The sequence below is a fragment of the Bombina bombina genome, chromosome 2, assembly GCF_027579735.1.
Source record: "Bombina bombina isolate aBomBom1 chromosome 2, aBomBom1.pri, whole genome shotgun sequence".
Classification (NCBI taxonomy): Eukaryota; Metazoa; Chordata; class Amphibia; order Anura; family Bombinatoridae; genus Bombina; species Bombina bombina.
In genome coordinates, this window is record NC_069500.1 from 174,015,877 (window position 1) to 174,087,965 (window position 72,089).

The following is a 72,089-nucleotide window of genomic DNA, read 5'->3' on the forward strand; positions in this document are numbered from 1 at the left end:
GCCATCTTGGATGACGTCCCTTAAAGGAACCTTCATTCGTCGTTCAGTCGTCGGTTGAAGAGGATGGCTCCGCGTCTGCTCCTTTGAAGAAGGCTCCGCTCCACTCCAGATGAATGAAGATTGAAGACGCCGCTTGGATGAAGACTTCTACTGGATGAAGGACCTCCTCTGCGCACCTTGGATGAAGATTTCGGCCCGGTTGGGTGAAGACGGCTCCAGGTAGGGTGATCTTCAAGGGGTTAGTGTTAGGTTTTTTTAAGGGGGTTTGAGTGGGTTAGAGTAGGGGTATGTGGGTGGTGGGTTTTAATGTTGCGGGGGGGGTTGTATTTTTTTTTTACAGGTAAAAGAGCTGATTACATTTTGGGCAATGCCCCGCAAAAAGCCTTTTTAAGGGCTGGTAAAAGAGCTGGTTACTTTGTAATTTAGACTAGGGTAGGGCATTTTTTTATTTTGGGGGGCTTTATTATTTTATTAGGGGGCTTAGATTAGGTGTAATTAGTTTAAACTTCTTGTAATTCTTTTTTATTTTCTGTAATTTAGTGTTTGGGTTTTTTTGTACTATAGTTTAGTTTATTTAATTTAATTTTAGGTAATTGTAGGTAATTTATTTAATTTATTTAATGATAGTGTAGTGTAAGGTTTAATTGTAACTTAGGTTAGGATTTATTTTACAGGTAATTTTGTAAGTATTTTAACTAGGTAGCTATTAAATAGTTAATAACTATTTAATAACTATTGTACCTGGTTAAAATAAATACAAAGTTGCCTGTAAAATAAAAATAAATCCTAAAATAGCTACAAGTTTTAAATAGGATTAATTTAGTTAATACGAGTAATGTTATTTAGATTTATTTAAATAATATTTAAGTTAAGGGGGTTAGGGTTAGTGTTAGACTTAGATTTAGGGGTCAATAATTTTAATATAGGTGGCGGCGGTATAGGGGGGGCAGGATAGGAGTTAATAACTTTAATATAGGTGGTGGCGGGGTCCGGGAGCGGCGGTTTAGTGGTTAAACAATTTATTTAGTTGCGGCGGAATCCGGGATCCGCAGGATAGGGGTTAATAAGTTTATGTAGGTGGCGGCGGTATAGGGGGCGGCAGATTAGGGGTTAATATGTATAATGTAGGTGGCGGCGGGGTCCAGAAGTGGCGGTTTAGGGGTTAACATGTTTATTATAGTTGCGGCGGGGTCCGGGAGCGGCGGATTAGGGGTTAAAGTGCCAGTAAACATTAATGTATTATGTGTCATCTAAAGTTTTTTTTTTAATGTAAAATATGTATTCAAAGTTGATTATTATTTTTTTAATGAAATGTAATGCTAATTTTTAAAATATAAGCTTGAGATCAAACCTGTCAATCAAATACTCTGTCCCGCCCCCTTGCTTCCCACGATTTCAAGCTCTTGTGCTGTAGTGTATGACAGCGCGTTCTAGCTGTCAGAGAGAACTAGAGGAGCTGCAGATTCACTTAAAAGTCTCCACTTTGACACCAAGCTGTCATATAAATTGTGAAGCGTTCCACTTCAAGATTTACATGACAGCTGTAGAGCAAGCTAGTGGCGCTGCTGAAATGGGAGGAAATGGAAATCTTGTTGTGACACAGAAGTAACATGAACTTGTTCAGCTCTAAAATATGTTTTAATGAAAGTTTAAGGGAGCTCCGTATAACAATCTTGTTTCTTTGCACTGCTCAGCTGAAGTGAAATTTTCGGCAGTAACCAAACAAGTGCGCAAGGGGATCTGGCTGTGTGAGGACGCAAGCGGCGCGCATCTCTAACAACTCTGTGGCCCGACCGATTCATAGAGGTAATAGGATGTTGCAGGGCCTGGGAGAAGCACATTCAGCAAGGGGCAGTCCTAACAAGAGGCAGAATGATAGATTAAAATATAGATATGTGCTAAATAATTAAAATAATAAGTGTTTAAAAGTTTAAAACAAGGAATGTCAAATATAAATTTTGAATAGAAAAGTTTTTTTTTTTAATGTTTACTGTCCCTTTAATAAGTTTATTTAGTTGCGGCAGTGTAGGGAGGGCAGATTAGGGGTGTTTAGACTCGGGGTATATGTTAGGGTGTTAGGTGCAGACATCTCCCTTAGGAATCAATGGGATATCGGGCAGCAGCGAACATAAGCTTTCGCTATGGTCAGACTCCCATTGATTCCTATGGGATCCGCCGCCTCCAGGGCGGCGGATTGAAAAACAGGTACGCTGAAAAACAGGTACGGAATAGTGGCGAGCGTACCTGGTAGTAGTTTGATAACTACCAAAAGTAGTCAGATTGTGCCGAACTTGCGTTCGGAACATCTGTAGTGACGTAACCATCGATCTGTGTCGGACTGAGTCCGGCAGATCGTAGGTTACGTCACTAGATTCTACTTTTGCCGGGCTGTAGGGCTTGATAACTATGGCGAATCAGCCTCGCCACAAATACGCTGCGGAATTCCAGCGTATTTGTGGTTGACAGCTTGATAACTAGAGGCCTAGGCCTCTATTTGACAAATATATACATTCATTACCCAGAGTAAAAAGTCCCCGCCAATCAGTGTTCCCTCTAAGGACAGTTTTGTGTGTAGCCCAGCAGTGAAACAGTTAACAAGAGAACCATACCTTGCCATCTGCATTGTGCAGTGTTTGCTAATTGCAGGGTGTTGTTACCTAATTAACTGTTTCACTGCTGGGCTGCACACAAAACTGGCCTTAAAGGGAACACTGCCGCCAATGATTCTGGAGGTTGCTCTCACAGCCTTTGCACATCCTGCATCTAGGCTCCTTCCCGGAAGTCTCTACTCCTGAATTTTTTCTCTCCTCCACGTTCTATAAAACTTTATATGATTTTTTAAATTACAATATTATTGGGGAGTGCTATTGCAATGTATGCATCACCTTCACATGCTTAAAAGCAAAGAATACCCTTTTGCAAGACACACTGTTCTCAAGCTAAGAACTGCTTTTAAAGAAGTTCCTAAGAGACATCTATCATCTAATGCATCACTCACCACAGAGAACCACACTGCCTCTGGAAGCAACATCAGCACAAGAACTGTGCTTCAGGGGAGTGATCCAATGGGCTTCCATGGCTGAGCAAATGTACACAGGCCTCACATCAGCATGTGCAATGCCAAGATTCGTCTGGAGTGGTGTAAAGTATGCGACACTGGACTCTGAAGCAGTGGAAACTTGTTTTTCTGGAGTGATGAATCTTGCAATCTGATGTAAGAATGTGGTGGATGGCAGCAGAACACTACCTATTGGAATTCATGGTGCCTACTGTAATGTTTGATGGTAGGGGGATAATGGTCTAGGTTTTTTTTTTTTAAGGGTTTGTGCTAGGCACCTTAGTTCCAGTGAAGGTTCATCACATTTTAGACAATTTAGTGCTTCTAACTTTAAGGCAACAGTTTGGTGAATACCCTTTCATTTTCCAGCTTGACTGTGCCCCAGTGCACAATGGAATGTCCATGAATACATAGTTTGACAATTTTGATATGGAGGAACTCAAGTGGTCTGCTCAACACCACTGAACAACTTTGGGATGAATTGGAACACTGATTGCGAGCTAAACGTTCTCATAAAAAATCTGTGACTGGGCTCACAAATTCTCTTTTAGCGGAAAGGGCACAAATTTCCACTGGCATTCCAAATTCTTATGGAGAGCCTTCCCAGAAGAGCAGCGGCTCTTATAGCCATAAAGGGGGGCCAACTCCATATTAATGCCCATGGTTTTGGAATGGGATATCCAACAAGCTTCAAAAGGTGTGATGGTAAAGAATCCACAAACATTTGGCCATAAAGTGTGTTTTTGTATATACTGTATTATATTATTATATTGTGGTGTATGTATATACAGTATAATATTATAGTGTATATATAAATATATATATATATATATATATATATATATATATATATATATATATATAACTACTTTATAATTACATTAATGTCCTTTTAACTTGTCAGTGAGCTCTTGTTAAATGGATATCTTCTGGAAACTATTGGCCAGATTATGAGTTTTGAGTTATGAGCTATGCGGTGCATACCATGCAGTTTATTCTCACCTCTCACTTACCTGCAGCGCTGGTATTACAGGTTTTTACAAACCCGGCGTTAAAAGACAAGAAGTGAGCGTAGAGCAAAATTGAGCTCCATCGCACTTCAATACCAGCACTGCTTAAGTCAGCAGTGAGCTGGTTGTACGTGCTTGTGCACAATTTCCCCTAGACATCAATGGGGAGAGCCGGCTGAGAAAAAGAGCCGGCTGAAAAAAAGTCTAACACCTGCAAAAAAACAGCGTAAATCTCAGTAATGCAGCCCCATTGATTCCTATGGGGAAACACATTTTATGTTTACACCTAACACCCTAACATGAACCCTGAGTCTAAACACCCCTAATCTTACACTTAATAACCCCTAATCTGCTGCCCCCGACATTGCCGACACCTACATTATTCTTATTAACCCCTAATCTGCCGCTCCGGACACTGCCGCCACCTACATTATACTTATTAACCCCTAATCTGCTGCCCCCAACATCACCGACACCTACATTATATTTATTAACCCCTAATCTCCCGCCCCCAATGTCGCCGCAACATAACTACACTTATTAACCCCTAATCTTCCGCCCCCAAAGTCACTGCCACTATATTAAATGTATTAACCCCTAAATCTAAGTCTAACCCTAACACCCCCTAATATAAATATAATTTAAATAAATCTAAATAAAATTACTATAATTAACTAAATTATTCCTATTTAAAACTAAATACCTATAAAATAAACCCTAAGCTAGCTACAATATGACTAATAGTTACATTGTAGCTAGCTTAGGGTTTATTTTTATTTTACAGGCAAGTTTGTATTTATTTTAACTAGGTAGAATAGTTACTAAATAGCTATTATTAACAATTTAATAACTACCTAGCTAAAAAAAATTAACCTGTAAAATAAAACCTAACCTAAGTTACACTAACACCTAACACTACACTACAATTAAATAAATTAACTAAATTAAATACAATTAAATAAATTAAATTAGCTAAATCACAAAAACACTAAATTACAGAAAATAAAAAACAAATTACAGATCTTTAAACTAATTACACCTAATCTAATAGCCCTATCAAAATAAAAAAAGCCCCCCAAAATAAAAAAAAAAACCCTAGCCTAAACTATCAATAGCCCTTAAAAGGACCTTTTGCGGGGAATTGCCCCAAATAAATCAGCTCTTTTACCTGTAAAAAAATACAAACAACCCCCCCAACAGTAAAACATACCACCCACACAACCAACCCCCCAAATAAAAGCCTAACTAAAAAAAAAAACAAGCTCCCCATTGCCCTGAAAAGGGCATTTGGATGGGCATTGCCCTTAAAAGGGCATTTAGCTCTATTGCAGGCCCAAAGCCCTAACCTAAAAATAAACCCACCCAATACACCCTTAAAAAAATCCTAACACTAACCCTCGAAGATTCACTTACCGGGAGAAGTCTTCATCCAAGCGGCAAGATGTCCTCAAGGAAGCTGGTAGAAGTGGTCCTCCAGATGGGCAGAAGTGGTCCTTCCAGACGGGCAGAAGTCTTCATCCAGACGGCATCTTCTATCTTCATCCTTCCGACGCGGAGCGGCTCCATCTTCAAGACATCCGGCGCGGAGCATGCTCTTCAATCTACTTCTTCTTCGGTATGAATATCACTTTAAGTGACATCATCCAAGATGGCGTCCCTTAGATTCCGATTGGCTGATAGAATTCTATCAGCCAATCGGAATTAAGGTAGAAAAAATCCTATTGGCTGATGCAATCAGCCAATAGGATTGAACTTGCATTCTTTTGGCTGATTGGAACAGCCAATAGAATGCCAGCCAGATTTAGGGTTTAATACATTTAATATAGTGGCAGCGACTTTGGGGGCAGATTAGGGGTTAATAAGTGTAGGTAGGTTGCGGCGACATTGGGGGCGGCAGATTAGGGGTTAATAAATATAATGTAGGTGTCGATGATGTTGGGGGCAGCAGATTAGGGGTTAATAAGTATAATGTAGGTTGCGGCGATGTCCGGAGTGGAAAATTAGGCGTTAATAAGTATAATGTAGGTGGCGGTGATGTTAGGGGCGTCAGATTAGGGGTTAATAATATTTAACTAGTGTTTGCGAGGTGGGAGTGCGGCGGTTTATGGGGTTAATATGTTTATTCTAGTGGCGGCGATGTCTGGAGCTGCAGATGTGGGAGGGGCTCGGTTTAGGGTTAATAGGTAGTTTATGGGTGTTAGTGTACTTTTTAGCACTTTAGTTATGAGTTTTATGCTACAGCGTTGTAGTGTAAAACTCATAACTACTAACTTTAGAATGCGTTAGGAATCTTGTAGGTAGAGGGTGTACCGCTCACTTTTTGGCCTCCCAGGACAGACTCGTAATACCGGCGCTATGGAAGTCCCAAAGAAAAAAGGGTTTACGAAGTTTACGTAAGTCGGTTTGCGGTAAGGCCAAAAAAGTGTGCGGTGCCCCTAAATCTGCAAGACTTGTAATAGCAGCGGTAGTGAAAAAGCAGCGTTAGGACCTGTTAACGTTGCTTTTTCAGCTTACTGCAAAACTCGTAATCTTGCTGTATGTTAGTGTAAATTCTTAGCTTTCTGAATACATTTTAACAAATAAGCAATGTATTTTAAAATGTTTGTTATAGGTGCTTGCATATGCTGTTTTCTTATTTATGTTACATTATTATTCATTATTTTAATACACCAAAATATTCTGCATAATTGTTCAAAAGGTGCAATAAAAATACAACTGAAACTATTAGAATCGGATGGCTCCATTTTAAAAGAGCTTACAAAATCCACATCTGGTTTTATTTTTATTTAAAAATCTCAACTACCTGTAGAATGCATTAGCACAAATAAGCTTGTTTCCAGATGTAATAATCTCATAAATCCCAAGAGCACATACTCATATATCTAGTGTGCTAAAGAGACATTATAAAGTAAGATGCAAAATGCTTTTTTTAAAATGCATGTGCGTATTGAGACAATGCACACCCATACAAGTCAAACCATACCCATATTTTTATGCCTATTTAATAAGAAATTCAACATATAAATGTATTTTGTATCACCTGAGACTTTTGATTTTTCCCCTTTAAATTTTATTACAGTTCTACTAATTGTATTAAAGGGACAGTCTAGGCCAAAATAAACTTTCATGATTCAGATAGAGCATGTAATTTTAAACAATTTTCCAATTTACTTTTATCACCAATTTTGCTTTGTTCTCTTGGTATTCTTAGTTGAAAGCTTAACCTAGGAGGTTCATATGCTAATTTCTTAGACCTTGAAGCCCACCTCTTTCAGATTGCATTTTAACAGTTTTGCACCACTAGAGGGTGTTAGTTCACATATTTCATTTAGATAACACTGTGCTCGGGCACGTGAAATTATCTGGGAGCAAGCACTGATTGGCTAGACTGCAAGTCTGTCAAAAGAACTGAAAAAAGGGGCAGTTTGCAGAGGCTTAGATACAAGATAATCACAGAGGTCAAAAGTATATTATTATAACTGTATTGGTTATGCAAAACTGGGAAATGGGTAATAAAGGGATTATCTATCTTTTAAAGCAATAAAAATTCTGGTGTAGACTGTCCCTTTAATTATGTGTTAATGCATTTATATTCTGAATAAAGAAATGGATTTAGAATTCTGCTTTTATACATTTTGATTTTGTTTTGAATGAATCATTGTCTCTTATACAAATTGCATGGAATGTTGTGTTTTTTATATTTGAAATAAACAATTTCAGAGAGAGGGCTGGACAAGAATATTCTCTGGGATGGACAGCGAAGTTCCCCAGGGTGTATCTGAAGCTCTCTTATTATGTTGTTTCAACATTTACACCTGCAGGTGTCACTAATTTAGGGCAAGATTACAAGTGAAAAAATTCCTGCGATGGCGAAAGCAATGCTAGCATTAAGATTTTTGCGCTTGTCGGTTGCGCTCATATTACAAGTTCCGAAAACCTTTATTTGCGCTAGTGTCAACACAAAGAGTGACTTACGGTAGTTTGTGATCTGCCGGCACATAAATTTAAATCATAAAAATGTAGCATCGCCCGTAAAAGTCTAACCCGCCTCCCAAAAATAAACCTGACACGTCAAAAAAAAGCGAAGATTAAATTAAAATACTCTAATATTACAAAAAATAAGAAAGTCTAAAATTACAGAAAAATAAACGAAATTATCCAAAATATTTTTTTAAACTTAATCTAATACCCCTATAAAAAATAACCCCCCCCCCAAATAAAAACACCTCCAATCTAATTTTGGGGGGTTGTGTGTGTGGGGGGGGGTTACTTTTAGGGAGCAACTTGTACCAAATTGTGACGCAGCTTCTATCTTAGTTTATGGGAGTAAAAACTGCGAGTGGAGGGTGAAATATATGCGCTGCATTTGTATGCGGCACCGTATATGTGATCGCTCACTTCAACTAAAAACTGGCGTAGCCGGCTTTTGCGAGCGATGCCGCATATTTAATCTCGCTGATTAAGTGCAAAAATCCTAACCTGAGTTTTCACGTGTATGTATTCCCCTATATAAATCAATGGATACAAAAAAAGTGAAAAACCCTAACACCCTACTCCCAAAAACTATATTGCACCCTAAACACCCTACCATAAGCCCCTAGCCTAAAACCCCATTAACTGCCATCCCCCCACATTGCAAACTATCTAAATAAACTATTAACCTCTAAACTGCCACCCCCCACAAAACAAGCTATCTAAATAAACTATTAACCCCCAAGCAGCCATCCCCCCACATCACAAAGTACCTAAATAAACTATTACCCCTAAACCGCCATCCCTAAAGCCATCAGCTCTTTTAGGAAAATCAACCACTAACCCCTCTTACATTGCACCCCCCAAAAAAAAAAAAAAAAAATTAAAATAAAATAAAACCTAAATTACCCATTGCCCTGAAAAGGACATTTGGATGGTCATTAGCTCTTTTGCTGCCCAAAAAATAAAAAAATACCTAATCTATAAAAAAACAAAAAACAACTTAACACTAACCCCATAAAGGTACTCACTGATGATGATGATGATGATGATGGCTCCTCATAAGGTCCCCAGCCACACACACTAAATAGTGAATTGCAATCCTATTGGGTGATTTGAATCTTCAAATTCAAATCATCCAATAGAATGAAAGCTTACCACTCATAATCTAGCCCTATATTAGACTTTTGATATTTAGGGGGGTAGTTATCAAGCCGTCAACCTCAAATACGCTGGAATTCCGCAGAGTATTTGTGGCGAGGCTGATTCGCCTTAGTTATCAAGCCCTAGATACCGGCAAAAGTAGAATTGAGTGACGTAAGCTTCGATCCGCCGGACTCAGTCCGACACAGATCGATTCTTACGTCACTCCAGATGTTCCGCACACAAGTGCGGCACAATCTGACTACTTTTGCTAGTTATCAAAAAACTAGCAGGTACGCTCTGCACTTTTACGGCCCAGCGTACCTGGTTTTCAATCCGTCACCCTGGAGGCGGCGGATCCCATAGGAATCAATAGGAGTCTGACCATAGCGAAAGTTCATGTTCGCTGCTGCCAGACATCCCATTGATTCCTATGGGAGCTGTCTACAACTAACACCCTAACATGTACCCCGAGTCTAAACACCCCTAATCTGTCCCCCCCCTACACCGCCGCAACTAAATAAATGTATTACCCCCTAAACCGCCGCTCCCGGAGACCACCGCCACTCTAATAAACTTATTAACCCCTAAACCGCCGCTCCCGGAGCCTACCGCAAGCTACTCTATACATATTAACCCCTAAACCACCACTCCCGGAGCCCACCGTAAGCTATAATAAACATGTTAACCCCTAAACCGCCGCTCCCTGACCCCGCCGCAACTATAATATATGTATTAACCCCTAAACCGCCGCTCCCGGAGCCCACCGCAAGCTATAATAAACATGTCACGCCCTAAACCGCTGCTCCCTGACCCCGCTGCAACTATAAAATATGTATTAACCCCTAAAACGCCACTCCCGGACCCCGCCGCAACCTATATTAAATTTATTAACCCCTATCCTGCCCCCCCTACACCGTCGCCACCTATAATAAATTTATTAACCCCTATCCTGCCCCCCACTACACCGCCGCCACTGTAATAAAATTATTAACCCCTAAACCTAAGTCTAACACTAACCCTAACACCCCCTAACTTAAATATTAATTAAATAAATCTAAATAATATTTCTATTATGAACTAAATTAATCCTATTTAAAACTAAATACTTACCTTTAAGAAAAGCCTAATATAGCTACAATATAAATAATAATTATATTGTAGCTATGTTAGGATTTATTTTTATTTTACAGGCAAATTTCTATTTATTTTAACTAGGTACAATAGCTATTAAATAGTTATTAACTATTTAATAGCTTACTTAGCTAAAATAAAGAGAAATTTACCTGTAAAATAAAAACTAACCTAAGTTATAATTACACCTAACACTACACTATCATTAAATAAATTATTCCTATTTAAAACTAAATACTTACCTGTAAAATAAACCCTTAGGCCTAGATTTGGAGTTTGGCGGTAGCCGTGAAAACCAGCGTTAGAGGCTCCTAACGATGGCTTTAGGCTACCGCCGGTATTTGGAGTCATTCAAAAAAGGGTCTAACGCTCACTTTTCAGTCGCGACTTTTCCATACCGCAGATCCCCCTACGCCATTTGCGTATCCTATCTTTTCAATGGGATCTTTCTAACTCCGGTATTTAGAGTCGTGTCTGAAGTGAGCGTTAGAATTCTAACGACAAAACTCCAGCCGCAGAAAAAAGTCAGTAGTTAAGAGCTTTCTGGGCTAACGCTGGTTCATAAAGCTCTTAACTACTGTGCTCTAAAGTACACTAACACCCATAAACTACCTATGTACCCCTAATCCGAGGCCCCCCCACATCGCCGACACTCTATTAAATTTTTTTAACCCCTAATCTGCCGACCGCCACCTACGTTATACTTATGTACCCCTAATCTGCTGCCCCTAACACCGCCGACCCCTATATTATATTTATTAACCCCTAACCTGCCCCCCTCAACGTCGCCTCCACCTGCCTACACTTATTAACCCCTAATCTGCCGAGCAGACCGCACCGCTACTATAATAAAGATATTAACCCCTAATCCGCCTCACTAACCTTATAATAAATAGTATTAACCCCTAATCTGCCCTCCCTAACATCGCCGACACCTAACTTCAATTATTAACCCCTAATCTGCCGACTGGAGCTCACCGCTATTCTAATAAATGTATTAACCCCTAAAGCTAAGTCTAACCCTAACACTAACACCCCCCTAAATTAAATATAATTTTAATCTAACGAAATTAATTAACTCTTCTTAAATAAATTATTCCTATTTAAAGCTAAATACTTACCTGTAAAATAAATCCTAATATAGCTACAATATAAATTATATTTATATTATAGCTATTTTAGGATTTATATTTATTTTACAGGTAACTTTGTATTTATTTTAACCAGGTACAATAGCTATTAAATAGTTAAGAACTATTTAATAGCTAAAATAGTTAAAATAATTACAAATTTACCTGTAAAATAAATCCTAACCTAAGTTACAATTAAACCTAACACTACACTATCAATAAATAAATTAAATAAAATACCTATAATTATCTACAATTAAACCTAACACTACACTATCAATAAATAAATTAAATACAATTCCTACAAATAAATACAATGAAATAAACTAACTAAAGTACAAAAAATAAAAAAGAACTAAGTTACAAAAAATAAAAAAATATTTACAAACATTAGAAATATATTACAACAATTTTAAACTAATTACACCTACTCTAAGCCCCCTAATAAAATAACAAAGCCCCCCAAAATAAAAAAATGCCCTACCCTATTCTAAATTACTAGAGTTCAAAGCTCTTTTACCTTACCAGCCCTGAACAGGGCCCTTTGCGGGGCATGCCCCAAGAAGTTCAGCTCTTTTGCCTGTAAAAAAAAACATACAATACCCCCCCCCAACATTACAACCCACCACCCACATACCCCTAATCTAACCCAAACCCCCCTTAAATAAACCTAACACTAAGCCCCTGAAGATCTCCCTACCTTGAGTCGTCTTCACCCAGCCAAGCCAAATTCTTCATCCAAGCGGAGCAAGAAGAGGTCCTCCATCCGGTAGAAGTCTTCATCCAAGCGGGGCAGAAGAGGTCTTCCATCCGATTGAAGTCTTCATCCAAGCGGAATCTTCTATCGTCATCCATCCGGAGCAGAGCGGCAGCATCCTGAAGACCTCCAACGCGGAACATCCATCCTGGCCGACGACTGAACGACGAATGACGGTTCCTTTAAATGATGTCATCCAAGATGGCGTCCCTCGAATTCCGATTGGCTGATAGGATTCTATCAGCCAATCGGAATTAAGGTAGGAATATTCTGATTGGCTGATGGAATCAGCCAATCAGAATCAAGTTCAATCCGATTGGCTGATTGGATCAGCCAATCGGATTGAACTTGATTCTGATTGGCTGATTCCAATTTGTAGGAATTGTATTTAATTTATTTATTGATAGTGTAGTGTTAAGTTTAATTGTAGATAATTATAGGTATTTTATTTAATTAATTTATTGATAGTGTAGTGTTAGGTTTAATTTTAACTTAGGTTAGGATTTATTTTACAGGTAAATTTGTAATTATTTTAACTATTTTAGCTATTAAATAGTTCTTAACTATTTAATAGCTATTGTACCTGGTTAAAATAAATACAAAGTTACCTGTAAAATAAATATTAATCCTAAAATAGCTATAATATCATTATAATTTATATTGTAGCTATATTAGGATTTATTTTACAGGTAAGTATTTAGCTTTAAATAGGAATAATTTATTTAAGAAGAGTTAATTAATTTCGTTAGATTAAAATTATATTTAATTTAGGGGAGTGTTAGTGTTAGGGTTAGACTTAGCTTTAGGGGTTAATACATTTATTAGAATAGCGGTGAGCTCCAGTCGGCAGATTAGGGGTTAATAATTGAAGTTAGGTGTCGGCGATATTAGGGAGGGCAGATTAGGGGTTAATACTATTTATTATAGGGTTAGTGAGGCGGATTAGGGGTTAATAACTTTATAATAATAGCGGTGCGGTCCGGTCGGCAGATTAGGGGTTAATAAGTGTAGGCAGGTGGAGGCGACATTGGGGGCGGCAGATTAGGGGTTAATAAATATAATATAGGGGTCGGCGGTGTTAGGGGCAGCAGATTAGGGGTACATAGGGATAATGTAAGTAGCGGCGGTTTACGGAGCGGCAGATTAGGGGTTAAAAATAATATACAGGGGTCAGCGATAGTGGGGGCGGCAGAATAGGGGTTAATAAGTGTAAGGTTAGGGGTGTTTAGACTCGGGGTACATGTTAGAGTGTTAGGTGCAGACGTAGGAAGTGTTTCCCCATAGGAAACAATGGGGCTGCGTTAGGAGCTGAACGCGGCTTTTTTGCAGGTGTTAGGTTTTTTTTCAGCTCAAACAGCCCCATTGTTTCCTATGGGGGAATCGTGCACGAGCACGTTTTTGAGGCTGGCCACGTCCGTAAGCAACTCTGGTATCGAGAGTTGAAGTTGCGTTAAATATGCTGTACGCTCCTTTTTTGGAGCCTAACGCAGCCATTCTGTGGACTCTCAATACCAGAGTTATTTTAAATGTGCGGCCAGAAAAAAGCCAGCGTTAGCTATGCGCGTCGTTACCGACAAAACTCTAAATCTAGCCGTTAGATAGCTATAATGTAATTAATAATTACATTGTAGCTATCTTAGGATTTATATTTATTTTACAGGTAACTTTGTATTTATTTTAGCTAGTTAGAATAGTTATTAAATAGTTATTAACTATTTAATAACTACCTAGCTAAAAGAAATACAAAATTACCTGTAAAATAAATCCTAACCTAAGTTACAATTAAACCTAACACTACACTATCATTAAATTAATTAAATTAATTAACTACAAATAAATACAATTAAATACAATTACATAAACTAACTAAAGTACAAAAAAATAAAAAAAGCTAAGTTACAAAAAATAAAAAAAATAAGTTACAAACATTTAAAAAATATTACAACAATTTTAAGCTACTTACACCTAATCTAAGCCCCCTAATAAAATAACAAAGCCCCCCAAAATAAAAAAATGCCCTACCCTATTCTAAATTAAAAAAGTTCAAAGCTCTTTTACCTTACCAGCCCTTAAAAGGGCCTTTAGCGGGGAATGCCCCAAAGAATTCAGCTCTTTTGTCTGTTAAAGAAAAATACAACCCCCCAACATTAAAACCCACCACCCACATACCCCTAATCTAACCCAACCCCCCCTTAAAATAACCTAACACTAATTCCCTGAAGATCATCCTACCTTGAGTCGTCTTCACTCAGCCGAGCAGCGATGGAACCGAAGAGGGGATCCGGAGCAGCAGAAGTGATCCTCCAAGGGGCACTGAAGAAGTCTTCCATCCGATGAAGTGATCCTCCAAGCGGCACTGAAGAAGTCTTCCATCCGATGAAGTGATCCTCCAAGCGGCGCTGAAGAAGTCTTTGATCTGGGCGATGTCATCTTCCAAGCGGGGTCTTCAATCTTCTTCTTCAGGATCCATCTTCATTCCGCCGACACGGAACATCCTTCTTTCCTGACAGACTACGAATGAAGGCTCCTTTAAGGGACGTCATCCAAGATGGCTTCCCTTCAATTCCGATTGGCTGATAGGATTCTATCAGCCAATCGGAATTAAGGTAGGAAAAATCTGATTGGCTGATTGAATCAGCCAATCAGATTGAGCTTGCATTCTATTGGCTGATCGGAACAGCCAATAGAATGCGAGCTCAATCTGATTGGCTGATTGGATCAGCCAATCGGATTGAACTTGAATCTGATTGGCTGATTCAATCAGCCAATCAGATTTTTCCTACCTTAATTCCGATTGGCTGATAGAATCCTATCAGCCAATCGGAATTGAAGGGACGCCATCTTGGATGACGTCCCTTAAAGGAGCCTTCATTTTATTTTATTTTATTTTACAGGTAAGTATTTAGTTTTAAATAGGAATAATTTATTTAATGATAGTGTAGTGTTAGGTGTAATTGTAACTTAGGTTAGTTTTTATCTTACAGGTAAATTTCTCTTTATTTTAGCTAGGTAAGCTATTAAATAGTTAATAACTATTTAATAGCTATTGTATCTAGTTAAAATAAATTGAAAGTTGCCTGTAAAATAAAAATAAATCCTAAGAAAGCTACAATATAATTACTATTTATATTGTAGCTATATTTAGTTTTAAATAGGATTAATTTATTTAATAAGAGAAATATTATTTAGATTTATTTAATTAATATTTAAGTTAGGGGGTGTTAGGGTTAGGGTTAAACATAGGTTTAGGGGTTAATAATTTTATTACAGTGGCTACGGTGTAGAGGGGGCAGATTAGGGGTTAATAAGTTTAATATAGGTTGCGGCGGGGTCCTGGAGCGGCGGTTTAGGGGTTAAACTATTTATTTAGTTGCGGCGAGGTGCTGGATCAGCAGGATAGGGGTTAATAACTTTATTATAGAGGGAGACGGTATAGGGGGCAGGATAGGGGTTACTAGGTATAATGTAGGTTGCGGCGGTGTGCGGGAGCGGCGGTTTAGGGGTTAAACTATTTAGTTGCGGCGAGGTCTGGGATCGGCAGGATAGGGGTTAATAACTTTATTATAGAGGGTGACGGTATAGGGGGCAGGATAGGTGTTACTAGGTATAATGTAGGTTGCGGCGGTGTCCAGGAGCGGCGGTTTAGGGGTTAATACATTTATAAGAGTTGCGGCGGGGTCTAGGAGCGGCGTTTTAGGGGTTACTAACTTTATTTAGTCGCGGGGGGCTCCGGGGGCGCCGGTATAGGGGGTAGAACAGTGTAGTTTAGTGTGAGTGCTTAGTGACAGGCTAGCAAGAAAGCTGTCAAAAAGCCGAAGAGCAGCGAGATCGGATGAGTGATAACTCTCACAGTCCGCTGCTCATCCCCCCGTACTTGGTGCGCGGCTTTTTGACAGCTTTTTTGATAACTTAGGCAAATTTTTGCAGGTCCGCGGTGGCAATGTGAGGTGAGCTTAGGCGGGCGTATTGGGCCGACGAAGGCAGGAAAAGTAGACGCTAACTACCGCCAATAGTATATATTATTAATGATGTGTAATTATTTTTAATAGAACACTTGTTCTATTTAACAACCTGTTATATATAATATGAAAGTGTTTTTTGTTTTTTTTTGTTCAGAGCTTTTATTCTAAATCTTGTTAATCCAGACGACACCAGCAAATTTACATTTGGAAACTCAAAACTTCCAACTACCTTTTATTTTACAGACTTTAGCTTTGTCCTTCTATCTTCCAGCCACTTCCTCTATACTATATAGGTCTTGCTTTCATAAAGTGAATCTCCAAAGAATCTAAACCCACCTACAGAAAGCATAAACTCTGCTCCTTAGCTGACAGTCACAGCCAAAGTTTGACCTAGCTAAGGGCAGTTTTAAAACTTAAAATTTCAGGATGTATTTAGTCAGATCCTGTGGTTGGTTTAATGTGTGTTCCCTGTGCAAAAGGTTTGCTGTGGGGTATCATGAGGTACTTTCAGGGTGGTGTGACTCAGGAGCGTATTTAGGTTTTGTGCTGCCCTAGGCACTCAAAATTCTGCTGCCCCCCCACCCCCCTCAGGTTTTAAGCCTTTTTTGCCCATAATATTTTTTGGTATATGCCGGTACACATTTAATTGCAGGGAGCTTTTAAAGATGTAAAACATTTATTAGAGCAGCTTGAGAAAGATTTGTAAATCTTTGAAGCAGTTGTGGAGGAGATATAAGGAATACTTTTTTTAGTATAGTCTAATAAGTGTGTACAGGCAGATAAGCTATTGTTTGTTTTTTGTTTGTTTTGTTTTTTCTCTCTCTCCTCCCCCAGTCTCCAAGCCTATCCAGAAGGACAAACTATTGGGGTGGGAGGAAGTTACCCTTACAATCAGGCTTATGGGAACAATAAATGCCATATCGTTAAAGAACAAAACAAAACAAAAAAAAACGTAAAAAATGCATTACTAAGAGAGAGCACAATATTAGCAATAAAACCACCCAGACTTTACAGAACAAGATGTTAGACGCATGATGATTTGTACAGATATTTTCTTTATGATAACAACATACATCTTTAACATATTGGTTTGCTAGCTAGTCACTGTAAGTCAAAATATAGTTCTATAAAATTAATTAGTGACTTTTAATTATTCCATACTACATGACCATTCTAAAGCAGTTATAGACACCACAGGTAACTAAAGGGTGCATTTTTATCCTGTGCAGCACTGATTCGCCGTAGTGCTCATTTCTGTGTGTTCACTTGGTGCTGATCAGGCTCAAAGTGCACCCTTTAATTACCAAGTCCCCATGGTGTCTGTATCTGTGTCAGGACGTGGTGTTGCACACAGCTGTTATAAACTATTTAGCTGCCTGCTCCTGTAAAATGATGTCACCTGAGCTTTTGTTACGTGTAGATCCCTACATGTGACAATCCTCTTAAAGCAGACACACAAAAAGCTAACTACTACACAAGCCCACTTCCAGTTCTAAAAACATTGTACAACATAGCAGTTAATAAAATGCATGGCTCCCCTAATTTATTTACTGATAAAAGGATACCTTTATGTCAGCCAGCGCATCAACAATGAAAATCAGCACTGCAGTATAGCGGCAGTTAAAGGCTGAATCACAGTGGGGCCTCACTGGCAAATCTTGTGGGGATAATACAATTTGCCATGCCACACCAGTGACACCACGCAATCTAGTTTGAAGCGGACACACAAGCAGGAGAGGGAGGCGCTATTGTGCATGCACCAATTAAACCCCTGGCCAAGTGTCTATTGTCTGCAAAGGGAGTACATGGAAATATATAGCTTCTGCGTAGCATCTACAGTTACCAACATGCAGCATTATAAATGGAGACACAGAAGTTTGCTGGGCAGTATGGCGGTATGAAAATAAAGGCTAATGCTAGCAATAAAGTTCCCAAATAGAGTGTGTGGATCTGTTCATTAAACCGACTACTCACTCCATATGCCGACTCAAGCACTCTGATGCACTTCTTCCATAGCCTCATGCATTAGCGTGGACAGTTTTTTCCCTCTGCTCTAAGCATAAGTAGCATCAACTGCTGGATGCACTGCTATGATGTCCCACATCCTTGTGGTTTTTAGACCGTAGATAGAATGGGGATGTGAGTGAGTGCCTCCAAAAAGTGCCGCCCCCCCCAAATTTGTCACCCTAGGCATGGGCCTTGTTGGCCTATGCCTTAATAAGCCCCTGGTGTGACTACTAGGCAGCTCAGCTCTAACTTTGACCCAGCTAACTTTGACTATAGCCTCAGCTCTCCGATACACATTTTGGAAAGTTGGAATGTATTGTAGGTAACCCTCTCTGACATCACTAAACACCTTAAAATGAGCAAGCAAAGCAGAAAATAGTTGTTGAGTTATGGGAAGTTGAAAAAAAGCTGATATGGAAAATAAACCTCTTTTTTAATACTGTACAATGATCACAGAGATTAGTCCCACTGCTCCTGCTTCCTCCATTTATGCCCGGAATGCCCAATCACATAAGAGATGGTTTCCCAAGGCTGTCCAGACTGTCATTCAAGACCACCCAGACCCCAATCTCAAGCTCTATACCCCAGCTCACCACACAGGTCCACTGCCTTATACTCGATCTTAGATACTGTACAATGCTGGGAGTATGGAAGATATAACCAAGTTTATAAATTATGAAAGTAAATATGCATATAAATCAGTTAGTTTATAAACTACCATTTAAAAGGACATTGAACACCTGTTGCTTTTGTGTGAAACAATTGTGCTTTGTCCCACCCTCCCAAGAGAGTCCAAAAAGGGAAATCTGTCACTGGGTTTCAGAGATGCCCCAACTTACCAGCAAACAGTCCAGAGATTTGGCTTGTAGCATTTGCAGGTTACAGAATTTGCTTGTTGGCTTTTCTAGGGAGTGTGGAACAAATTACAATTTATACACAAAAGCCATATGTTTCAATAATATTTTGTGGTTGTGCAATGTTGTTTGCAATATAAAGTATGGCTTACATTGTATAAACACAGTGAGGTAACATTGCCAGATCATACCACTGATTGGTAAATATGGCATGAGCTTGGCAACACATAGACAGTGCTTATTCACAAATCAGAGCCTGTCTATGCTGAAGAATCAGCATTTTGTATCATCCCAGCATAGGACTGGTTTTTATAACCATTTAGTTTTTAGTAACTCCTGCAGAATGTTAAAATAACTAAACAAAATATTACAAATAATAACAATTTAATAATAAGCACATTTTAGTAGATTCTTTGGAGAATATTAACATATTGTAAGAAGGTAAATATTCTATTATTTAAAATTTTGTTATTGTGTGAAAATATGTGACTTTTGTAATTTATTTTTAAGTTTACATTGACTTTTGTTGACATTACCTGTGAAATGATAAGGCATCTGTAATACTTGTGACTATTCTTGTGGGTACCTGCGTGTGAATAAACTGTTTGTCAACGATAAAATATAGTTTGTTGGTCCAGAATACACCAGCTGCACAGAGGAACAAAATGTTCCAAAACTTCACTGTTACCTTCCTTAGATAAACTAAAACTAATCAGATGACTTGGCATCCTGGCCTACCTGAGTGAAATAAAGCAAAACGCTATGTGACAGAATTTTAGACTCTATTTAAAGATTTGTAAAATTTAAAGACAACCAATTGTATGTGTAGAATTGTCATCAGATTTCTAGAGACATAAAAATAAAATTTGAAATGTTCAATATATCTCCCAAAGAAGTAATGAGAGAGTTTTTTTTCTCTTCCTGTCTAAGCTGAAAGGAACACGATACCCAAAACATTACAAAAAAAATTAGAAAACAAAATTATTAACAAAATACATAGGAAGTATGGCATTCCCTTGCAAGCACACAGCTAGATTAAATGCAAAATAGATAAGATAATTACAGCATTTGGCCAAACGGTGTTAGGCCCAGGACTATGGACTGCACTCTCAAACAGAAATTTGTTTTTAATTTTCCCTATGGGTTTTGCACCAAGGCTTGTATGGGGACAACTGTCTGAGTCCATGAAAGTTATGCAGCTGTCTTTGAGTGCTAGTGAGCACCCAGGGCTATGAGTTTTGCAGGGTCATAGGATATGTACCCAGTCCGGATTGAGAGTGCAGGGAAATTACAAAGGGCCTTTGTCACCCATGTTTGTATCGCAGTGTGTTTGGTTGAAGGCATGCATTGTGTAGCTTAGGGACTCAGGGAGGAAGAGACCTTGACGTGGTCCTTGGCCTATCACTATTTGGCCAAATTATGTAATTAACTCTTCAATTTTGCTCTTAATCAAGCTATATGCTTGCAAGGGAGTACAAAACTTTCTGTGTGTTGTGTAATTTTGTTCTGTAATTTTCCTCATGGGCTTTGCACCCAGGCTTATCTGGGGATAACTGTCTGAGTCCATGAAAGCTGTGAGTGTTTGAGAGCACCCAGGGCTGTGAGTTTTGCAGGGTGATAGGACGTATACCCAGCCCGGTTTAAGAGTACAGTCCATTTCTGTGTTTTGTATGTGTCTAGGGAAATTACAAAGGGCCTGTGTCAACCTTGTTTGTATCTCCGTGTGTTTGGTTGAATGCATGATGCATGCATTGTGTGGCTGTAGGTTAGGGACACAGGGAGGAAGAGACCTTAGGGCCTATCTATCAAGCTCCGAATGGAGCTTGATGCCCGTGTTTCTGGCGAGCCTGCAGCCTCGCTAGAAACAGCAGTTATGAAACAGCGGTCACAAAGACCGCTGCTCCATAACCTGTCATCGCCGGAACTCAACCCGATCGAGTACAATCGGGTTGGTTGACACCCCCCTGCTGGCGGCCGATTGGGTGCAATGCTGAATATGGCGAGCGTATTGTTCACCTTGATAAATAGAGTCCCTTGACTTGGTTCTCGGGCCTATCACCATTGGCCAAATGCTATAACTAACTCTTCCATTCTACTTTTAATCTCTCTGAGTGCTTGCAAGAGAGTGCCTAGTTTTATATGTGTTGTGTTAATATTTTTGTTTTTTAATTTTCCCAATGGGCCTCTGTGTGCACATACATTTATATACTTACACAGATAAAATTACACACACACACACACATATATATATATTTAAGCCCTTCCCTGTCAAACACCTTGACTTATATCATATCTCTTTAAAATACTTTTTATACATTTATTTCAGTAATAAACATATATTTTATATGTGTGTAAACTTTATTTTACTGTTTTACATCTGTGTGCTATGCTTTGTAGCCCTAACACTTTACTTCAGGTCTTAAGTTGTGCCAACTTTTTTAGTGCTGTTTTGCGTTGCGGTAAAATGCTTATACTCACAATCTGTACTATTAAAGGGACAGCTAGGGCATGCAATTTTTCACAACTTTCCATTTCATGTTTATCATCAAATTTGCTTTGTTTTTAGTTGGTATTCTTAGTTGAAAGCTAAACCTAGGCAGGCTCATATGCTAATTTCTAAGCCCTATCTCAATGCATTTGATAGTTTTTCACAGCTAGAGGACATTATTTTATGTGTGCCATATAGATAACATTGTGCTTACGCCTGTGGAGTTACTTATGAGAGGGCACTGATTCGCTAAAATGCGGGTCTGTCTTAACAACTGAAATAAGGGGGCAGTCTGCAGAGGCTTAGATACAAGGTAATCACAGAGGTAAAAAGTATATTAATAGACCTGTTGATTATGCAAAACTTGAGAATGAGTAATAAAGGCCTTGGGGCCCATTTTTCAAGCTCCAGATGGAGCTTGAAGCCCCATGTTTCTGGCGAGCCTTCAGGCTCACCAGAAACACCAGTTATTAAGCAGGACCGCTGCTCCATAACCCTGTCCGCCTGCACTGAGGAGGCAGACAGACATTGCCGCAATTCAACCCGATCAAATACGATCGGGTATATTGACAACCCCTGTTGGCGGCCGATTGGCAGGGGGAATCTGCTGAATACGGAGAGCGTATTGCGATCCGCATTCAGCGAGGTCTGTTGGACCTGATCCGCACTGTCGGATGCGGTCCGACAGACCTTTGTTAAATAGGCCCCATTATCTATCTTTTTAAACAATACAAATTCTGGAGTAGACTGTACCTTTAATAGTGCTCCACTTGTAATATAAGCTTTGATATACATTTTTGCTGTTTCATATATAAGACAGAATTGTTATATGTATCACATATCTTCTTATCTTCTCAGAACTGTAACACTAACTCTGCCAAACTGGAAGTAATATAATATATATCACCAGACCAAGACCATTCTACAAAAATCAGACCAGAACCAAAGGATAAAACAAAAAATGGGGACACTGTCTATCTTTCACGATTCAGATAGATCATGCAATTTTAAGCAACTTTCTAATTTATTCCTATTATCAATTTTTCTTCGTTCTCTTGCCATTTGAAAATGGAGACATCTAAGTTAAGGAGCCAGCAAATTTGTGGTTCAGACCATAGACAGCACTTGTTTATTGGTGCTGTCTAATCAGCAAGGACAACCCAGGTTGTTCACCAAAAATCGGCCGGCATCTAAACTTACATTCTTGCTTTTCAAATAAACATACCAAGAGAATGAAGAAAATTTGATAATAGGAGTAAATTAGATAGTTGCTTTAAACTGCATGCTCTATCTGAATCTCGAAAGAAAAAAATTGGGTTCAGTGTCCCTTTAGTATCCTCATTAAAGTAATAGTGAACTTTACATGTTTCAAAATCAGCTACGGAATCTAAGTAATATTTTATAGGGACTTTAACTGAACACTTCTAATGTATATGCCCGGTAATTTAGTTTTTAATTTAGACATGCAATTCTAATACGCTGTGCTCCGGCCGCCAACTTCAAAGGTTTTTTATGTTCTTGTTAGCAAACGTTTTGAACTGTTCTTTAATCGGCGCTCTAGCCACAGAATAATAGTCATGTGACATATTTACAGTGAATACACAGTTAAACACTTTATTAAATATAAATATTGCAGAAATATGCTTTTACATGTTTTCATCTACTTGACTGTAAAGGTCTCCAATGCCCTTATATGTATATCTATATATGTTGTCATATGTATTTATGTGTTTATATGTGTATATATGTCTGTAATTACTCTTTAGACCACTGCTTCATAACTTGTGTTTCTGGTGAGTCTGAAGACTCGCCAGAAACACGGCCCTTCAAGCTCCGTTCGGAGCTTGATAAATATGGGCCCATGTATAGAGTTAGTTAACAGAAATTGAGTTAGGCGATTAGAGACAAGTCCGTCATTAGTTAGAAGGGCAGAAGGAATAAGTAAGGGCTTTTTTGGATTGGTGTGATTGATGTCTGCTTGAATTTATCAGGATATGTGCAAGTGGTGAAAGACTGGTTAAAGAGATGAGATAGAACAAGGGTTAAAGCAGAGAGAGAGGGAAGAAGTAGTGAAGGAATAGGGTCATATGAACAGGTTGTGAGATGAGCAGAAGATAAGAGTATTAAGACTTCTTCCTCTGTTATAAGAGAGAAGTAAAAGAGAGTTATGTTAAGAAGGGGTGGGTAGGAGTGTCTTGCTTGAGGGTTGTGAGGATGAGATGTTTTCTCTAATTGTGTGAATTTTATTTTTGAAGTGATAACAATAATCTGAGCAGTGAGTTTAGTAATGGGCCGAGGTGCAGGCGGATGTAGAAGGGAATTAAAGGTCGAAAACAGCCTTCTGAGGTTGGCTGTGAGAGTTGAAGGACAGACCAATACATTACAATATAATTCTCAAAAAAACCTTATTGTTGCATGATCTCTTTCCATGCCTGCAAAAGAGAGAGGGTGTAGCAAACAGCAAACCATTTTCCTGTTTGAGTATGTGTCTTCTCAGTGTCACAATGAAGAGCGGTTGTTTCAGAATGAGAATGGAGAAGAACAGAGGCGCCACATGGCCAAGTATTGTATAAAAACTTGTAATAAATGCAAGAAAAAGGAAATTCACTCACATGTGAGAAAGCACCCCTCATGGTGCAAATATAGCAGGCTGGAGTCTCACTGTCATCCAGCAGACTGGCCTCTCGTAGTAGTCTTTTCAGTTCAGGATAATAAATGATCAGCAGTAAAAAGTTGGCAGTAAGTGGTAAGACTAAAAACTTATTTTAATAAAACTATAAAATCAGCAACGCGTTTCTCAGCTTTAATAGAGCAGCATGATAATTTAGCCCCTATGAGTCTACTAAGATTGCTACCTCCAAAAGTCCCTCCTTTTTTACATTTTCTGAAACTTTGCAAATAAAATAAAAACAGAGGGAAGGGTGAATGAAAGAATGCAGGCTTTAGTAAAACATCAGATAGAGCTAACATTCAGTTACAATTGTAAATTCTTTAATTTATTTATGCATTTTAACTATTAATTAAATTGTTCCATTAAGTAAGTATTAAGAAAATACTTCAAAGATTCATAAATCTCTGAAAAAGTTTATAACTAAAATGTCATAAAAACCACATAATTATACAGACTCACAATGAGTTGAAATGATTCCAGTCCTTTTTTTTTACAAGTTATTCTGTTTATTCAGTGAACTGAACAAGACATTTCAGAACAAATGGTTTAATTAGTGAAGGGTTTTGTGAGCCTCCTTCCATGCCATTAATGTAATAACTTTGCAATAAAAGATCAAGTTAGGAACTTGTATAGAATATCAGTTTGTGTGGGCATTCATTGGGTTTGATATAGTCTGGTAACTAAAGTAACAAAAAAAAGGAAAATGAATAGACACTTTTTTTTACTATGGGCTTTTTGTTTCCTGTTTACCTGTTTACCTCAGTAGATTAGGTTTGTGTGACTTAAAGTGACAGTCAAGTCCAACATAAACTTTTATGATTTTAATAGGGCATGTCATTTTAAAAAAAACTTTCCAATTTACTTATATCACCAATTTTGCTTTGTTCTCTTAGTATTGTTAGTTGAAAGCTAATCCTAGGTAGGCTCATAAGCTAGTTTCTTAGACCTTGAAGGCTGCCTCTTATGTGAATTCATTTTGACAGTTTTTACTACTAGAGGGCGTTAGTTCATGTGTGTCATAGATAACATTAAACTCACGCACGTGAAGTTACCTAGGAGTAAGCACTGATTGGCTAAAATGCAAGTTTGTCAAAACTGAAATAAGGGGGCAGTTTTCAGAGGCTTAGATACAAGGTAATCACAGAGGTAAAAATTGTATTATTATAACTGTGTTGGTTATGTTGTAAAACTTGGCAATGGGTAATAAAGGGATTATCTATCTTTTTAAACAACAAAAATTCTGGTGTTGACTGGCCCTTTGAAGGGACATTAAACCCCAATTTTTTCTTTCATTATTCAGATAGAGAATACAATTCTAAACAACATTACAATTTACTTCTAGTACCCAATTTGCTTCATTCTTTAGGTATCCTTTGCTGAAGAAATAGCAATGCACATGGGTGAGCCAATAACACGAGGCATCTATGTGCAGCCACCAATTAGCAGCTACTGAGCATATTTAGATATGCTTTCAACAATGGATATCAAGAGAATGAAGCAAATTAGATAATAGAAGTAAATTGTAAAAGTTGTTTAAAATGTCATTCTCTTTCTAAATCATGAAAGAAAACATGTGGGTTTCATGTCAGCAATATCAGGTTTTCAGGTTTGTTTGCGCGCAAGTTAAATTGCGCTCATATAACAAGTTAAAAGTAAACGCAATCGCTTGAGAGCAATTGAAGTTAATGCTCGTCAGGTTAGCACATCCTCAGAGCTCTGTTTAACTGTTTCACAAAAAAAAAGTGTCACAAAACATATCAAAAATACATTGAAATTACAGTTACACTCATGATAACACTACCTGATAAAAAAACTGAATTTATTCTTACCTGATAAATTTCTTTCTCTTATAGGTTCTTCAAGGTTCAAACGGAACCCCTTGAAGAACTGAAAGAACTAAATTTAGACTCCATGGAGGAGCCACAGGTCTGTAGACAGGCTTGATTCTAACTAAGGCCTGTGCAAACGCTTGAACGTCTGGTACAGCTGCCAGACACTTGTGTAACAGAATAGACAGAGCAGATATCTGTCCCTTTAAGGAACTAGCTGACAGACCTTTCTCCAAACCTTCTTGGAGAAAAGACAATATCCTTGGAATCCGAACTTTACTCCACGAGTAACCCTTGGATTCACACCAACAAAGATATTTCCGCCATATCGTATGGTAAATTTTCCTGGTGACAGGCTCTCTGGCCTGTATCAGAGTATCTATAACTGATTCAGAGAACCCCTGCTTAGCTAGGATTAAGCGTTCAATCTCCAAGCAGTCAGTTGCAGAGAAACTAGATTTGGATGCTTGAAAAGCCTTGGATTAGAAGATCCTGCCTCAATGGCAGTTTCCATGGTGGGACCGATGACATGTCCACTAGGTCTGCATACCAAGTCCTGCGTGGCCACGCAGGCGCTATCAGAATTACTGAAGCCTTCTCCTGTTTGATTCTGGCTATTAGCCGAGGGAGAAGAGGAAACGGTGGAAAGACATAAGCTAGACTGAACGACCAAGGCGCTATTAATGCATCTATCAATGCCGCCTTGGGATCCCTGCATCTGGATCCGTAAAGGGGAAGTTTGGTGTTCTGACGGGACGCCATCAGATCCAACTGTGGAATGCTCCAAAGCTGGGTCAGCTGAGCAAAAACCTCCGGGTGGAGGTCCCACTCCCCCGGATGGAAAGTCTGACGACTTAGAAAATCTGCCTCCCAGTTGTCTACCCCTGGGATGTGAATTGCAGAAAGATGGCAGGAGTGATCCTCCGCCCATTTGATAATCTTGGATACTTCCTTCTTCGCTAGGGAACTCTTTGTTCCCCCCTGATGATTGATGTACGCTACAGTCGTGATGTTGTCCGACTGAAATCTGATGAATTTGGCCTCTGCTAGTTGAGACCACGCCTGGAGCGTGTTGAAAATCGCTCTCAGCTCCAAAATGTTTATCGGGAGAAGAGATTCTTCCCGAGACCATAGTCCCTGAGCCTTCAGGGAGTTCCAGACCGCACCCCAGCCTACCAGACTGGCATCGGTCGTGACAATGATCCACTCCGGTCTGCGGAAACTCATTCCCTGAGACAGGTGAACTTGAGACAACCACCATAGAAGAGAGTATCTTGTTTTTTGGTCCATTTGAATTTGAGGAGATAAATCTGCGTAATCTCCATTCCACTGTTTGAGCATGCATAGTTGCAGTGGTCTGAGGTGGATTCGGGCGAAAGGGACTACGTCCATCGCTGCAACCATTAAACCAATTACTTCCATGCACTGAGCCACGGAAGGCCGAGGAATGGAATGAAGAACTCGGCAAGTATTCAACAGTTTTGACTTTCTGACCTCTGTCAGAAAGATTTTCATTTCTACCGAGTCTATTAATGTTCCCAGAAAGGGAACCCTTGTGAGCGGGGACAGAGAACTCTTTTCTACGTTCACCTTCCACCCGTGAGACCTTAGAAAGGCCAGAACGATGTCCGTATGAGCCTTGGCTCTGTGAAAAGACGACGCCTGTATTAATATGTCGTCTAGGTAAGGTGCTACTGCAATACCCTGCGGTCTTAGTACCGCCAGAAGGGACCCTAGCACCTTTGTGAAAATTCTTGAAGCGGTGGCCAACCCAAAAGGAAGGGCCATGAACTGGTAATGTTTGTCCAGAAAGGCGAACCTTAGGAACTGATGGTGATCTTTGTGGATAGGTAAATGTAGGTACGCATCCTTGAGATCCATGGTAGTCATATATTGACCTTCCTGGATCATCGGCAAGATTGTCCGAATGGTTTCCATCTTGAAAGACGGAACTCTGAGGAATTTGTTTCGAATTTTTAGATCCAGGATTAGCCTGAAAGTTCCTTCCTTCTTGGGAACTACGAACAGGTTTGAGTAAAAGCCCAGTCCTTGTTCTGCAATTGGAACTGGGTGTATCACTCCCATTTTTAGTAGATCTTCTACACAGCGTAAGAATGCCGGTTTCTTTGTTTGGTCTGAAGACAAACGAGAAATGTGGAACCTTCCCCTTGGGGGAGAGTCCTTGAATTCTAGAAGATATCCCTGAACAACTATTTCCAATGCCCAGGGATCCGGAACATGTCTTGCCCAAGCCTGAGCAAAGAGAGAAAGTCTGCCCCCTACCAGATCCGATCCCGGATCGGGGGCTACCTCTTCATGCTGTCTTGGTAGCAGGAGCAGGATTTTTGGCCTGTTTACCCTTATTCCAGCCCTGCAAGGGTCTCCAGGTTGCCTTGGGCTGGGAAGCATTATCTTGCTTTGCGGCAGCAGAGGTTGCGACAGGTCCGCTCCTGAAGTTGCGAAAGGAGTGAAAATTAGCCTTGTTTTTGGCCTTAAACGGCCTATCTTGTGGAAGGGCATGGCCCTTGCCTCCAGTGATATCTGAAATAATTTCTTTCAGCTCTGGGCCGAAAAGGGTTTTCCCCTTGAAGGGAATATTTAACAGTTTTGTTTTGGACGACACATCCACTGACCACGATTTGAGCCAAAGCGCTCGTCGCGCCACAATGGCAAAACCTGAGTTTTTCGCCGCTAGTTTAGCCAATTGGAAAGCGGCATCAGTGATAAAAGAATTAGCCAGCTTTAAAGCGTGAATTCTATCCATGACCTCATCATATGAAGTCTCCCTCTGGAGCGATTCCTCCAGGGCCTCGAACCAAAAAGCCGCTGCAGTAGTTACCAGGATAATGCACGCAATTGGTTGAAGCAGAAAACCTTGCTGAACAAAAATTTTCTTCAGCAATCCTTCCAATTTTTTATCCATAGGATCTTTGAAAGCACAACTGTCCTCTATTGGTATAGTTGTACGCTTAGCCAGTGTTGAAACAGCCCCCTCTACCTTAGGGACCGTCTGCCACGCTTCCCGCCTAGGGTCGTTTATGGGGAACATTTTCTTAAAGATAGGTGGGGGAGCAAAGGGTACACCAGGTCTCTCCCACTCCCTAGTCACAATATCCGCCACCCTCTTTGGGATCGGAAATACCTCAGTGTATACAGGGACCTCTAAATATCTGTCCATTTTACACAATTTTTCAGGGACCACCATGGGGTCACAATCATCCAGCGTAGCTAAAACCTCCTTAAGCAGGATGCAGAGGTGTTCCAGCTTAAATTTAAACGCTAAGGAATCTGAATCTGCCTGCTGAGAAACTTTTCCTGTGTCCGAAATTTCTCCCTCAGACAGCCCTTCCCTCACTGCTACCTCTGAGTTTTGTGAGGGTACTACAGATAAATTATCCAAACCTTCAGATTGCTCATCCTCTGTATTTAAAACTGAGCTATAATAATATATTTTCTTGGAAAAACTGGCAGTTTGGATAAAAATGCTGCAAGTGAATTATCCATTACTGCTGCTAATTGCTGTAAAGTAATAGGGGCCAATGCGCTAGAGGTACTAGGCATCGCTTGCGCGGGCATAACTGATGTAGACACATGGGGGGAGGAAGGAGGACTATCCTCATTACCCTCCGTTAAGGAATCATCTTGGCCAGCATTTTTAATTGTCACTGGATGATCCTTAAAATGCTTAGATGTTTTTGCACACTTTAAACATAAATGCAATGGGGGTACTGCCATGGCTTTTGAACATAAAGAACAAGGTCTATATGAAGGCTCAGACATGTTTGACAGACTCAGATAACAGTAAAATATTGAAAAAAATACTTTTTGAAAAAACGTTACTGTCTCTTTAAATATTAAAAAGGCACACACTTTTTTACCAAATCATCAAAAAAGATCCGATCTTAATGACATTTTCACCACATGATCCTAATGCCTTGAAATGATTGCACACACGTTATCAAATCGTTTAACCCCTTAATGCCCAAACCGGAGCAAAATGAAGTAAATACCCGGTTTAACCCACTACAGTACTATGCCACAGTCTTTGCTGTGGCTTTACCTTCCTTTTGAGTTAATTGCAGGTGTAAATTAAGCCTCCCTGAAGTCCTCCTGTACTCTAAAGGCTCTGCACATGAAGCTGCGTGGAGCTGTGTTGCAAATCAACTGCGCAATTGAGGCGCGAAAATGAGGCCCCCACCTTCCTTCTCCAGAGTTATGGGGCCTTCCTGAGTCAGATTAGCTGTCTTATAATATGACAGGCATAAAAAGTCCCCAAAAAGTGTTTTCAACGTTTAAAAACGCTTAAAAAATATAAGATTACCTTAATAAAGTAATCGATTTAGCCCATCAGTATTAAAGCCCTTAACTAAAGCCATCATTCTATACTGTGTCTCAGAAAATGGCTTACCTTCCCTCATGGGATATCTGTCAGTCTTCTAGCACTACCAGGTCTTGTTAGAAAAAATGACTGAACATAACTTAAGCAGTATAAGCCTGCAAACTGTTCCCCCCAACTGAAGTTCTCCTGTACTCAACAGTCCTGTGTGGGAACAGCCATGGATTTTAGTTACAACATGCTAAAATCTTTTTCCTCTCAGCAGAAATCTTCATTCACTTTCTGCCTCAGAGTAAATAGTACAAACCGGTACTATTTTAAAATAACAAACTTTTGATTGAAGAAATAAAAACTACAAATCTAACACCACATACTCTTTACCCTCCCGTGGAGATGCTACTTGTTAGAGCAGCAAAGAGAATGACTGGGGGGGTGGAGCCTGAGGGGAGCTATATGGACAGCTTTGCTGTGTGCTCTCTTTGCCACTTCCTGTAGGGATTGAGAATATCCCACAAGTAAGGATGAAGCCATGGACTGAATACACCAAGTAAGAGAAATATTTTTTTTAAAAATTATTAGGTATTAGGGGAAAAAAAGGCATTCAAGGGGCTTTAAAGTAGAGATCCGTACATATACATGTCTAAATATGTATATGTATGTATGTATATATATATATATATATATATATATATATATATATATATATATATATACAAAATCAGAAACAGACCTTGCACTCGCTGGATTTTTTAACAAACTTTTTTACTTGGCAAAAATAGTGACGTTTCGGGGACAGTGTATCCCCTTCCTCAGACAGTGAATGCTTCAAACTTAGGTGAATTTATACAAACAAATAAATAACCCCTCCCCCCAATTAGCAAAAAAACCGCCAAAAGTGTTGCTATGGTGACCATATGTCACAAAGTGAACATCGTATATACATTATAATATAAGCAATCAAAGCTATGACAGTGAAGATGATCAAATAAAAGACCTGTAGTAAAATGAACATGGTAAACAACTTAACATTTCAAGTACTGGTATTCTTAACAAATCCCTAATGTCCGTTATTGTCCGGGGAGCCAGCCAATATTGAAAGCCTTATATGTTGTAGCCTAGGTGGTCAGGCATAAAATACACACTCAAAACCTACCAAGATGGGAAAACAAAGTTCTAATGTAGATCGCCGTGTCCCACGCCATCGCAACACGCCCGCACTAGGTAGAACAGACAAACCCGGAAGTGCATCGGCCGATCACGTGTCTGGCCATGCACCAATCACTCGGGTTGCGGTTGGGGTTGTCATGGCAATGGGTCACAACGATCCAAATAGCAACAAAGAAGCATATCGGACAAATCAGCTACTAAGCATAACATTGTAATAGTACACATCAATAGATACTTGTAATAAGTGCTGCTACAAGTGCTATACCACTGCCGTAAATATAACCAGTAAATCATATATATAGAGCCATCTTGCCGTATTCTGATGGGGGTATAATAATATCATACATTCTCCCTAGAGCGCATCTATATCATAGTGGACGCTGCTACAGGGACTATATCACTAATGTGCATTCACTATCCAATATGCACAGTGTACCATGATGGAGAATATGTACAAATTTATACACGGTAATATCACCCATTAAAGAAGGTGAACTAGGATGGCATGACCAATGAGAGAGTACCAAACGCCCCAAAGAAAAGAACCAAAATAACCCCACCAATACTTGAATACAAGGAAAACGAATAAAAAATGGGAAAATGGCAAAAGAGTGTTAGTGAAAAAAAGAATGTTAGTGAAAAAAAGGAAGGGGAGAAACAGACGAATGAAAATAAACTGTAAAGATAAATAAATATAAAAATAAAAATAAAATGAAATAAAATTAAATTAAAATAGAAATAAATATAAAAAAATAAAAGTAAATATAAATATAAAAAATAATAATAATGATAAAAATAAAAATAAAAATAAAATAAAATAGAATAAAAAATAATAAATAATAATTAATAAATAAATGAAAATAAAATGAGAATAGAGTGTGGACTCTCAAGTAGAAAAAATCTGGATAACATGGACTCCCATGGTAAATAGGCAGATCTCCCTAAGAGCTGGGTCTAATTTACAAGAAACAATGCCAGTCAAACATAGTATTAAGTCCATGTGGTTGCAGGGTATTCAAACGAAAAATCCATTTGGCCTCAACTTGCAGGAGAAGTGTATCCCTATCACCACCCCGCCTTAATGGGGGGACATGATCAATTAAGGTGAATCTCAGATCATGGAGTCCATGGCCTTTCTCCACAAAGTGCCGGGCCACAGGTTGGTCACTAGAGCCCTTCTTAAGGGCCGTTCTGATGGATGATCTGTGGTTAGCGAACCTGGTCCGGGCATCGTCAGTTGTTTTTCCCACATAGAACCGCCCACAGCTGCAGTTTAATAGATATACCACATGAGAGGTGGTGCACGTTAGCACATGCCTAATCTTGAACCTCTGATTGCGATGGGGATGTCCAAACGTTGGTCCTGGAATCATGGCATTACAGGTGGTACATCCCACACACCTATAGCATCCTGGTTTCTTTCTCTGTGTCAGCCATGTCTCAGGGTTATAGCAATGTGTGGGGTCCGTGAGCATCAACAGATCTTTTAAATTTTTGTCACGTTTATAACCCACTCTCGGAGGTTGCCACTTGTTAAATGGAAGAGAGGGGTCACCTTGTACGATGTGCCAGTGTTCTCTTAGTGTTATGCCTAAGGCTCTAGTCGAAGGACTGTATACCGTAGTAAAGGTCATCCGCTGATCGTCTTTAGGATCGGTTCGGGTAGACATAGTGGTATCGCTTTCCACTCCCATTCTACTTTGTTTAACAAGGTGCGGATTATATCCTCGTTGTACAAATCGTTGCTGCATCTCATCCAGTTGTTGGTGGTTACTTGTGGCGTGTAGAATAGAGTTCCTGTCCGTGGGTTTCCTAAACAACGAGGTACCCAAATAACCACTCTCTGTTTTAAAGATGTTTAGGTCCAGGAATAGAAATTGAGTCCAATAAATTTCATACTAATCTGAGTCCAGAAGAAAAGGCTGCTATCACAACGTTATCTAGGGACCCTGACATTGTGATCTGCACCGCGGATAAGGGCGGTGCGGTGGTTGTATTAAATTACAAATACTATAGTGATGAAATCAAACAGCAACTCAGTGACATTACGACATACCAGCCACTTCAAAGGGATCCGACTAACAATTTCCAAATTCTGATACAGCAGGCGGTCCAAGAAGGATTGAATGAAGGGTGGATCGATGAAGACATTGCTGGTTTCTTAAGGATTAAATATCCAGTCTGTCCCATACTGTACACACTTCCCAAAATCCACAAGGTTTTGGAGAAGCCTCCCGGGAGGCCAATTGTCTCTGCCAGGAATTCCATCACCTCTAGGTTGGCTATATATGTGGACCATTTTCTTCAGCCCCTTGTGAGAAATATGAGGTCATACCTTAGGGATTCGTCACAGCTGATTGCAGAACTGAAAACTATCAAGTTCGATGAACCATACATCTTGGCCACAGCAGATGTAAATAGCTTATACACAATCATCCCACATGAGACTGGGAAACAGTATGTGGCTGATGCTTTGGACAAATATCCCTATATTGGTCCACCTAGAGACTTCCTGATAAATCTGTTAGACCTGAGCCTACGTCTCAATTATTTCAGGTTCGAGGGAAAGTACCACCAGCAAATATCAGGTACGGCCATGGGATCAAACGTGGCCCCCTCATTGGCCAATCTATACATGGAGCATTACGAACTACATGTGATGAAGATATACCAGAATCCAGGAATGATATATTACAAACGGTATATTGACGACCTGTTAATCATTTGGAGGGGTACAGCTACAGAGTTGGAAAGATGGTTTGAAGAATTGAATTCACTCAATCATCCAGTGAAACTCAAACTCAAACATGATTTGGAAAACATTGAGTTCCTGGACCTAAACATCTTTAAAACAGAGAGTGGTTATTTGGGTACCTCGTTGTTTAGGAAACCCACGGACAGGAACTCTATTCTACACGCCACAAGTAACCATCCGACTGCACTTCTCAGGGCTATTCCGAAAGCCCAACTACAGCGGGCCGCAAGAAATAATAGTGATGAGACCAGAAGACACCAACAACTGGATGAGATGCAGCAACGATTTGTACAACGAGGATATAATCCGCACCTTGTTAAACAAAGTAGAATGGGAGTGGAAAGCGATACCACTATGTCTACCCGAACCGATCCTAAAGACGATCAGCGGATGACCTTTACTACGGTATACAGTCCATCGACTAGAGCCTTAGGCATAACACTAAGAGAACACTGGCACATCGTACAAGGTGACCCCTCTCTTCCATTTAACAAGTGGCAACCTCCGAGAGTGGGTTATAAACGTGACAAAAATTTAAAAGATCTGTTGATGCTCACGGACCCCACACATTGCTATAACCCTGAGACATGGCTGACACAGAGAAAGAAACCAGGATGCTATAGGTGTGTGGGATGTACCACCTGTAATGCCATGATTCCAGGACCAACGTTTGGACATCCCCATCGCAATCAGAGGTTCAAGATTAGGCATGTGCTAACGTGCACCACCTCTCATGTGGTATATCTATTAAACTGCAGCTGTGGGCGGTTCTATGTGGGAAAAACAACTGACGATGCCCGGACCAGGTTCGCTAACCACAGATCATCCATCAGAACGGCCCTTAAGAAGGGCTCTAGTGACCAACCTGTGGCCCGGCACTTTGTGGAGAAAGGCCATGGACTCCATGATCTGAGATTCACCTTAATTGATCATGTCCCCCCATTAAGGCGGGGTGGTGATAGGGATACACTTCTCCTGCAAGTTGAGGCCAAATGGATTTTTCGTTTGAATACCCTGCAACCACATGGACTTAATACTATGTTTGACTGGCATTGTTTCTTGTAAATTAGACCCAGCTCTTAGGGAGATCTGCCTATTTACCATGGGAGTCCATGTTATCCAGATTTTTTCTACTTGAGAGTCCACACTCTATTCTCATTTTATTTTCATTTATTTATTAATTATTATTTATTATTTTTTATTCTATTTTATTTTATTTTTATTTTTATCATTATTATTATTTTTTATATTTATATTTACTTTTATTTTTTTATATTTATTTCTATTTTAATTTAATTTTATTTCATTTTATTTTTATTTTTATATTTATTTATCTTTACAGTTTATTTTCATTCGTCTGTTTCTCCCCTTCCTTTTTTTCACTAACATTCTTTTTTTCACTAACACTCTTTTCCCATTTTCCTATTTTTTATTCGGTTTCCTTGTATTCAAGTATTGGTGGGGTTATTTTGGTTCTTTTCTTTGGGGCGTTTGGTACTCTCTCATTGGTCATGCCATCCTAGTTCACCTTCTTTAATGGGTGATATTACCGTGTATAAATTTGTACATATTCTCCATCATGGTACACTGTGCATATTGGATAGTGAATGCACATTAGTGATATAGTCCCTGTAGCAGCGTCCACTATGATATAGATGCGCTCTAGGGAGAATGTATGATATTATTATACCCCCATCAGAATACGGCAAGATGGCTCTATATATATGATTTACTGGTTATATTTACGGCAGTGGTATAGCACTTGTAGCAGCACTTATTACAAGTATCTATTGATGTGTACTATTACAATGTTATGCTTAGTAGCTGATTTGTCCGATATGCTTCTTTGTTGCTATTTGGATCGTTGTGACCCATTGCCATGACAACCCCAACCGCAACCCGAGTGATTGGTGCATGGCCAGACACGTGATCGGCCGATGCACTTCCGGGTTTGTCTGTTCTACCTAGTGCGGGCGTGTTGCGATGGCGTGGGACACGGCGATCTACATTAGAACTTTGTTTTCCCATCTTGGTAGGTTTTGAGTGTGTATTTTATGCCTGACCACCTAGGCTACAACATATAAGGCTTCCAATATTGGCTGGCTCCCCGGACAATAACGGACATTAGGGATTTGTTAAGAATACCAGTACTTGAAATGTTAAGTTGTTTACCATGTTCATTTTACTACAGGTCTTTTATTTGATCATCTTCACTGTCATAGCTTTGATTGCTTATATTATAATGTATATACGATGTTCACTTTGTGACATATGGTCACCATAGCAACACTTTTGGCGGTTTTTTTGCTAATTGGGGGGAGGGGTTATTTATTTGTTTGTATAAATTCACCTAAGTTTGAAGCATTCACTGTCTGAGGAAGGGGATACACTGTCCCCGAAACGTCACTATTTTTGCCAAGTAAAAAAGTTTGTTAAAAAATCCAGCGAGTGCAAGGTCTGTTTCTGATTTTGTATCTAATTTCACTAGCACCCTGGTTGTTGCATATAAGTGAGAGTGCACATCTTTGCTAAACGTATATATATATATATATATATATTACTGTAAATTTTTCACATTCCAATGTTCTGCAAATAGTAGAATATGTTTTATGTATTTTCAAATAGATATTTCTATATATATCTGTATATATCTGTACCTCTCTCTCTCTCTCTATTTATTATATTTATTATATATATATATATAATAAATCAAAAAATGTGTAGACACTTGAAATCAGCTCAAAGCACTACATTGTAGGGGCCAGTGGTTGTCTGGACTCTGGGGAGCACAGCACGCTCCTCACACTGATCGGGGCAAGCATACGCTACACCCCGTAGCTACAAGGTAGGAGCCCTTAACAGGGCAGGCTTATGACTGACAACATTCCCTTCCATGGCAGCAATGTGACGGAAGCTTTATAAGACTGTTTGTGTTCAGAATTACTCCACTCTAGCCTGCCACCGATATATATATATATATATGTTTTCTACAATGTAGTGTCTTGAGCTGATTTGAAGTGTCTACACATTTTTTGATTTATTACGAATTACTTGATAAGCACGAGGAGTCTGATATGTGTTAGACCAGTGCTTTCCAAACTGTGTGTCGGGACACACTAGTGTGTCGGCAGCAGTGTGTAGGTGTGTCCCTGCTTCAGCACAATTTTTTTTTAAATTTTTATTTTTTAAAATGTTTTTTTTTGGTTTCCGACTTTCCGCTTGCTACGCATATGACATGGCTGACACATGATTGATACCTAGGGAGTCACAGATCATCTTATCCTCTTGGCGCAGCTCAGTGGGAACTGAAACTATTCCCATTGGCGGCTTTGGCGGCACATTGGCTCCAGTGGCGTCACTAGGGTTGGTGTCACCCGGTGCGGTAACTCATGGTGTCACCCCCCCCCCCCCAGTAATGTTATTTTTTTTTTTACTAATGCTACTTGTAAATCATGACTCCCATATATACTGTATATATATCCCAAAAGAGTGTTTATCCACCAGGGTGCAGGCAAATTAAATTTACTAAATCCACAACAGGCGTGCACTCACTGGAAATTTTTATATGTGCTTTATTTTGCACATATATTAAACATGTGCAAAATAAAGCGCATTTGAAAATTTCCAGTAAGTGCATTATGTGCAGCAACAAATCAGCAGCTCCTAGGTATTCTTTTCAACAAAAGATATAAAGAGTACAAAAACAAATTATCTTTAGCCACTAAATTAGTACACACATTCTTTATAGCTATCATCTCTGCAACCAATTCTATAAAACATAAGAGAACATATATAAAATCAACATTAAAAACATTCAAATCTCCTATGTCTCACAATATAATTATCATGGCCATTACCATGTTGGGCTGCAAATTTAGTATGGAGTAGACTGCATTGTATACAATAGGAAGGATTCTACATGAAATCTTTTACATATTATGAGAGTTGTATGAAGATATTCTGTGGTGGGCAGTAGGATCAGGGTCAGAGGTAAGTAAAGCTGAGGGCAATAGGATCAGGGTGAGTGCCTGGAGGTAAGTAAAGCTGACTGAGGGCAGTATCAGGGTGGATCAGGGTGAGAGGTAACAGTAAAGCTAGATGAGGGCAGTAGGATCAGGGTGAGAGGTAACAGTAAAGCTAGCTGAGGGCAGTAGGATCAGGGTGGATCAGGGTGAGAGGTAACAGACTACAGTAAAGCTAGCTGAGGGCAGTAGGATCAGGGTGGATCAGGGTGAGAGGTAACAGACTACAGTAAAGCTAGCTGAGGGCAGTAGGATCAGGGTGGATCAGGGTGAGAGGTAACAGACTAAAGTAAAGCTAGCTGAGGGCAGTAGGATCAGGGTGGATCAGGGTGAGAGGTAACAGACTACAGTAAAGCTAGCTGAGGGCAGTAGGATCAGGGTGGATCAGGGTGAGAGGTAACAGACTACAGTAAAGCTAGCTGAGGGCAGTAGGATCAGGGTGGATCAGGGTGAGAGGTAACAGACTACAGTAAAGCTAGTTGAGGGCAGTAGGATCAGGGTGGATCAGGGTGAGAGGTAACAGACTACAGTAAAGCTAGCTGAGGGCAGTAGGATCAGGGTGGATCAGGGTGAGAGGTAACAGACTACAGTAAAGCTAGCTGAGGGCAGTAGGATCAGCCCAGGACCCTCTCACCCTGATCTTTCTACCCTCACATTTAATCTATTTGCCCCTTTAGAAGTGAAATCTATTATCCATAAGAAAAACTGATAAGATCGAACTTACGTTCATTTCATCATCCATCTGTATATTGTAATTGATTTACAAACATTAAGAACAGCAAATAAATAATTTGTTTAGTATTAACATCAGAGGTCTTTGATGCTATACATCTTACTTTTATTTATTTGAATATGATAATAAGCACACACAAAATAAATACATTTCTAGGACCTTATTAATGGGAGAAGGGGCTGGAAATCACTATTAATTTTAATTACATATTTTAAAAATCTACAGCTTAGTTGAAAAGTAGAATTGCACAGATTTAATCATTATCTAATATCTGCCATTTGATTTGACCATCAGCATCAGGCTGGCTTTAACTGCTCAGCCTGTACCAAGTTAACCCTAGCCCTGTGCGGTGCCCATATATTGTGCTCCTGTAATGCTTCAGATGCCTCAGCAGGTATATTGTATAAATGTGATCTCCTTATACAGGGCACCACATAATGCCATTGCCAGCTCGCTGCTGAGGCTGCTCGGCCAAAGATTAAAGAATGCCACGTGGAAGTGGAACCAAAAAAGTTTAAAAATGGTTTTCTGATTTTATATTGTAACAAATAATGCATTCATTGCATTGCTGACATCACAATAATAATATAATGTATTGTCTAGCCTAGCGTTCTCTTCCAATCCCAACCTGATAGAGAAGTCTTGTTAGTTGTTTTACAGCATTTGCATTATCTGTGAGGTATGAGGTTAGGTGAGATTAGGGGAGAGAGTCAATATGTTGCGTGGCCGTGTTGACACAGGGAGGACTGTCACTTGAATTACCTTACTTCACTAACTTGCCGCTTGCTGCCTGCCAGTGCCTACTGTGTTGCACGTCGTCCCGCAGCCGTTCTCCCGCTCTCTCTCTCTAGTGACGAGACCCGACTTGACTTCCTCCTGAGTCCTGCGCAGCAGCGCATGCGCAGTCACAGCAGTGTTGTGACTATTTTCTCCTCCCCCCCGACCTAGCCTGTGTGCCCTGTTCATCTCCGGTCACGACTGGGAGCCGGGAGGTGGTGCATGTGTCATCAGCTCAGACACTGCTGAGGAACGTGACCGTCCGTGGCTGCCTGGCCTGCTGCTCAGAGTCTATCGGAGTGGGAGTACTGATCATCCCTCACTGATCATGAGATGAATGATATCATCATCGTTGCATTGGGTCACACGGACGGACCCCCCTGTACTATTACAGTAAAACAACTAAGTATTAAGTAATACTGTTACACATGCTGCAGGCATAGCGTAGGGAGCGTATAGCATAATTTACCGCCACTGCAACTCTCAATACCAGCGGTGCTTATGGACGCGGCCAGCTTCAAAAACGTGCTCGTAGGCATGTGCCTACAGGCGCCTTGCAGTGAGGGGCGCCTGCCTGTCAATAATAAAAAAAAAAAAAAAAAAAAAAATTTGAGGGCATTTATTTTAGAAAGAATTGTGCTGCCAGGTGCCTACAAAGTCGAGTATTTCATTGGGAATATGTTACAGCAGTTGAGGGAGCCATGAAGGAGAGAGGGGCAAAGATTAAAACTAAACCCCTCCCTTTGAATTTCTAAGTTCTAATTTTAAACACATTTGTTGACCCCTTTCCTTTGAGAGCAACATCATATGATATTTATATTTCAGAACAAAATAAATGTAACATCTGTGTGTATTTGTACCAAAAATATCAGAGTTTACAAGATTTTTTTCATGTAGTGGAAAAAAATACCTACATTTTATATTTTCTTCCACTGGCTGCACAGGTTGTTGATGGCGATGAGCTTGCATGCTGCTAGTTTTAATATTGCTATTGTTTACACAAAACTGTGTTTAACTCCAACAAAATGTTAAGCACATAGTCAAAGTCATCTCCAGAAAAGCAATACACTAATGGCTTGTCAATAAACATGTCCTATGAGCCCATCTGGGTCTGCACAGATGTGTATTGCTGTCTCAGAACTGACATTGACTATGTGTTTAACTCTTTTGCAAGAGGCTAACACACTTCTGTGCAAGCACTAGTGCAATAATAAAATGCCCAGCAAACTGTCACATTTTTTGTCCCTTTAAATATGGTTTTCTTTAGAATATTTTGCATTAAAAGTTTAACATGATTTGTTTATGTTATACATAATAGAAATTGTATGGCCATTTGAGTCAAGTGAATATTGATTTTTGGTGTAGCTTCCATTACAACAAATATTGCAATTGGTGTATCTCCATAAAAGGGAAAATGTAATTTTACATCTAATATTTATTTTTAGTTGTCCTAAATAATAATAAAAAAAAGTCCTCATTTTTTCCACTTTTTTTCTGGGGGGGGTGCTTCAGCTTTTTGTGCCTACAGCCACCTGAGATGTAAATCCGGCCTTGCCTAACACCCTAACATGTACCCCGAGTCTAAACACCCCTAACTTTACACTTATTAACCCCTAATCTGCCGACCCCGCTATCGCTGACCCCTACATATTATTTTTAACCCCTAATCTGCCGCTCCGTACACCGCTGCCAACTACGTTATCCCTATGTACCCCTAATCTGCTGCCCCTAACACCGCCGACCCCTATATTATATTTATTAACCCCTAATCTGCCGCCCCCAACGTCGCCCCCACCTACCTACACTTATTAACCCCTAATCTGCCGACCGGACCTCTCAACTACTATAATAAAGTTATTAACCCCTAATATGCCTCACTCCCGCCTCAATAACCCTATAATAAATAGTATTAACCCCTAATCTGCCCTCCCTAACATCACCGACACCTAACTTCAAGTATTAACCCCTAATCTGCCGACCGCACCCCACCGCTACTCTAATAAATTTATTAACCCCTAAAGCTAAGTCTAACCCTAACACTAACACCCCCCTAAGTTAAATATAATTTTTATCTTACTAAATAAATTAACTCTTATTAAATAAATTAATCCTATTTAAAGCTAAATACTTACCTATAAAATAAAACCTAATATAGCTACAATAAAAATTATAATTATATTATAGCTATTTTAGGATTTATTTATATTTTACAGGTAACTTTGTATTTATTTTAACCAGGTACAATAGCTATTAAATAGTTAATAACTATTTAATAGCTACCTAGTTAAAATAATTACAAAATTACCTGTAAAATAAATCCTAACCTAAGTTACAATTAAACCTAACACTACACTATCAATCAATTAATTAAATAAAATACCTACAATTATCTACAATTAAACCTAACACTACACTATCAATAAATTAATTACATAAAATACCTACAAATTAATATAATTAAATAAACTAACTAAAGTACAAAAAATAAAAAAGAACTAAGTTACAAAAAATAAAAAAATAATTTACAAACATTAGAAAAATATTACAACAATTTTGAGCTAATTACACCTACTCTAAGCCCCCTAATAAAATAACAAAGCCCCCCAAAATAAAAAAATTCCCTACCTTATTCTAAAATAATAGAAAAGCTCTTTTACCTTACCAGCCCTTAAAAGGGCCTTTTGCGGGGCATGCCCCAAAGTATTCAGCTCTTTTGCCTGTAAAAAAAACATACAATACCCCCAACATTACAACCCACCACCCACATACCCCTAATCTAACTCAAACCCCCCTTAAATAAACCTAACACTAAGCCCCTGAAGATCTCCCTACCTTATCTTCACCACGCCGGGTATCACCGATCGGTCCAGAAGAGGCTCCGAAGTCTTCATCCAAGCCCAAGCGGGGGCTGAAGAAGTCCATCATCGGGCTGAAGAGGTCCATCATCGGGCTGAAGTCTTGATCCAAGCGGCGGCTGAAGAGGTCCATCATCGGGCACAAGTCTTCATCCTATCCGGGCAGAAGAGGACATCCGGACCGGTAGACATCTTCATCCATGCGGCATCTTCTATCTTCATCCATCCGGAGCGGAGCGGGGACATCTTCTTCCAGCCGACGCGGATCCATCCTCTTCTACCGACGCCTACTCGCCGAATGACGGTTCCTTTAAATGACGTCATCCAAGATGGCGTCCCTCAAATTCCGATTGGCTGATAGGATTCTATCAGCCAATCGGATTTAAGGTAGGAAAATTCTGATTGGCTGATGGAATCAGCCAATCAGATTGAGCTCGCATTCTATTGGCTGTTCCGATCAGCCAATAGAATGCGAGCTCAATCTGATTGGCTGATTGGATCAGCCAATCGGATTGAACTTGAATCTGATTGGCTGATTCCATCAGCCAATCAGAATTTTCCTACCTTAATTCCGATTGGCTGATAGAATCCTGATGATGGACCTCTTCAGCCCGATAATGGACTTCTTCAGCCCCCCGCTTGGGCTTGGATGAAGACTTCGGAGGCTCTTCTGGACCGATAGGTGATACCCGGCATGGTGAAGATAAGGTAGGGAGATCTTCAGGGGCTTAGTGTTAGGTTTATTTAAGGGGGGGTTGGGTTAGATTAGGGGTATGTGGGTGGTGGGTTGTAATGTTGGGGGGGTATTGTATGGTTTTTTTTACAGGCAAAAGAGCTGAATTCTTTGGGGCATGCCCCGCAAAAGGCCCTTTTAAGGGCTGGTAAGATAAAAGAGCTTTTCTATTATTTTAGAATAGGGTAGGGCATTTTTTTATTTTGGGGGGCTTTGTTATTTTATTAGGGGGCTTAGAGTAGGTGTAATTAGCTTAAAATTGTTGTAATATTTTTCTAATGTTTGTAAATTATTTTTTTATATTTTGTAACTTAGTTCTGTTTTATTTTTTGTACTTTAGTTAGTTTATTTAATTTTATTTATTTGTAGGTATTTTATTTAATTAATTTATTGATAGTGTAGTGTTAGGTTTAATTGTAGATAATTGTAGGTATTTTATTTAATTAATTTATTGATAGTGTAGTGTTAGGTTTAATTGTAACTTAGGTTAGGATTTATTTTACAGGTAATTTTGTAATTATTTTAACTAGGTAGCTATTAAAAATGTATTAACTATTTAATAGCTATTGTACCTGGTTAAAATAAATACAGAGTTACCTGTAAAATAAATATAAATCCTAAAATAGCTACAATATAATTAGAATTTATATTGAAGCTATATTAGGGTTTATTTTATAGGTAAGTATTTAGCTTTAAATAGGAATAATTTATTTAATAAGAGTTAATTTATTTTGTTAGATAAAAATTATATTTAACTTAGGGGGGTGTTAGTGTTAGGGTCAGACTTAGCTTTAGGGGTTAATAAATTTATTAGAGTAGCAGTGGGGTCCGGTCGGCAGATTAGGGGTTAATACTTGAAGTTAGGTGTCTGCGATGTTAGGGAGGGCAGATTAGGGGTTAATACTATTTATTATAGGGTTATTGAGGCGGGAGTGAGGCGGATTAGGGGTTAATAACTTTATTATAGTAGCGGTGAGGTCCTGTCGGCAGATTAGGGGTTAATAATTGTAGGTAGGTGGCGGCGACATTGGGGGCGACAGATTAGGGGTTAATAAATATAATGTAGGGTCCGGCGGTGTTAGGGGCAGCAGATTAGGGGTACATAGGGATAACGTAGGTTGCGGTGGTGTGCGGTCGGCAGATTAGGGGTTAAAAAAATGTATTAGAGTGGCGGCGATGTGGGGGGCCTCGGTTTAGGGGTACATAGGTAGTTTATGGGTGTTAGTGTACTTTAGAGCACAGTAGTTAAGAGCTTTATGAACCGGCGTTAGCCCAGAATGCTCTTAACTCCTGGCTTTTCTCTGCGGCTGGAGTTTTGTCGTTAGATTTCTAACGCTCACTTCAGCCAATACTCTAAATACCAGCGTTAGAAAGATCCCATTGAAAAGATAGGATATGCAAATGGAGTAGGGGGATCTGCAGTATGGAAAAGTCGCGGCTGCAAAGTGAGCCTTAGACCTTTACCTACACGACTCTAAATTCCAGCGGTAGCCCAAAACCAGCGTTAGGAGCCCCTAACGCTGGTTTTGATGGCTAACGCCAATTGTGAGTTAATATATTTGTATGGTTGTTGAAATCTATATATAAATACTGGATTTCCATGAGTGTTTTGATAAGTTAATACTGAATTTTAAAAGCACTGCTTTCTTTTGACATTACTATTTTGAGACAAGTTAACATATATTTGTTTAGAAACTTTTGGCTAGATTACGACTTTTGCGTTAGAGGCTATGCGGTGCTAACGAGCAGTTTTCTCTCACTTACCTACGGCGCTGGTATTACGAGTTTTTAGAAACCCGTTGTTAAAAGAAAAGAAGTCTTATTTACCCCTAATCTGCCGCTCCGGACACCGCTGCCACCTACATTATATGTATGAACCCCTAATCTGCTGACCCCAACATCGCCGACACCTACATTATATTTATTAACCCCTAATCTGCGGCCCCCAATGTCGCTGCCACCTACCTACACTTATTAACCCCTAATCTGCCGCCCCCAACGTCGCCGCCACTATATTAAAGTTATTAACCCCTAAACCTAGGTCTAACCCTAAACCTAACACCTAAATAAATATTCCTATCATTAACTAAATTATTGCTATTTAAAACTAAATACTTACCTGTAAAATAAACCCTAAGATAGCTATAATATAACTAATAGTTACATTGTAGCTAGCTTAGGATTAATTTTTATTTTACAGGCAAGTTTGTATTTATTTTAACTAGGTAGAATAGTTAATAAATAGTTTGATAACTATTTAATAACTACCTAGATAAAATAAATACAAAAGTACCTGTAAAACAAAACCTAACCTAAGTTACACTAACATCTAACACTACACTATAATTAAATAAATTAACTAAATTAAATACAATTACCTAAATTAAATTAAATTAGCTACAAAAAACCCCACTAAATTACAGAAAATAATAAACAAATTACAGAAATTTAAACTATTTACACCTAATCTAATAGCCCTATTAAAATTAAAAAAAGCCCCCCCCCCAAATAAAAAAAAACCCCTAGCCTAAACTAAACTACAAATAGACCTTAAAAGGGCCTTTTGCGGGGCATTGCCCCAAAGTAATCAGCTCTTTTACCTGTAAAAAAAAATACAAACAACCCCCAACAGTAAAACCCACCACCCACACAACCAACCCCCCAAATAAAATACTAACTAAAAAACCCTAAGCTCCCCATTGAGCTGAAAGGGGCATTTGGATGGGCATTGCCCTTAAAAGGGCAGTTAGCTCTTTTGCCGCCCAAACCCTAATCTAAAAAATAAAACCCACCCAATACACTCTTAAAAAAACCTAACACTAACCCCCTTAAGATCGATTTACCGGGAGACGTCTTCATCCAAGTCGGGTGAAGTGTTCCTCCAGACGGGCAGAAGTCCTCCAAATGGGCAGAAGTCTTCATCCAGACGGCATCTTCTATCTTCATCCTTCCGGCACGGAGCGGGTCCATCTTCAAGACATCCGACGGGGAACATCCTCTTCATCCGATGACTAAAACAGAATGAAGGTACCTTTAAGTGATGTCATCCAAGATGGCATCCCTTAGATTCCGATTGGCTGATAGAATTCTATTGATGCAATCAGCCAATAGGATTAAAGTTCAATCCTATTGGCTGATCCAATCAGCCAATAGGATTGAGCTTGCATTCTATTGGCTGATTGGAACAGCCAATAGAATACGAGCTCAATCCTATTGGCTGATTGAATCATCCAATAGGATTGAACTTTAATCCTATTGGCTGATTGCATCAGCCAAAAGGATTTTTTCTACCTTAATTCCGATTGGCTGATAGAATTCTATCAGCCAATCGGAATCTAAGGGACGCCATCTTGGATGACATCACTTAAAGGTACCTTCATTCTGTTTTAATCATCGGATGAAGAGGATGCTCCGCGTCGGATGTCTTGAAGATGGACCGGCTCTGCGCCGGAAGGATGAAGATAGAAGATGCCATCTGGATGAAGACTTCTGCCCGTCTGGAGAACAACTTCTGCTCAGCTTGGATGAAGACTTCTGCCCGTCTGGAGGAACACTTCGCCCGGCTTGGATGAAGACGTCTCCTGGTAAGTCGATCTTCAGGGGGTTAGTGGGTGGGTTTTATTTTTTAGATTAGGGTTTGGGCAGCAAAAGAGCTAACTGCCCTTTTAAGGGCAATGCCCATCCAAATGCCCCTTTCAGCTAAAAGAGCTGATTACTTTGGGGCAATGCCCCACAAAAGGCCCTTTTAAGGGCTATTGGTAGTTTAGTTTAGGCTAGGGGTTTTTTATTTGGGGGGGGCTTTTTTATTTTAATAGGGCTATTAGATTATGTGTAATTAGTTTAAATTTCTGTAATTTGTTTATTATTTTCTGTAATTTAGTGTTTGTTTTTTGTACTTTAGCTAATTTAATTTAGGTAATTGTATTTAATTTAGTTAATTTATTTAATTATAGTGTAGTGTTAGGTGTTAGTGTAACTTAGGTTAGGTTTTATTTTACAGGTACTTTTGTATTTATTTTAGCTAGGGAGTTATTAAATAGTTAATAACTATTTAATAACTATTCTACCTAGTTAAAATAAATAAAACTTGCCTGTAAAATAAAAATAAATCCTAAACTAGCTACAATGTAACTATTTGTTATATTGTAGCTATCTTAGGGTTTATTTTACAGGTAAGTATTTAGTTTTAAATTGGAATAATTTATTTAATTATAGGAATATTTATTTAGATTTATTTAAATTATATTTAAGTTAGGGGTTGTTAGGTTTAGGGTTAGACTTAGGTTTAGGGGATAATAAATTTAATAGAGTGGCGGCGACATTGGGGGCCGCAGATTAGGGGTTAATAAATGTAGGTAGGTGGCGGCGATGTTAGGGACAGCAGATTAGGGGTTAATACTATTTAACTAATGTTTGCGAGGCGGGAGTGAGGTGGTTTAGGGGTTAATATGTTTATTATAGTGTCGGCGACGCTGGGGGCGGCAGATTAGGGGTTAATAAGTGTAAGTAGGTGGCGGCGACATTGGGGATGGCAGATTAGGGGTTAATAAATATAATGTAGGTGTCGGCAATGTTGGGGGCAGCAGATTAGGGGTTAATACATATACTGTAGGTGGCGGTGGTGTCCAGAGCGGCAGATTAGGGGTTAAAATGTTATTTTAGTATTTGCGATGCGGGAGGGCCTCGGTTTAGGGATTAATAGGTAGTTTATGGGTATTAGTGTACTTTTTAGCACTTTAGTTATGAGTTTTATGCTACAGCGTTGTAGTGTAAAACTCATAACTACTGACTTTTAAATGCATTAGGACTCTTAACGGGGTAGGGTGTACCGCTCACTTTTTTGCCTCCCAGGACAGACTCGTAATATCAGCGCTATGGAAGTCCCATAGAAAAAAGACTTTACAAAGTTTACGTAAGTCATTTTGCGGTAAGGCCAAAGAAGTGTGCGGTGACCCTAAACCTTCAAGACTAGTAATACCAGGCGGGTGTAAAAAAGCAGCATTAGGACCACTTAATGCTTTTTTACCCTAACGCACAACTCGTAATCTAGCCGATAGTCTTTATGACATGTTCTCAATGTTGTGCCAATTTAGTAACTGTTTTTTACTAAATATCGCAGATTTGAATTCCAACTGAATAGTAAACAAATATGATAGCACTGTGTAAGACTAGCATAGATCATATTTAGAGTAAATGTCTTTCGCAATATATTCCTTAGCAATTTCATAGTACCCGCAAATTTAATGTTTTACATCCATAACATTTTGCTTAGGTCTGTTTTTGCAATACAGTTAATTATATTATTTGCCATACATTTATATATATCTTGTAACTATGTGCTCATATGTTTTGATTTTACTATGTATCACAATTCTATTAGATGTATATTAGCCTTTTAAATGTAATCAGAAGCTAAACATGTGACTGAAATGAACTACCAATAGAAGCGAAGGCTTTCGTTTAAATCAAGTTGTTTTTTTAAGTAAGGTCATGTCTATGATTAAGGCACTCACTCTGAAATATGACAGACACACCTGGCTGACTTTTTAAATTGGTATAATAAAAGCTTTGTTTTGACAAGCATTGAGTATCCTAGCCGGTTTGTTTTTTTATTTTGTATATATATATTTTACCAAAAAAACATCAGATTTATATAGAAATATGTATTTATGAATATATAAAACATTCTGCTATGTGAAGAACATTGGAATAGGAAATATTAATATTTTCATGCGATCAGATTTGCACGCGAGTAGGTTGTTTGTTTTTTTCCACTTTTCTTGCACCATTGATTTCTAAGGGGGAAATACGTTAACACGTTTGCAATTTTCTAATTTCAGCTTTTTGCACGCATCAGGTTAGCATTCTTGGCAAAACCTTTTACTTTCAACTTTTATTATGCAATACCAATCCATCCATAATCTAGCCCTTATTGAGGTGGTAGTTTATGATTTGTGTTGTAACTAAACAGTATATATTGCTATTTTTTGTTGTATATAAACAGTACAAAGTGCAGTAAATTCTCTCTCACACTACATGCACACAAATCTTGATCACTGACACACACACTACATGAGCACACACTCTGCTCACTGACATATGCTGCTCCCTGATATACACAAATGCTTCTCAATGACTCACACACATACTCAGCTCACTGAAACATACAGGCCTAGATTTGGAGTTTTGTCGGTAACGACCCGAAAAACTAACGCCGGCTTTTTTCTGGCCGCACCATAAAAATAACTCTGGTATTGAGAGTCCACATAAAGGCTGCGTTAGGCTCCAAAAAAGGAGCGTAGAGCATTTTTAACGCAGCTTCAACTCTCGATACCAGAGTTGCTTACGGACGCGGCCAGCCTCAAAAACGTGCTCGTGCACGATTCCCCCATGGGAAACAATGGGGCTGTTTGAGCTGAAAAAAAACCAAACACCTGCAAAAAAGCCGCGTTCAGCTCCTAACGCAGCCCCATTGTTTGCTATGCGGTAACCCTTCCTACGTCTGCACTTAACACTCTAACATGTACCCCGAGTCTAAACACCCCTAACCTTACACTTATTAACCCCCCGCTATCGCTGACCCCTGCATATTATTATTAACCCCTAATCTGCCGCTCCGTAAACCGCCGCTACTTACATTATCCCTATGTACCCCTAATCTGCTGCCCTAACATCGCCGACCCCTATATTATATTTATTAACCCCTAATCTGCCCCCCACAACGTCGCCTCCACCTGCCTACACTTATTAACCCCTAATCTGCCGACCGGACCTGAGCGCTACTATAATAAAGTTATTAACCCCTAATCCGCCTCACTAACCCTATAATAAATAGTATTAACCCCTAATCTGCCCTCCCTAATATCGCCGACACCTAACTTCAATTATTAACCCCTAATCTGCCGACCGAATCTCGCCGCTATTCTAATAAATGTATTAACCCCTAAAGCTAAGTCTAACCCTAACACTAACACCCCCCTAAGTTAAATATAATTTAAATCTAACTAAATTAATTAACTCTTATTAAATAAATTATTCCTATTTAAAGCTAAATACTTACCTGTAAAATAAATCCTAATATAGCTACAATATAAATTATAATTATATTATAGCTATTTTAGGATTTATATTTATTTTACAGGTAACTTTGTATTTATTTTAACCATGTACAATAGCTATTAAATAGTTAAGAACTATTTAATAGCTAAAATAGTTAAAATAATTACAAATTTACCTGTAAAAGAAATCCTAATCTAAGTTACAATTAAACCTAACACTAGACTATCAATAAATTAATTAAATAAACTACCTACAATTATCTACAATTAACCTAACACTACACTATCAATAAATTAATTAAATACAATACCTACAAATAAATACAATTAAATAAACTAGCTAAAGTACAAAAAATAAAAAAGAACTAAGTTACAAAAAATAAAAAAATATTTACAAACATAAGAAAAATATTACAACAATTTTAAACTAATTACACCTACTCTAAGCCCCCTAATAAAATAACAAAGCCCCCCAAAATAAAAAAATGCCCTACCCTATTCTAAATTACTAAAATTCAAAGCTCTTTTACCTTACCAGCCCTGAACAGGGCCCTTTGCGGGGCATGCCCCAAGAAATACAGCTCTTTTGCCTGTAAAAAAAAACATCCAATACCCAAGCCCCCCAACATTACAACCCACCACCCACATACCCCTAATCTAACCCAAACCCCCCTTAAATAAACCTAACACTAAGCCCCTGAAGATCATCCTACCTTGTCTTCACCTCACCGGGTATCACACCGATCCGTCCAGAAGAGCTCCTCCGATGTCCTGATCCAAGCCCAAGCGGGGGGCTGAAGAGGTCCATGATCCGGCTGAAGTCTTCATCCAAGCGGGGCAGAAGAGGTCTTCCATCCGATTGAAGTCTTCATCCAAGCGGCATCCATCCGGAGCGAAGCGGCAGCATCCTGAAGACCTCCACCACGGAACATCCATCCTGGCCGACGACTGAACGACGAATGACGGTTCCTTTAAAATGACGTCATCCAAGATGGCGTCCCTTGAATTCCGATTGGCTGATAGGATTCTATCAGCCAATCGGAATTAAGGTAGGAATATTCTGATTGGCTGATGGAATCAGCCAATCAGAATCAAGTTCAATCCGATTGGCTGATCCAATCAGCCAATCAGATTGAGCTTGCATTCTATTGGCTGATCGGAACAGCCAATAGAATGCGAGCTCAATCTGATTGGCTGATCGGATCAGCCAATCGGATTGAACTTGATTCTGATTGGCTGATTCCATCAGCCAATCAGAATATTCCTACCTTAATTCCGATTGGCTGATAGAATCCTATCAGCCAATCGGAATTCGAGGGCGCCATCTTGGATGACGTCATTTAAAGGAACCGTCATTTGTCGTTCAGTCATCGGCCAGGATGGATGTTCCGCGGTGGAGGTCTTCAGGATGCTGCCGCTTCGCTCCGGATGGATGCCGCTTGGATGAAGACTTCAATCGGATGGAAGACCTCTTCTGCCCCGCTTGGATGAAGACTTCAGCCGGATCATGGACCTCTTCAGCCCCCCGCTTGGGCTTGGATCAGGACATCGGAGGAGCTCTTCTGGACGGATCGGTGTGATACCCGGTGAGGTGAAGACAAGGTAGGATGATCTTCAGGGGCTTAGTGTTAGGTTTATTTAAGGGGGGTTTGGGTTACATTAGGGGTATGTGGGTGGTGGGTTGTAATGTTGGGGGGCTTGGGTTTTGTATGTTTTTTTTTACAGGCAAAAGAGCTGTATTTCTTGGGGCATGCCCCGCAAAGGGCCCTGTTCAGGGCTGGTAAGGTAAAAGAGCTTTGAACTTTAGTAATTTAGAATAGGGTAGGGCATTTTTTTATTTTGGGGGGCTTTGTTATTTTATTAGGGGGCTTAGAGTAGGTGTAATTAGTTTAAAATTGTTGTAATATTTTTCTTATGTTTGTAAATATTTTTTTATTTTTTGTAACTTAGTTCTTTTTTATTTTTTGTACTTTAGCTAGTTTATTTAATTGTATTTATTTGTAGCAATTTTATTTAATTAATTTATTGATAGTGTAGTGTTAGGTTAATTGTAGATAATTGTAGGTAGTTTATTTAATTAATTTATTGATAGTCTAGTGTTAGGTTTAATTGTAACTTAGGTTAGGATTTCTTTTACAGGTAAATTTGTAATTATTTTAACTATTTTAGCTATTAAATAGTTCTTAACTATTTAATAGCTATTGTACATGGTTAAAATAAATACAAAGTTACCTGTAAAATAAATATAAATCCTAAAATAGCTATAATATAATTATAATTTATATTGTAGCTATATTAGGATTTATTTTACCGGTAAGTATTTAGCTTTAAATAGGAATAATTTATTTAATAAGAGTTAATTAATTTCGTTAGATTTAAATTATATTTAATTTAGGGGGGTGTTAGTATTAGGGTTAGACTTAGCTTTAGGGGTTAATACATTTATTAGAATAGCGGCGAGATTCGGTCGGCAGATTAGGGGTTAATAATTGAAGTTAGGTGTCGGCGATGTTAGGGAGGACAGATTAGGGTTAATACTATTTATTATAGGGTTAGTGAGGCAGATTAGGGGTTAATAACTTTATTATAGTAGCGCTCAGGTCCGGTCGGCAGATTAGGGGTTAATAAGTGTAGGCAGGTGGAGGCGATGTTGAGGGGGGCAGATTAGGGGTTAATAAATATAATATAGGGGTCGGCGGTGTTAGGGGCAGCAGATTAGGGGTACATAAGGATAACGTAGGTGGCGGCGCTTTGCGGTCGGCAGATTAGGGGTTAATAAGTGTAGGTAGCTGGCGGCGACATTGTGGGGGGCAGGTTAGGGGTTAATAAATATAATACAGGGGTCGGCGGTGTTAGGGGCAGCAGATTAGGGGTACATAAGTATAACGTAGGTGGCGGTCGGCAGATTAGGGGTTAAAAAATTTTTTTCGAGTGTCGGCGATGTGGGGGGACCTCGGTTTAGGGGTACATAGGTAGTTTATGGGTGTTAGTGTACTTTAGAGTACAGTAGTTAAGAGCTTTATAAACCGGCGTTAGCCCAGAAAGCTCTTAACTACTGACTTTTTTCCTGCGGCTGGAGTTTTGTCGTTAGATGTCTAACGCTCACTTCAGAAACGACTCTAAATACCGGAGTTATAAAAATCCCATTGAAAAGATAGGATACGCAATTTACGTAAGGGGATCTGCAGTATGGAAAAGTCGCGGCTGGAAAGTGAGCGTTAGACCCTATTTTGAGTGACTCCAAATACCGGCGGTAGCCTAAAACGAGCGTTAGGAGCCTCTAACGCTGGTTTTCACGGCTACCGCCAAACTCCAAATCTAGGCCACAGTGTCCACAATATATACACACATTTAGCTCACTGAAAAATAATTGTCCACAATATAATAATTGTAGTTCAGACTTCACTGAACTCACTGAATTTTCAAAAGAAAAAGAGCGGAGCTCTCCAGCACAGTGAGATCTCTCTCCCTTATGTATGTGAAGCAGAGACAAGTCCAGTGCAATAAAGCACTACATGATATTAGAGTTTTGCTACACTTGCACTTATATTACTATACATGTAAGATTTGGTCCTTTCACTATTATTGCACTTTGAACTTTCTCTTTTACATTTTAATACATTTAGATTTATATCTAGTAGTAATTTTACACATTCTGATTATGCTTTGAACGTTTCTGTTTTACTTTAATAACTTAGGATCATACTTAAGGATCATACTTTGTAAATATCTGTGTATCTTTTACAAATTACATTGCACTTTTTATTTTCTAATTCATATATTTCATATACAGCTCCAATACCAGCAGATAAAAGCATGTAGTAAAGTAAAGCATACAGGGCCAATTTAACAAAGTGCGAGTGGACATGAGCATACTCTGCATTTATCATTTCACAAGCATTTCACTAGAAATGTTTGTACAATGCTGCCCCCTGCACATTCGCAGCCAATCGGCAGCCAATCGGCTTCTAGCAGGGGGTGTCAATCAACCCGATTGTAAAGTAATGCATATGTCTCAAATACAGCTCCAATACCAGCAGATAAAAGCATGTAGTAAAGTAATGCATATAGCTCACATACAGCTCCATTACCAGCAGATAAAAGCATGTAGTAAAGTAATGCATATATCTCACATACAGCTCCAATACCAGCAGATAAAAGCATGTAGTAAAGTAATGTATATATCTCACATACAGCTCCATTACCAGCAGATAAAAGCATGTAGTAAAGTAATGCATATAGCTCACATACAGCTCCATTACCAGCAGATAAAAGCATGTAGTAAAGTAATGTATATATCTCACATACAGCTCCATTACCAGCAGATAAAAGCATGTAGTAAAGTAATGCATATATCTCACATACAGCTCCATTACCAGCAGATAAAAGCATGTAGTAAAGTAATGCATATATCTCACATACAGCTCCAATACCAGCAGATAAAAGCATGTAGTAAAGTAATGCATATATCTCACATACAGCTCCAATACCAGCAGATAAAAGCATGTAGTAAAGTAATGCATATATCTCACATACAGCTCCATTACCAGCAGATAAAAGCATGTAGTAAAGTAATGCATATATCTCACATACAGCTCCAATACCAGCAGATAAAAGCATGTAGTAAAGTAATGCATATATCTCACATACAGCTCCATTACCAGCAGATAAAAGCATGTAGTAAAGTAATGCATATATCTCACATACAGCTCCAATACCAGCAGATAAAAGCATGTAGTAAAGTAATGCATATATCTCACATACAGCTCCATTATCAGCAGATAAAAGCATGTAGTAAAGTAATGCATATATCTCACATACAGCTCCAATACCAGCAGATAAAAGCATGTAGTAAAGTAATGCATATATCTCACATACAGCTCCAATACCAGCAGATAAAAGCATGTAGTAAAGTAATGCATATATCTCACATACAGCTCCAATACCAGCAGATAAAAGCATGTAGTAAAGTAATGCATATATCTCACATACAGCTCCAATACCAGCAGATAAAAGCATGTAGTAAAGTAATGCATATATCTCACATACAGCTCCATTATCAGCAGATAAAAGCATGTAGTAAAGTAATGCATATATCTCACATACAGCTCCAATACCAGCAGATAAAAGCATGTAGTAAAGTAATGCATATATCTCACATACAGCTCCAATACCAGCAGATAAAAGCATGTAGTAAAGTAATGCATATATCTCACATACAGCTCCATTACCAGCAGATAAAAGCATGTAGTAAAGTAATGCATATAGCTCACATACAGCTCCATTACCAGCAGATAAAAGCATGTAGTAAAGTAATGCATATAGCTCACATACAGCTCCATTACCAGCAGATAAAAGCATGTAGTAAAGTAATGCATATATCTCACATACAGCTCCAATACCAGCAGATAAAAGCATGTAGTAAAGTAATGCATATATCTCACATACAGCTCCAATACCAGCAGATAAAAGCATGTAGTAAAGTAATGCATATAGCTCACATACAGCTCCAATACCAGCAGATAAAAGCATGTAGTAAAGTAATGCATATATCTCACATACAGCTCCAATACCAGCAGATAAAAGCATGTAGTAAAGTAATGCATATATCTCACATACAGCTCCAATACCAGCAGATAAAAGCATGTAGTAAAGTAATGCATATATCTCACATACAGCTCCAATACCAGCAGATAAAAGCATGTAGTAAAGTAATGCATATATCTCACATACAGCTCCATTATCAGCAGATAAAAGCATGTAGTAAAGTAATGCATATATCTCACATACAGCTCCAATACCAGCAGATAAAAGCATGTAGTAAAGTAATGCATATATCTCACATACAGCTCCAATACCAGCAGATAAAAGCATGTAGTAAAGTAATGCATATATCTCACATACAGCTCCATTACCAGCAGATAAAAGCATGTAGTAAAGTAATGCATATAGCTCACATACAGCTCCATTACCAGCAGATAAAAGCATGTAGTAAAGTAATGCATATAGCTCACATACAGCTCCATTACCAGCAGATAAAAGCAGCAGATGTATGTTGCCACCAATCACTTATTTGCAAACTCTCATTTAATGCCTTTTTTTTTATATATTTCTGTAATTTCCCTAAACAGTAGAGATAAATAAGGGTAAAACCTAGTTTCCAACTTGCCAGCACCCAATACAGAAAAGGTGGGCAACATAAATAAATAAAGAATAATGCAAAGTTTTTACTACACCTAATTACACATTCTATATTACAAGCATAAACTGTTTAATATCTCTTTAAGAAGGATGTACACATTTACTGTAAATGATCATAAAGCATTGGCCTTAGATTTTGCATTCATTAGCAGCTGCAATGTTGAAATCCACTCATTGCCATCTGGTCCCTAAAGCCTTGGATTATGTCATTGTAATACAGATTTGGAGAGAAATAAAGCACACACATTTCACAAGATAATGCCCTGGCAAACTAAGGATGTCATTGGCAAAAAAGCACCTTTTTATATTAGTAAGTATATGAGTAAATGCATCAGAAAAGATCAAAGATCAAGCATTTCATGTAACTGTCCATTAATAAAATGTTATTAGTACTTAATGTATCCGTTTTTAATATATCATATGTCAAATGTGCAGGCTTTGCAGATCCAGGATACTTAAAATTATTTGTTGCAACTAAATGAGAGTAGTTTAAAATATTTGACATTTTTGGTTTTTAGTATTTGACTCAACAAAATAATGTTGTTTTTTAAATAAATAAAAGATAAAAATGTATCTGAACTGGGTACTGCCAGACAGCTGCCAGTACCTAAGATGGTGGATACTAGTTAGAGGGGGAGGGTTAGAGAGCACTTTGGGGGATCAGGGAGGTGGGAGAATAAGGGGGAATCCTATACCGCAGAAAATAAAAATAAAAAAGAAATGCCATAAAACTTCACATTGGCAGACTGTCTAGTGCCTAAGATGGTGGTGGGGACCAGTGGGGGTGAGGGAGGGAAGAGAGCTGTATAGGAGGGATCAGGGGGTGGGAGGTATCAGGTAGGAGGGTAATCTCTACATTATAGCTAAACTTAACCTTAAAGTGAAGGTAAAGTAAAACGTACTGTATTAAAGAATTCAATATTTCAATGCAAAATAATAGTAGTTTCATTCATGATTATTTTTATACCTCAATATAAATTTAGATTTCTTAGATTATTCTCATCGATCCAGCTCCCAGTAAATCAACCCATTTTTTTGTTTTCTTTCTGTACAACGATCACGTTGTTTGAAGAGCCAATTGATTGTCTGGCCGTTAGGCGGCCGTCAATTGACGTCAGCATGTTTAGTACAGTATGCGCATGCGTAGCCTTCTCTTGTTCTTTGCGGCCAAGCGAGCGCGTCCTGGTTTTGCGCATGCGCACAAAGAAATTTTTGGGCAAGCAGTGAAAGCCCATCTCATCAAGAACGGCAACAAAATATGCGCATGCGCAGTTCCTCCATGCTCGATGTGCACGAGCTTACTAGACACGTATAGACCGGGTGGGACCGCTCTATACGTCAAAGCATCACAAACCAGGAAATGGAGGATGGGAGGAGATTCTGCAGGGAACGGTATGAGAAATCAAGTTAAAAATATACTGAAATAAATACATTAGTTTAAAAAACAAACCTAGCGACTGTATTTGAATAAGTAAAAGGTACATAAATACAATAGTTAATTAACCTAACTTTACCTTCACTTTAAAAGCTACCTGATTAACCCCTTCACTGCTTTAATTTAAGAAGTGTCATGCGCAGCTGCAATTAGAAGCCATCTAATTACCAAAAAGCAATGGCAAAGCCATATATGTCTGCTATTTCTAAACAAAGGGGATCCCAGAGAAGCTTTTACAACCATTTGTGTTATGACTGCATACATGATATCGAAATTATTTCTATGAGTATAGGAAAGTTTGTGAAAAAGTTAACATTTTTTTTTAGTTTGATAGCATTTGGCAGCAGAATGGTGGCATGAAATATTCCAAAATGTGCCTAGATTAATACCTTGCGTTGTCTACTAAATATATATATATATATATATATATATATATATATATATATATATATATATATATATATATATATATAGTTTTGATAGTTAAATTTAAAAAAAATTATAAAAATGCTCTGGTCTCTTGAGTACGTTTTTGTCTGAAATTCCCGGCCGTTAAGGGGTAAAGTAAGCTAATTATTTAAATAAATGTGTTTTTAACTTTTTTCACACATTTTCTTAGGAACAAGATTTTGTGTACAGGATATTAATATTCCACTGATGACAGTAGTTGTGGGTATTTTGTATTACCAAAGAGCATTTGGCAGTTTTTTTTAATATTGTATTTTTATTGCATTATAAATTTTCACTGTACTGTATATGTTTTAGAGCTAATATTGCGACTGCACTATACCAAACCTGTTCAGTATTGATAACACGTTTGTTACAGAGTGGCCGTTCAATATTGTGTAAACTTTGATACATTTCTGTTACAATCGCACTATTTTCAAAAAAAGTTTGGTATAGTGCAATTGTAATAGAGATGTATCAAAGTAAGTTTAAACAGTACTGAACTTGTTTACTTCTTTTATTGTAGCCACACTGTAACAAAAGTGTCATTAATATTGAACATGTTTGGTTTTGGTACAGTGAGGTTGCAGTATTAGAACTAAAACACAAACAATACTGTGAAAACCTAAAGCATCTACAAAAACATGTAAGCTGTAAATGAAAAAAAAAAATGCCTTGTCCTCCGCGCTTGCACAACCAATTTCACAAGAGCAGGGCTTGTCAGTCATCCCGGACAAATGTATTCAGGATGTTTGTAAAACTTTCAGTTGCAGACTCCCATGGGTCGTCCTGTTCAGTGCAAAGTAAAACAGAATCCTTGTAGAAATATGTTACACAATGAAAAATTTAATTGAAGAATTATAAAAAAGAAAATGTTGCAAAGTTCAAAAGGTAATAAAAACAGGTTGGAAAAATCTAGAAACAGTGAATTTCAGTGATTTAACCGTCAAATCCCTTCAATAATCTCTAAACTAAAACTTTAAACGCTTGTGTTAATCAAAGCACTTTATGTTTAGACTTGACACACAGAGAGGCACACTGTCTGAAGAGGAACAGCTTATCATGGGATAAGATGAAATATTTAAATTGCTTGTCTTAGTTGTACTTACATAATGGTTCCTGAAGATTAATTTACACAATTATGCCCTGTTCTTCTTTGATCTGATATCTGATTGCCCTAGTGAGGCTTTTGTTACCTTCACAGCACATTTACTTCTCTAGCAGGTGTGGCCATCACATCATTTCTTCATCTTGCTAATACTAGATTTAGATTTTTAATTTAAAAAAAAGACATTAATTGGACATTAAACACCCCTTGCTTTTGTGTAAGAACTGTGATTGTTTCAAACTCCCCAAGAAGCCAAAAAGCAAATGTTGTTATCTGCAAATGCTGCAAATAAAATGGTTTAGGCAATTTGTAGCGTTTTGAAAACCTAGGTGAAACATTTTGCTTTTGGCCTCTTTAGAAAGCATGAGGGGAAAAGGAAGCAATGTTTAATATCCCTAAAAGTCGATTTCTATACTTCAATAGTGTATGTCAAGAATAAAAAATGCATTTATACAAATTAAGGCCTATATTACAAGTAAAGCACACAAATGTTAGCTCTATTGTGAACTATCATTGCTTGAGTGCTATAAATAGCTCTTCTATTTAAATGGACATGAAACCCAAAATGTTTCTTTCACAATTCAAAAAGAGCATACAATTTTAATCTACGTTTCCATTTACTTCTATTATTAAATTTGCTTCATTCTCTTTCTTATCTGTTGTTGAATAAGCAGAAATCTACAGCTGGGAGCTAGCTGAGCACATCTGATGAGCCAATGACAAGAGGTATATCTGTGCCATCACCAATCAGCAAATAGCTCTCAGCAGTGCATTGCTATTTCTGACAAAAGTCAAAGAAAATAGCAGGCAATACTCAGAATGTGGTGCAACAATAAAAAATACTTTGATGATTCCAAAAGTTAAAAATAAATGGCCAAGAGCATGGACTTAGTACAGAATACAGAGACAGACAAGACTGACGCGTTTCACACCCCCTAGTGGTGCTTACTTATAGACAAAGCATACACAACACTAATGTCCTATTTTATACTTTTGTACATTCCTTACATTTCATATTAAATTAGAAAGATCATGATATATTATCTAGATATATGGCTATTCAGGTAAACCACATAATATTTGATGTCTTCTTTTAAACAATGTTTGTTTTTAATTATATGCTCCTGTCACCTGTATGTTTAGACATGAAGGGGTTAATATGCATATAAATAGGACATTAGTGTTGTGTATGCTTAGTCTATGAGTAAGCACCACTAGCGGGCGTGAAACGCATCAGACTTGTCGGCCTCTGTATTCTGTACTATGTCCATGCTCTTGTCCGTTTATTTTTAACTTTTGGAATCATTTTTATTGTTGCACCCCACTCTGTGTAGTGCCTGCTATTTTCTTTGAATTTTGCTGGATACAGTGGTTTGCACTGCCGCAAGCTATGGCACTCCGGGCATCTCTGAGGTATTAGGTGACTTTGATTCACTTCCGGTATTCGTCTGTGCACGCCGAAGTCGATAGGGGTGTGGAAATTTGCATTGCTACTTCTGAGCCTGTTTAGGTATGCTTTTCAACAAAGGATATCAAGAGAACAAAGAATATTTGACAATAAAAGTTCATTGGAAAATTCTTTAACCCCCTTAATGACCCTGTACGTCGCTTATTGTTTTAAGGGATTGTGTGCCTATAATAGCGCAATATTTTACAGAGGTATTTTGGAATGTGCTCAAGTGCAACAAAAGTGTGCAAATAGCACTCCGAGTTGTACCCATTAGAAGTATAGGGCACAGAAGAAAATGCCAAATTTAAGAAGTAACAATCCAGTTGTAATACCAGATATTCTTTATTCTTTTTGCAAAGTGCTCCTCTTGTAATCTAGCCTTAAATGTTTAAAATAATTTAAAATTGTAGATTTGTTACAAAATGTGTATTTTTTTGCAGTCCCGGGACATTCTATTTGAAAAGACTTCAGTATTGTGTTATCTCCTTTGCTGTAGCCAGTTAGGGATAAACATAAATAGGCTCCTGCACAGCTCATTTAATAAAAGTAGAATGTTGCATGGTCCAGGATTTGGATACTTCAGGATGCACTCCAGCGCCAGCCTTCTTGAATTTTATAGGAGAAGAGGATAAAATGAACAGTTTAAAGGGACACTAAACCCAATTTTTTCTTTCATGATTCAAAAAGAGCATGCAATTTTAAGCAACTTTCTAATTTACTCCTATTAGCAATTTGTCTTTGTTCTCTTACTATCTTTATTTAAAAAGCAATAATGTAAAGCTTAGGAGCTGGCCCAATTTAGGTTGAGAACCCTGGGTAGCGCTTGCTTATTGGTGGCTACATTTAGCCACCAATAAGTGAGCGTAACCCTTACCCAAGTTCTAAATGAAAAAGGGGCCAGCTGCTTTTAAAATAAGGATAGCAAGAGAACGAAGAAAAATTGATAATAGGAGTCAAATAGAAAGTAGCTTAAAATTGCATACTCTATCTGAATCATTAAAGAAAAAATGTGTGTTTAGTATCCCTTTAAGTACATTGCCACAATTTTGTACCAAATTATGAGAATGTTGTGTAACCAGCACTGTCCAGCATAGCAGAGGTTAATTTTCCGGTAACCTTAACTTATTTTTTATGGCCTCTCTGTGAAACTCGGAGATGTTCATCACTAACCCCAAGGTATTTCCAGAGCCTGATACCAGCATTTAAAAAAAACTTGACATAGTTGATAAATGACCGTCTGTTACCAATACACAGATCTGAGGTCATTAACAGGATAACTAGACTTGTAAAGAAATATCATTTCATAAGTAATAATGACTTAGAACAATAAAGAATGGAAAATACATGGTGTTTGATATCAGCTTAAAGACTTTGGGCTTGTTACCATTGAGCTGTAATTAGGTTTGCACTAGGTCGTAAACCAATAAATTTGCTATCAGAAGCAATTTCGTGCGCATTATACCACAATACTGAGTCCCAAAGAAAGTATTAGAAGCCGTTAAGGGATCATTTACACCCAGTTTCCATTGAAAGCACAAACAGTTAATACACTTTTAAAGGCTGTCAATACATTGGGGGAAAAAAACACACACAGCTCAACTAGGTGTAGAAGAGGAAAATTTTGCTTTTTAAAACCTATTTCCTAAAAATTCAAGTTTGTCAATGTAGATTTTTTTTTAATATATAATATTTATTGTTGTCCCATGTATAGGAATAGTTTGTATGTATGTTCTTATGGAAATATCGGTATGTATTAACATATAAATATATATGCAAGCACATATCTACAAAATTCAAACTAGACCTATGCCTATGGCAGGAATACATATTACACATATTAATAAAGTGGAAAATATAATTATAATAAAAATAGTGTTTGCTTATAGTTAAAAAAATATGTATTTTAAATAAGTGTATATTTGTTTTGTTTCTCTACAGGTGATTACAGTAAGAAGCACATACATTAAAGTACACTTTATAGTAAAAGGTCGGGTTACCATAGCAACTAACTTGATTTTCAAGAAATCCGACGTTGGATGGAAGCGTTAACACAATGTTAACTTACACCTACAGGAAAAGAGCGACTCCACACAATGCGCAAAATATTTAAATGGAAACCTGGTACTAAAATTGAGCCGTTAACTACTTTTAACTGTCGGCAACTCCAGTATCTTAGGGCTCCATTTTCTATGGCTCAAGGGAAACAAGTCATTCATTGGGCTCCCCTGCAGATAAATTAAGTGAGCCTGTGCAAAAGTTATGCTAATGGGATAAATTCAGGACTAGACTTTAACTATACAAAAGCAATAAAACTGGGGTTGATCCCTCTTACCCAGATGGGCTGGCTTAGTAACCTGAGCTTTAATAATTGCCATTTGCTTGAGAGCATTTTTTTCTGAAATCTCCCAGGATCTGAATCTCAATTCTCCTTGAGATAGAAAACTTGGCCTCGATCCGATATAAATCGTCGCCCGCAAAAGCCGGTGACGCCAAATTTTGCGTGGGTTTGGTATCCTATATACGGCATAACTTAGAAGTTACGCACGTATATTTCTGCCTTTGCCCGTATTTTTTTGGCCCATAGACTGACATACAAAACACGCGCAGTTTGGTATCCAACATACAGCGTAAGGACTTACGCGCGCAGATTTCAGAAAATTTACTCCATTCTCATCTTGCCACAAATTGCAGGCGCAGGACCCCTTGACTTAGAAACCAAGGTAACTCTCTGAAGGCCTAACAAATGCATGCTTAACAACATACATATCAGCAGCTTGATCACAAATAGTTAACCTCTTCAAAGAATTTATTATTCCTGCCCCTGCAAGTGTGTCAAACCAATCACAAAGGGGTGCATCATGGGGCACAAGAGTGCATCATTGGGCACAAGGGGTGCATCATTGGGCAAAAGGGTGCATCATGGGGCACAAGGGGTGCATCATGGGGTACAAGGGTGCATCATTGGGCACAAGGGTGCATCATGGGGCACAAGGGGTGCATCATGGGGCACAAGGGGTGCATCATGGGGCACAAGGGTGCATCATTGGGCACAAGGGGTACATCATTGGGCACAAGGGGTGCATCATGGGGCACAAGGGGTGCATCATGGGGCACAAGGGGTGCTGGAAGCTCTACAATCCCCTGTTGTTCCGTCTACACATACTGATTCTATAGTTGCTGCTGAGGTCCCTGGTCATGGTGCTGCCCCTGCTGCAGCTGGTCATCGAATTACATACTGCGGATTTCCACTGCATGCAAGTGAAACTACTACATCCCACCCCCATTCCCTTAACCACCCTAATTACTGAAAATATATCATTAGTTTAATTCATGTTTTGGTCACTATGATTTATTGACTATCATTTAGAAGAAAGAAAATGGATGTTTATACCTTGGCCCTTAGTTATCAAGCCGTCAACCTCAAATACGCTGGAATTCCGCAGCGTATTTGTGGCGAGGCTGATTCGCCTTAGTTATCAAGCCCTACACACCGGCAAAAGTAGAATTTAGTGACGTAAGCTTAGATCCGCCGGACTCAGTCCGACACGATTCTTACATCACTCCAGATGTTCCGCACACAAGTTCGGCACAATCTGACTACTTTTGCTAGTTATCAAAAAATTAGCAGGTACGCTCGGCACTTTTCTGGCAAAGCGTTCCTGGTTTTCAATCCGCCACCCTGGAGGCGGCGGATCCCATAGGAATCAATGGGAGTCTGACAGCAGCGAAAGTTCATGTTCGCTGCTGCCCGACATCCCATTGATTCCTATGGGAGCTGTCTACACCTAACACCCTAACATGTTCCCCGAGTCTAAACACCCCTAATCTTCCCCCCCCTACACCGCCGCCGCAACTAAATAAATGTATTACCCCCTAAACCGCCGCTCCCGGAGCCCACCGCCACTCTAATAAACTTATTAACCCCTAAACTGCCGCTCCTAGACCGCGCCGCAACTATAATAAATATGTTAACCCCTAAACCCCGGATCAGCCAATAGAATGCAAGCTCAATCTGATTGGCTGATTGGATCAGCCAATCCGATTGAACTTCAATCTGATTGGCTGATTTAATCAGCCAATCAGATGTTTCCTACCTTAATTCCGATTGGCTGATAGAATCCTATCAGCCAATCGGAATTCGAGGGACGCCATCTTGGATGACGTCACTTAAAGGAACCGTCATTCGTCGTTCAGTCGTCGGTGGAAGAAGATGGCTCCGCGCCAGCTTGTCTGAAGATGGCTCCGCTCCACTCTGGATGGATGAAGATTGAAGACGCCGCCTGGATGATAACTTCAATCGGATGGAAGACTTCTTCAGCGCCCCTTGGATGATGACTTCAGTCGGATGGAAGACTTCTTCAGCGCCCCTTGGATGAAGACTTCCGCCGCTGCGGATCTCCTCTTCTGTTCCATCGGTGGTCGGCTGGCTGAAGACGGCTAAAGGTAGGATGATCTTCAGGGGAGTAGTGTTAGGTTTATTTAAGGGGCGTTTGGGTTAGATTTTTGGTATGTGGGTGGTGGGTTTTAATGTTGGGGGGGTTGTATTTTTTTTTTACAGGCAAAAGAGCTGAATTCTTTGGGGCATGCCCCGCAAAAGGCCCTTTTAAGGGCTGGTAAGGTAATAGAGCTGTTAACTTTTTAATGTAGAATAGGGTAGGGCATTTTTTTATTTTGGGGGGCTTTGTTATTTTATTAGGGGGCTTAGATTAGGTGTAAGTAGCTTAAAATTGTTGTAATATTTTTTGAATGTTTGTAACTTTTTTTTTTGTAACAGTTTTTTTTATTTTTTGTACTTAGTTTATTTAATTGTATTTAATTGTAGTTATTTGTAGGTAATTTATTTTATTAATTTAATGATAGTGTAGTGTTAGGTTTAATTGTAACTTAGCTTAGGATTTATTTTACAGGTAATTTTGTATTTCTTTTAGCTAGGTAGTTATTAAATAGTTAATAACTATTTAATAACTATTCTAACTAGCTAAAATAAATACAAAGTTGCCTGTAAAATAAATATAAATCCTAAAATAGCTACAATATAATTATTAATTACATTGTAGCTATCTTAGGGTTTATTTTACAGGTAAGTATTTAGTTTTAAATAGGAATAATTTATTTAATGATAGTGTAGTGATAGGTGTAATTGTAACTTAGGTTAGTTTTTATTTTACAGGTAAATTTCCCTTTATTTTAACTAGGTAGCTATTAAATAGTTTATGTATGAATTTTGAATGGCGTAATTACGTGGCACATCTTTTAGAACTGGCGGTTATTTTTTATGATTCGTAGTCTAATTTGCATCAAACTACTCTTTATTGAGACTTTACGTGAACAAAATACTGGCGTAAGTACTTGTGACGACTAAAATGTGTATTTGCGCACATTTTAGTTGATCGCCGATTTTTCATACTTACGCCAGTTTAGCATCTGATGGGGCAGTATATTGGATAGCTCGAGTTGGGAGGTGAAATTACGGGCGGCGCGGGGTCCCTCACTTGCACCGAAAACTACGCCGTATATCGGATTGCGTCCCTTATTCATTTGCTGGATTGAGAGTAGAATGCGAGGGCTTTATCTTTTAATCCTTTTTACTTTTAATACTGTATTGTAACGTGCACCTTTGTATATTTTTCTGTAATTTTGTTAATGTCAATACCCTGTGACAATGTTTGTCATAATAAATATTTCTTATAATAATTATGGCTTTTGTCTTAACATTTGAATTCACATTACTTGGTAACAATTAGTAAGATTAAACAGTAAGGGTTCATCAGTTCTATATTTTTATATAAATGTGAAGTAGGGGGTTCAAGGATTCCTAGTTTTAACTATCCTTGATGGTGTCAGCATTTAAAGTTGTACATAGTGGGTGCTGATAAAAGGGATTTCTTTTACTTTCTTGAGCTAGGATAGTTTAGAAAGTGTTTTTTAACCTTTTGACCCTTGCATCTCAGTTACAGCCTCACCTGCACAGTATGAATAGGAGAGGTGGTCGTGACAGAGTAATTTAATTTTCTGTTTAACCTACCTTTAAAGGGATATAGAAGTGTACAAAGAAATTGTTGTAATATGTTAGAACATTTTATTGTTGCATTATTGCTTGAGTATAAATATGTGTTTATTTAGCCTTGCAATTCTTTCCAAACCTTGCTTATGGGCGTTTTTTTAGCTCACAATCTGTCTAATGACATAATTTACGTATTGGCAAAAGTTCAGATTGGATTCAAGCAGAGAGCAAGAAAATTGCCCATATGATGCATGCACAGCAATGGCTTCAGTGATCACAATCCTCCCAACCACGGATTTTGAACCTTGTTTCTGCAACAAAATGAACACATTGAAACCTACAAACAATGGTTGTTTACAGAAATAAAAAAATGTCCTTTTTAACATGTTTGCAATAATTCTATTATCTTGTGCATTTGCAATGCACTCTGAAAAGTCCGCAAGTGCCATTTTAGATGTATTTATCAATATATGGTCTAAATTCATTAAGCCTATATTCATCTCTATTGTAAAGTTCCTTTGTATTGGGGGAAATACATTTGCATTTGTACATGTATTTAATAGCTATATATGGGATATACCATACAGCTAATGAGATCTTTAGGAAATCCCAACCACAAAGTCTAGAAATGTAATTTAGATAGTGACACTCTGTGTCACTGTCTGTATCAGCTGGCAGTAATACCGTGGGTGGTGTGAGAGAGAAGGAGGGAGGCACTACAGAAAAAAATATTTGTTGAGGGAGGGGGAGGGATATGCTACTATGCTACAGAAATGAGTTATAACATGGGCTAGATGGTCCATATTAAAAATAGCTTTGGGAGGAGGGGAATTGCTACTCTACAGAAACAATTTTATTAATAAATAATAAAAAAAAGAATATTTCTGTAAACTGGGTACTGGCAGTCAGCTGCCAGTACCTAATATTGCAGCTTCTAGTGAGATGGGAGAGTTAGAGAGCTGTTTGGGAGATATCAGGGAGGTGGGAGGGTTAAAAGAGGGATCCCTACAATAAAAAATAATAATAATAATAATTAACAAATGCCCTTAAACTGCATACTGGCAGACTGTCTAGCAGTACATAAGACAGAGGTGACCAGTAAGGGGTGGGGGAGGGAAGATATCTGTTTGGGAGGGATTAGGTATTGATCATTGGGTGGTAGATGTCAGGTGGGAGGGTAATATCTACACTACAGAAAAAATTAACCTTATATCGAAACTAATTAAACCCTTTACTGCCAGGAATTTCTAATGTGGTGCACAGCTGCAATCAGCATCCTTCTAATTGCAAAAAAGCAAAGCCAAAGCCATGCATGTGTGCTATTTCTGAATAAAGGGAATCCCAGAGAAGCTTTTATATTTTTATTATGGCTGCACAAGTGGTATGCAAATGTCTTCAGAAAGAAATACTCGGCTAGACCACGAGTTTTGCGTTAGAGGCTATGCGGTGCTAACAAGCAGTTTTCTCTCACCGCTCACTTACATACAGCGCTGGTATTACGGGTTTTTAATAACCCGGCGTTAAAAAGCAAGAAGTGAGCGTTGAGCAAAAATGTGTTCATTACCGCACTCCAATACCAGCGCTGCTTAAGTCAGTGGTGAGCTGGTCGTACGTGCTCATGCACGATTTCCCCATAGGAATCAACAGGGAGAGCCGGCTGAGAAAAAGCCGGCTGCAAAAAAAGTAGCGTAAAACTCCTTAAATCAGCCTCATTGATTCCTATGGGGAAAATAAAATTTATGTCTACACCTAACACCCTAACATGAACCCCAAGTCTAAACACCCCTAATCTTACACTTATTAACCCTAATCTGCCACCCCCGACATCGCCGACACCTGCATTATATTTATTAAACCCTAATCTGCCGCTCCGTACACCGCCACCACCTACATTATACTTATGAACCCCTAATCTGCTGCCCCCAACATCCCCACCACCTACATAATATTTATTAACCCCTAATCTTCCGTCCCCAATGTCACCGCAACCTACCTACACTTATTAACCCCTAATCTGCCGCCCCCAACGTCGCCGCCACTGTAATAAACATATTAACCCCTAAACCGCCGCACTCCCGCCTCGCAAACATTAGTTAAATATTATTAACCCCTAATCTGCCGTCCCTAACATCGCCTCCACCTACCTACATTTATTTACCCCTAATCTGCCGCCCCCAACGTCGCCGCCACTATACTATAATAATATTTAACTAATGTTTGCGAGGCAGGAGTGGGGCGGTTTAGGGGTTAATATGTTTATTATAGTGACGGCGATATTGGGGGCGACAGATTCTGGGTTAATAAGTGTACGTAGGTGGCGGCAACATTGGGAGCGGCAGATTAGGGGCTAATAAATATAATGTAGGTAGCAGCGATGTTGGGGCAGCAGATTAGGGGTTCATAAATATAATGTAGGTGGCGGCGGTGTCCATAGCGGCAGATTAGGGGTTACAAATTTTATTATAGTGTTTGCGATGCATGAGGGCCTCGGTTTAGGGGTTAATATGTTTATTATAGTGACGGCGATGTTGGGGGCAGCAGATTAGGGGTTAATAAGTGTAGGTAGGTGGCGGCAACATTGGGGACGGCAGATTAGGGGTTAATAAATATAATGTAGGTGGCGGCGATGTTGGGGCAGCAGATTAGGGGTTCATAAATATAATGTAGGTGGCGGCGGTGTCCATAGCGGCAGATTAGGGGTTAAAAATGTTATTATAGTGTTTGCGATGTGGGAGGGCCTCGGTTTAGGGGTTAATAGGTAGTTTATGGGTGTAAGTATACTTTTTAGCACTTTAGTTATGAGTTTTATGTTACGGTGTTGTAGTGTAAAACTCATAACTACTGACTTTTAAATGCGTTAGGACTCTTGATGGGGTAGGGTGTACCGCTCACTTTTTGGCCTCCCAGGACAGATTCGTAATACCGGCGCTATGGAAGTCCCATAGAAATTTTTTTTTACGAAGTTTACATAAGTCGTTTTGCGGTAAGGCCAAAGAAGTGTGCGGTGACCCCAAACCTTCAAGACTCGTAATATCAGCGGGCATAAAAACGCAGCGTTAGGACCTGTTAACGCTGCTTTTTTACCTTAACGCACAACTCGTAATCTAGCCGACTGTTTCTTACAATTTTTTAAGGGAAGCCTATCTCCAAATCAATTCCACTTGCATAAAAAGCTGCCCTCATCTAATTCCACACTAACATCATCCCCACCTTTGCAGTCCCCACCTCCTGTTATTCACCCTCCTACCCATCTAGATTGTAAGTTCCTATGGCAACAGGGCCCTCAATTCCCCCTGTATTTGTTTGTTAAACTTTGTCTTTCGAATGTAACATTTGATTTAACAAATACTGTTCAGAAGTTTAATAGTTGATGTGGTAGATAATTTAGTAAATTGATATATAATAGATACAAATATATCAATTAAAATGTTTCAATATCAAATATTGCATAATTTTAATATTAAATTTAAAGAGAGCATTAGAAATCCTGTTACAAATAGATTTGAATATTTTCAATTCAAATATTGCATAATTCAAATCAAATTATAAGAAAAACTTGAATCAAATATTACATTGAAAGAAAGCATTAGAAATACTATTACATTAAAGAAATGTAAGAAAGTTGTACAAACATTTGAAATTTGAAACAAATGAACGAATGTGTTAAAATTTGTTTCATTTTTGGAATGTTGCAAAACATCCCTACCTAGAAGATCAATTAGGCCTTAATTATTTACTAATTCAGATTTGTTAGTTTTACTTAGCTTCCCCTGACTTTGCTTTTATTAAATCTTTTAGAATGGGCTGACTTTAATTGACTTCAGTTTGCTTTTCGGACTTAGCATCTGTATTCTGATTTTGTACTGTGTGACTTAGACCTGGATTGTCTGACTTTGTACTCACTAATTCTTTTCCTAAGCATAGTGACTTTGCAGTTTGCTTTCTGTATTTGATTATTTCCCTACACTTTTCCTGCATATCTAGTGTGCTTTATCCTTATAACAAGATTCATCTGCTCTCATGATATCTGCATTCAATGTATTTATTTTTTTCAAATACATTCTTTTCCCTACTAGAATTAACTTGTTTTTAATAAGATATTTTGTTATTTCTAGTTGCTTATGCAAGTTAGTTTTTGTCTGGACAGCAAGACCAAACTTTACCAAGGTATATTTCCCTTTGGTATTTAGAATGATTGATTTACAGTCAGTTTCTAGTACTTATTTGTTCTTTTGCTTGTAGGTGCTGATTAAAGTACCAGAGTTTGCTGTCATTGCTCTCTTTACCCTAACCCTCCTTGTTTACTATGTTTAATTTTAAGTAAGTTGGGCCTAGTTTGTTATATTCGTGAGGCAGTGTAAATAAAATGATATGCGCTATAGAATACAACCTAGCTTAACTATGTATTTCCCCTCCAGGAAAAAACTAAAAGTTAGAACAAAGAGATCAAGTATAGTTAAGCGCTGAGAGCGAAGGTTGAAGAGGAGATTAGTAATAATATAGGTAAATTTATAATAGGCGAAGATGCAGTAAGTGTGGTCAAATAGGAAATATGTATGATTATTGGTGCACACTATGTATACAAAAAAATATAAGCTAAGAAAATGAAAAAAAGTGGAGGATGCTAGTAGATACAATAAAAACAATTCATTAAAATGTATCAAGCAAAATGCAAATGCAAAAAATTATACTTAGACAAATGTAACTAAAAGTATAGGGACGTCTCCCTTACTCGTTACTATTAGTAACACTCTTAAAATGTAAAATTCTTAAAAAAGTAAAGAAAGGAATTATTTCCGTATTCGATTACTTGCGTTTTTAGCAAACAGTGGGGCAGTGTTGCCTGAGATGTCCAGTATAGCAATGAGGTAACTGGTGGGTGTAAGGTCGAGTTGTTTGCTACCAGGCGTTACCAAATGCTAATGAGAGCGCCTTTTTTATGGCTCCTACGTTACCGTTGTGATGTCACTGATGTTGGTTGCGTGTAACGTTT